The following is a 72,089-nucleotide window of genomic DNA, read 5'->3' on the forward strand; positions in this document are numbered from 1 at the left end:
CCTCGAAGGAGTATTCAAAAGTTCACTGCATGGATTTTTTAAACAATCCAAAATGGCCGACTTCCTGTTGGGCGGAGCTAATAGGTTAGAGTGCGAAAGTTGTTCGGGTCGATGAGATCTATATGTGTACCAACTTTCGTACATGTGCGTACATGTTTGCCCGATCTGCGCACTCCTGTGTGTTTTTGCATTACAGGGGGCGCTACAGAGCCCCCGTGCCACGCCCGTGTTCCAGCCTTTGGCTTTCGGCGATCACGGACGACTCTGATGTCTGTGCCAAATTTCAAGAGTTTTCGAGTATGTTAAGGCCCCCAAAATGCCCAAAAGTGTTGAAAAAAATAATAAAAAAAAAAATAAAAAAAAATATAGCTGCAAGCAGCGATGGCGGGCCCTCGCACGTTTATTTACCGCTATACGGTGCCTTAGAGAAAACGATGCACGGTGGGCAAGTGCATCAAGTGGGTAAATATCAGTGGATTATTTTATGTTGTTACTGACCCATTTGTGGACTGTAGGTAAAAGAAACCCAACATTTTAGACAAAGGGGGCGCTAGTGAGCCACTTAAGAGACACGCCTATGTCTGACCTTTTTGACCACACTTAACAGCCGACAACTCTGATGTGTGTTAACTTTTAGGTTAATCTAAGCACGCCAAGAGCCCTAAATATGCCTGAAATAAAAGTAAAGTTTGGGGCGTTGGCATGGGAACAGCGTTCGAGATGTCAAAAATTCCTTCGCAATTTATCATCTACAATGTCTCAGTACCATGTTGACCACTTTTGGTGTCAATCGCATGAATATCCTAGAAGGAGTATTTAAAAGAACATTGGATGGAACAGTCAAAAAAATCAACCTTTATGACTGCAACACTTCCTGGCGCCTGGTGGTGGCGCTATACCCGGGAGTCACAATAGGCACATCGATGCAATCGGAATCTTCGGACGAACAAACACCCCGCGTGTCATCACAATAAGACATTTTTTGCCTTAGCTATTAGACACTTCCTGTTTTTCTGATTTCGCCATAAATTTGTCGGCTCGCCATGGCAGAACCGTTCGAGATATCAAAAATCCCTTCGCAATTTAGCAAGTACAATGTCTTGGCATCATGTTCACCACGTTTGGTGTCAATCCCATTAATCCACTAGGAGGAGTATTTAAAAGTTCACCGCATGCATTTTTTAAACAATCCAAAATGGCCGACTTCCTGTTGGGCGGAGCTAATATGTTAGAGTACGAAAGTTGTTCGGGTCGATGAGATCTATATGCGTACCAACTTTCGTACATGTGCGTGCATGTTTGTCCGATCTATGCACCAATGTTTTTTTTTCCATTACAGGGGGCGCTACAGAGCCCCCCTGCCACGCCCGTGTTCCAGCCTTTGGTTTTCTGCGATGACGGACGACTCTGACATCTGTGCCAAATTTCAAGAGTTTTCGAGTATGTTAAGGCACTCAAAATTCCCAAAAGTGTTGAAAAAAATAATAAAAAAAAAAAAAAAAAAAAAATAATAATAAAAATAATAATCCGAGCAAAAACAATAGGGCTTCGCACCTTTCGGTGCAGGCCATTCTGGCCTGCTCCTCGGTGCTCGGGCCCTAATAATAATCCGAGCAAAAACAATAGGGCTTCGCACCTTTCGGTGCAGGCCATTCTGGCCTGCTCCTCGGTGCTCGGGCCCTAAATATAGCTGCAAGCAGCAATGGCGGGCCCTCGCACGTTTTTTTACCGCTAAACGGTGCGTCCGAGAAAACGATGCACGGTGGGCAAGGGCATCAAGTGGGTAAAATATCAGTTGGCTATTTAATGTTGTTTCTGAGCCATTTGGGGACTGTAGGTAAAAGAAACCCCACATTTTAGACAAACAGGGGCACTAGTGAGCCACTTAAGAGGCACGCCTTTATCTGACCTTTTTGTCAACACTTAACAACCGACAACTCTGATGTGTGTGCCAAATTTAAAGTTCAACTAAGCACGCCAAGAGCCTTAAACATGCCTGAAATTAAAGTAAAGTTTGACGCATTGCCATGGGAACAGCGTTCGAGATGTCAAAAATTCCTTCGCAATTTATCATCTACAATGTCTCGGCATCATCTTGACCACTTCTCGTGTCAATCGCATGAAAATCCTAGAAGGAGTATTTAAAAGTTAACTGTATGCAACTGAAAGGCTTAAATATGCCTTTAAAATGAAAGTAAAGTTTGACGCGTTGCCATGGGAACAGCGTTTGAGATATCAAAAATCCCTTCGCAATTTATCATCTACAATGTCTCGGCATCATGGTGACCACTTTTGGTGTCAATCGCATGAAAATCCTAGAAGGAGTATTTAAAAGAACATTGCATGGAACTTTCAAAAAAATCCAGCTTTGTGACTGACACACTTCCTGGCGCCTGCTGGTGGCGCTATACCCGGGAGTCACAATAGGCACATCGATGCGATCGGAATCTTCAAACGAACAAACACCCCGCGTGTCATTACAATAAGACATTTTTTGCCTTAGATATTAGACACTTCCTGTTTCTCTGATTTCGCCACAACTTTGTCGGCTCGCCATGGCAGAACCGTTCGAGATATCAAAAATCCCTTCGCAATTTAGCAAGTCCAATGTCTCGACATCATGATCACCACGTTTGGTGTCAATCGCATGATTCCTCTAGGAGGAGTATTCAAAAGTTCAACGCATGCATTTTTTAAACGATCCAAAATAGCTGACTTCCTGTTGGGCGGAGCCAAATTGTTAGAGGGCGAAAGTTGTTCGGGTCGATGAGATCTATATGCGTACCAACTCTCGTACATGTGCGTACATGTTTGCACGATCTGTGCATCAATGTTTTTTTTTTCATTACAGGGGGCGCTACAGAGCCCCCGTGCCACGCCCGTGTTCCAGCCTTTGTCAGTTCGCAATGACGGACGACTCTAACGTCTGTGCCAAATTTCAAGAGTTTTCGAGTATGTTAAGGCACCCAAAATGCCCAAAAGTGTTAAAAAAAAAAAAAATAAAAAAAAAATAATAATAAATTCGAGCAAAAACAATAGGGCTTCGCACCTTTCGGTGCAGGCCATTCTGGCCTGCTCCTCGGTGCTCGGGCCCTAAATATAGCTGCAAGCAGCAATGGCGGGCCCGCGCACGTTTTTTTACCGCTACACGGTGCCTCCGAGAAAACGACGCAAAGTGGGCACGTGCATCAAGTGGGTAAATATCAGTGGACTATTTCATGTTGCTACTGACCAATTTGGGTACTGTAGGTAAAAGAAACCCCACATTTTAGACAAACGGGGGCGCTAGTGAGCCACTAAATAGACACGCCTTTATCGGACCTTTTTGTCAACACTTAACAGCCGACAACTCTCATGTGTGTGCCAAATTTAAAGTTAATCTAAGCATGCAAAGAGCCTTAAACATGCCTGAAATTAAAGTAAAGTTTGAAGCGTTGCCATGGCAACAGCGTTCGAGATGTCAAAAATTCCTTCGCAATTTAGCATCTACAATGTCTCAGCATCATGTTGACCACTTTTCGTGTCAATCACATAAACAATCTAGGAGAAGTATTTAAAAGAACATCACATGGAACTGTCAAAAAAATCAACCTTTGTGACTGCAACACTTCCTGGCGCCTGGTGGTGGCGCTATACCCGAGACTCACAATAGGCACATCGATGCGATCAGAATCTTCAGACGAACAAACACCCCGTGTGTCATCATAAAAAGACATTTTTTACCTTAGATATTAGACACTTCCTGTTTCTCTGATTTCGCCATGAATTTGTCGCCTCGCCATGGCAGAACCGTTCGAGATATCAAAAATCCCTTCGCAATTTAGCAAGTACAATGTCTCGACATCATGATCACCACGTTTGGTGTCAATCCCATGAATCCCCTAGAAGGAGTATTCAAAAGTTCACCGTATGCATTTTTGAAACCATCCAAAATGGCCGACTTCCTGTGGGGCGGAGCTAATAGGTTTGATTGTGAAAGTTGTTCGGGTTGATGAGATCTATATACGTACCAACTTTCGTACATGTGCGTACATGTTTGCCCGATTTGTGCACCAATATTTTTTTTGCATTACAGGGGGCGCTACAGAGCCCTACTGCCACACCCGTGTTCCAGCGTTTGCCCAGTCCTAATGGCCGACGACTTTGAGGTCTGTGCCAAATTCCCGGTGTTTTCGAGCATGTTAAGGCACCCAAAGTGCATGCCAAGTGCTTAAATATCCCTGAAAATGAAAGTAAAGTTTGACGTGTTGCCATGGGAGCAGCATTCGAGATATCAAAAATCCCTTCGCAATTTATCATCTACAATGCCTCAGCATCATGTTGACTACTTTTGGTGTCAATTGCATGAAAATCCTAGGAGGAGTATTTAAAAGAACATTGCATGGAACTGTCAAAAAATCCACCTTTAGTGACTGCCACACTTCTTGGTGCCTGTTGGTGGCGCTATACCCGAGACTCACAATAGGCACATTGATGCGATCGGAATCCTTGGCCGAACATACACACTGCGTTTCATCCCAATAAGACATTTTTTGCTTTAGATATTAGACACTTCCTGTTTCTCTGAATTCGCCATAAATTTGTCGCCTTGCCATTACAACACCGTTCGAGATATCAAAAATCCCTTCGCAATTTAGCAAGTCCAATGTCTCAGCATCATGTTCACCACGTTTGGTGTCAATTGTATGAATTCCCTAGGAGAAGTATTTAAAAGTTCATGACTGACACACTTCCTGGCGCCTGGTGGTGGCGCTATACCTGAGACTCACAATAGACACATCGATGCGATCGGAATCTTCAGACGAACAAACGCCCCGCTTGGCATAACAATAAGAATTTTTTTGCCTTAGATATAAGACACTTCCTGTTTCTCTGATTTCGCCACGACTTTGTCGCCTCGCCATGGCAGGACCTTTCGAGATATCAAAAATCCCTTCGCAATTTAGCAAGTACAATGTCTCGAGATCATGATCACCACGTTTGGTGTCAATCCCATGTATCCCCTCGGAGAAGTATTTAAAAGTTCACCGCATGCATTTTTGAAACAATCCAAAATAGCCGACTTCCTGTTGGGCGGAGCTTAAATGTTACAGGGCGAAAGTTGTTCGGGTTGATAAGATCTATAAGCGTACCAATTCTCGTACATGTGCGTAAATTTTTGCCCGATCTGTGCATCAATGGTTTCTTCTGCATTACAGGGGGCGCTACAGAGCCCCTGTGCCACGCCCGTTGTCCAGCCTTTGGTTTTCTGCAATGACGGACGACTCTGACGTCTGTGCCAAATTTCAAGAGTTTTCGAGTATGTTAAGGCACCCAAAATCCCCAAAAGTGTTAAAAAATAAAAATAAAAAAAAATAAATAAAAAAAAAATAAATTTGAGCAAAAACAATAGGGCTTCGCACCTTTCGGTGCAGGCCATTCTGGCCTGCTCCTCGGTGCTCGGGCCCTAAAAATAAAAATATAGCTGCAAGCAGCAATGGCGGGCCCTCGCACGTTTTTTTACCGCTACACGGTGCGTCCGAGAAAACGATGCACGGTGGGCAAGGGCATCAAGTGGGTAAAATATCAGTGGGCTATTTAATGTTGTTTCTGAGCCATTTGGGGACTGTAGGTAAAAGAAACCCCACATTTTAGACAAACAGGTGCACTAGTGAGCCACTTAAGAGACACGCCTATGTCTGACCTTTTTGTCAACACTTAACAGCCGAAAACTCTGATGTGTGCAGAGATGTATAGTAACGAAGTAGAACTACTTCACTACTGTACTTAAGTACTAATAGGCAGTATCTGTACTCTACTGAAGTATTATTTTTTTCTCCTACTTCCACTTTTACTTCAGAACATATTTTCGATGAGTTTAATACTTTTACTCCAATACATTTTTTATGTGCTGCATAGTTACTCGTTACACTCAAATGTTACGAATCATTCCAAACCTACATTATCACTGCCGGAGCGGTAATACACATTAGAAACACACACAGATTGTGGTCTAAACCAATAGGAGATAGTGAAGAGCGGACCTCTCCCTCCCTCTCACTCACAAATATGAGCCGCAGTTGTGGACAAATGTGAAGTGAAGAGAGAACCAAAGTGCACGAGAGAGACCGATCGAGAGAGAGAATTCGCGAGAAAGGGCGAGTGTGCGCGAAAGAAGGAAACCTAAATACATTGAAACATCTTGTACCTTTACCTAATACCATTACATCGACTAATATTTTATTAATTCTGAATTCTCTATTGCCATATTAGTTAAATTAATCTGAACATTCCTGTCCTTGTACTCCTGCTACAGCCAAAGCAATTGTGAGTGTCCTTTAGCTTAAACATTTGAAATAATATAAACAATATTATATTCAAACTTTTGACTGTTTTCTTTAATAACTACATTACACAATACTTGTACTTTTACTTTCAGTACTTGAGTAGTATATTTTAAAATAAACTACTTGCAATACTTAAGTACAAAACATGTTTAATACTTCAGTACTTCCACTTAAGTGGTGTGCTCACTTTTTTGATAGAGCACTTGTACTTTTACTTAAGTCTGGGTCCCTAGTACTTTATACATCTCTGGATGTGTGTGCCAAATTTAAAGTTCAACTAAGCACGCCAAGAGCCTTAAACATGCCTGAAATTAAAGTAAAGTTTGACGCGTTGCCATGGGAACAGCGTTCGAGATGTCTAAAATTCCTTCGCAATTTATCATCTACAATGTCTCGGCATCATGTTGACCACTTCTGGTGTCAATCGCATGAATCCCATACGAGGAGTATTTAAAGGTTCACGGCATGTAACTGTCATCCTTAAATATGTGTAAAAATGAAAGTAAAGTTTGATGCATTGCCATGGGAACAGCGTTTGAGATATCATAATCCCTTCGCAATTTATCATCTACAATGTCTCGGCATCATGTTGACCACTTCTCGTGTCAATCGCATGAAAATCCTAGAAGGAGTATTTAAAAGTTAACTGGATGAAAGGGTTAATTATGCCTTTAAAATGAAAGTAAAGTTTGACAGGTTGGCATGGTAACATCGTTTGAGTTATCAAAAATCCCTTCGCAATTTATCATCTACTATGTCTCGGCATCATGTTGACCACTTCTCGTGTAAATCGCATGAAAATCCTAGAAGGAGTATTTAAAAGTTAACTGTATGGAACTGAAAGGCTTAAATATGCCTTAAAAACGAAAGTAAAGTTTGACAGGTTGCCATGGGAACAGCGTTTGAGATATCAAAAATCCCTTCGCAATTTATCATCTACAATGTCTCGGCATCATGTTGACCACTTCTCGTGTAAATCGCATGAAAATCCTAGAAGGAGTATTTAAAAGTTAACTGTATGGAACTGAAAGGCTTAAATATGCCTTTAAAATGAAAGTAAAGTTTGACGCGTTGCCATGGGAACAGCGTTTGAGATATCAAAAATCCCTTCGCAATTTATCATCTACAATGTCTCGGCATCATGGTGACCACTTTTGGTGTCAATCGCATGAAAATCCTAGAAGGAGTATTTAAAAGAACATTGCATGGAACTTTCAAAAAAATCCAGCTTTGTGACTGACACACTTCCTGGCGCCTGGTGGTGGCGCTATACCCGAGACTCACAATAGGCACATCGATGCGATCGGAATCTTCAGACGAACAAACACCCCGCATGGCATCACAATAAGACATTTTTTGCTTTAGATATTAGACACTTCCTGTTTCTCTGATTTCGCCACAACTTTGTCGGCTCGCCATGGCAGAACCGTTCGAGATATCAAAAATCCCTTCGCAATTTAGCAAGTCCAATGTCTCGACATCATGTTCACCACTTTTGGTGTCAATCGCATGCATCCTCTAGGAGGAGTATTCAAAAGTTCAACGCATGCATTTTTTAAACAATCCAAAATAGCTGACTTCCTGTTGGGCGGAGCTTAAATGTTAGAGGGCGAAAGTTGTTCGGGTCGATGAGATCTATATGCGTACCAACTCTCGTACATGTGCGTACATGTTTGCACGATATGTGCATCAATGTTTAATTTTGCATTACAGGGGGCGCTACAGAGCCCCCGTGCCACGCCCGTGTTCCAGCCTTTGCCTGTTTGCAATGACGGACGACTTTGACGTCTGTGCCAAATTTCAAGAGTTTTCGAGTATGTTAAGGCACCCAAAATGCCCAAAAGTGTTAAAAAAAATAAAAATAATAATAAAAAAATATAGCTGCAAGCAGCAATGGCGGGCCCTCGCACGTTTTTTTTCCGCTACACGGTGCCTCCAAGAAAATGACGCAAAGTGGGCACGTGCATCAAGTGGGTAAATATCAGTGGACTATTTCATGTTGCTACTGACCAATTTGGGTATTGTAAATAAAAGAAACCCCACATTTAGACAAACGGGGCGCTAGTGAGCCACTAAATAGACACGCCTTTATCTGACCTTTTTGTCAACACTTAACAGCTGACAACTCTCATGTGTGTGCCAAATTTAAAGTTAATCTAAGCACGCCAAGAGCCTTAAATATGCCTGAAATTAAAGTAAAGTTTGAAGCGTTGCCATGGAAACAGAATTCGAGATGTCAAAAATTCCTTCGCAATTTAGCATCTACAATGTCTCAGCATCATGTTGACCACTTTTGGTGTAAATCGCACAAACATTCTAGGAGGAGTATTTAAAAGAACATCACATGGAACTGTCAAAAAAATCAACCTTTGTGACTGCAACACTTCCTGGCGCCTGGTGGTGGCGCTATACCCGAGACTCACAAAATAGGCACATCGATGCAATTAGAATTTTCAGACGAACAAACACCCCGTGTGTCATCATAATAAGACATTTTTTACCTTAGATATTAGACACTTCCTGTTTCTCTGATTTCGCCATGAATTTGTCGCCTCGTCATGGCAGAACCGTTCGAGATATCAAAAATTCCTTCGCAATTTAGCAAGTACAATGTCTCGGCATCATGATCACCACGTTTGGTGTCAACCCCATGAATTCCCTAGAAGGAGTATTCAAAAGTTCACAGTATGCTTTTTTTAAACCATCCAAAATGGCCGACTTCCTGTTGGGCGGAGCTAATAGGTTTGATTGTGAAAGTTGTTCGAGTCGATGGGATCTATATACGTACCAACTCTGGTACATGTGCGTACATGTTTGCCCGATTTGTGCACCAATATTTTTTTTGCATTACAGGGGGCGCTACAGAGCCCTACTGCCACGCCCGTGTTCCAGCATTTGCCCAGTCCTAATGGCCGACGACTTTGAGGTCTGTGCCAAATTCCCGGTGTTTTCGAGCATGTTAAGGCACCCAAAGTGCATGCCAAGTGCTTAAATATGCCCGAAAATGAAAGTAAAGTTTGACGTGTTGCCATGGGAGCAGCATTCGAGATATCAAAAATCCCTTCGCAATTTATCATCTACAATGTCGCAGCATCATGTTGACCACTTTTGGTGTCAATCGCATGAAAATCCTAAGAGGAGTATTTAAAAGAACATCGCATGGAACTGTCAAAAAATTCACCTTTTGTGACTGCCACACTTCCTGGTGCCTGGTGGTGGCGCTATACCCGGGAGTCACAATAGGCACATCGGTGCGATCGGAATCTTCAGACGAACAAACACCCCCCGTGTCATCACAATAAGACTTTTTTGCCTTAGATATTAGACACTTCCTGTTTCTCTGATTTCGCCATGAATTTGTCGCCTCGCCATGACAAAACCGTTCGAGATATCAAAAATCCCTTCGCAATTTAGCAAGTACAATGTCTCAGCTTCATGATCACCACATTTGGTGTCAATCCCATTAATCCACTAGGAGGAGTATTTAAAAGTTCACCGCATGCATTTTTTAAACAATCCAAAATGGCTGACTTCCTGTTGGCGGAGCTAATATGTTAGAGTACGAAAGTTGTTTGGGTCGATGAGATCTATATGTGTACCAACTGTCGTACATGTGCGTACATGTTTGCGCGATCTGTGCATCAATGTTTGTTTTTGCATTACAGGGGGCGCTACAGAGCCCCCGTGCCACGCCCGTGTTCCAGCCTTTCCCCGTTCGCAATGACGGACGACTCTGAGGTCAGTGCCAAATTTCAAGAGTTTTCGAGTATGTTAAGGCACCCAAAATGCCCAAAAGTGTTAAAAAAAATAAAAATAAAAAAAATAATAAAAAAAATAAATAAAAAAAAAATAATAAATTCGAGCAAAACCAATAGGGCTTCGCACCTTTCGGTGCAGGCCATTCTGGCCTGCTCCTCGGTGCTCGGGCCCTAAAAAAATAAATATAGCTGCAAGCAGCGATGGCGGGCCCTCGCACGTTTTTTTACCGCTACACGGTGCGTCCGAGAAAACGATGCACGGTGGGCAAGGGCATCAAGTGGGTAAATATCAGTTGGCTATTTAATGTTGTTACTGACCCATTTGGGGACTGTAGGTAAAAGAAACCCCACATTTTAGACAAACAGGGGCACTAGTGAGCCACTTAAGAGACACGCCTATGTCTGACCTTTTTGTCAACACTTAACAGCCGACAACTCTGATGTGTGTGCCAAATTTAAAGTTAATCTAAGCACGCCAAGAGCCTTAAATATGCCTGAAATAAAAGTCAAGTTTGAAGCGTTGCCATGGCAACAGTGTTCGAGATGTCAAAAATTCCTTCGCAATTTAGCATCTACAATGTCTCAGCACCATGTTGACCACGTTTGGTGTGAATTGCATAAACATTCTAGGAGGAGTATTTAAAAGAACATCACATGGAACTGTCAAAAAAATCAACCTTTGTGACTGCAACACTTCCTGGCGCCTGGTGGTGGCGCTATACCCGAGACTTACAATAGGCACATCGATGCGATCAGAATCTTCAGACGAACAAACACCCCGTGTGTCATCACAATAAGACATTTTTTTACCTTAGATATTAGACACTTCCTGTTTCTCTGATTTCGCCATGAATTTGTTGCCTCGCCATGGCTGAACCGTTCGAGATATCAAAAATCCCTTCGCAATTTAGCAAGTACAATGTCTCGGCATCATGATCACCACGTTTGGTGTCAATCCCATGAATCCCCTAGAAGGAGTATTCAAAAGTTCACCGTATGCATTTTTAAAACCATCCAAAATGGCCGACCTCCTGTTGGGTGGAGCTAATAGGTTTGATCGTGAAAGTTGTTCGGGTCGATGGGATCTATATACGTACCAACTCTCGTACATGTGTGTACATGTTTGCACGATTTGTGCACCAATATTTTTTTTTACTTACAGGGGGCGCTACAGAGCCCTACAGCCACTTCCATGTTCCAGTGTTTGCCCGGTCCTAATGGCCGACAACTTTGAGGTCTCTGCCAAATTCCCGGTGTTTTCGAGCATGTTAAGGCACCCAAAGTGCATGCCAAGTGCTTAAATATGCCGGAAAATGAAAGTAAACTTTGACGTGTTGCCATGGGAGCAGCATTCAAGATATCAAAAATCCCTTCGCAATTTATCATCTACAATGTCTCAGCATCATGTTGACCACTTTTGGTGTCAATCACATGAAAATCCTAGGAGGAGTATTTAAAAGAACATCGCATGGAGCTGTCAAAAATCCACCTTTTATGACTGCCACACTTCCTGGTGCCTGTTGGTGGCGCTATACCCGAGACTCACAATAGGCACATCGATGCGATCGGAATCCTTGGCCGAACATACACACTGCGTTTTTATCCCAATAAGACATTTTTTGCTTTAGATATTAGACACTTCCTGTTTCTATGAATTCGCCATGAATTTGTCGCCTCGCCATGGCAACACCGTTTGAGATATCAAAAATCCCTTCGCAATTTAGCAAGTCCAATGTCTCAGCATCATGTTTACCACGTTTGGTGTCAATCGTATGAATTCCCTAAAAGAAGTATTTAAAAGTTCATGACTAACACACTTCCTGGCGCCTGGTGGTGGCGCTATACCTGAGACTCACAATAGGCACATTGATGCAATCGGAATCTTCCGACGAACAAATGCCTCGCTTGGCATCACAATAAGACATTTTTTGCCTTAGATATTAGACACTTCCTGTTTCTCTGATTTCGCCACAACTTTGTCGCCTCGCCATGGCAGGACCGTTCGAGATATCAAAAATCCCTTCGCAATTTAGCAAGTACAATGTCTCGACATCATGATCACCACGTTTGGTGTCATTCGCATGAATCCCCTAGGAGGAGTATTTAAAAGTTCACCGCATGCATTTTTTAAACAATCCAAAATAACCGACTTCCTGTTGGGCGGAGCTAATAGGTTAGAGTGCGAAAGTTGTTCGGGTTGATGATATCTATATGCGTACCAACTTTCGTACATGTGCATACATGTTTGCCCGATCTGCGCACTACTGTTTTTTTTTGCATTACAGGGGGCGCTACAGAGCTCCTTTGCCACGCCCGTGTTCCAGCCTTTGCCCGTTCGCAATGACGGACGACTTTGACGTCTGTGCCAAATTTCAAGAGTTTTCGAGTATGTTTAGGCACCCAAAATGCCCAAAAGTGTTAAAAAAAATAAAAATAATAAAAAAATAATAAATAAATAAAAATATAGCTGCAAGCAGCGATGGCGGGCCCTCGCACGTTTTTTTACCGCTACACGGTGCCTCAGAAAAAACGATGCACGGTGGGCAAGGGCATCAAGTGGGTTAATATCAGTGGACTATTTCATGTTGCTACTGATCCATTTAGGTACTGTAGGTAAAAGAAACCCCACATTTTAGACAAACAGGGGCGCTAGTGAGACACTAAATAGACACACCTTTATCTGACCTTTTTGTCAACACTTAACAGCCGACAACTCTGATGTGTGTGCCAAATTTAAATTTAATCTAAGCACGCCAAGAGCCTTAAATATGCCTGAAATTAAAGTAAAGTTTGACGTGTTGCCATGGGAACAGCGTTCGAGATGTCAAAAATCCTTCGCAATTTAGCATCTACAATGTCTCAGCATCATGTTGACCACTTCTGGTGTCAATAACATTATTTACCTAGAAAGAGTATTTAAAAAAACATTGCATGCAACTGTAATGCTTAAATAAGCATTTAAAATGAAAGTAAAATTTGTCGCGTTGCCATAGGAACAACATTCGAGATATCAAAAATCCCTTCGCAATTTATCATCTACAATGTCTCAGCATCATGTTGACCACTTTTGGTGTCAATCGCATGAATATCCTAGAAGGAGTATTTAAAAGTTCACTGCATGAAACTGTAAGGCTTAAATATGCCTTTAAAATGAAAGTAAAGTTTGACAGGTTGCCATGGGAACAGCGTTCGAGATATCAAAAATCCCTTCGCAATTTATCATCTACCAGAGGCGGACAGAGTACACAGCTTCAGTACTTGAGTAAAAGTACAGTTACCCCTTGCTAAATTTTACTCAAGTAAAAGTAAAAGTACTATAGTCAGATGTCTACTTAAGTAAAAGTACAAAAGTACTTGTTTTTAAAAGTACTTGAGTATCAAGAGTACAAGAGTAAATTTTCTAAATGTTGCATTACTACTGCCACAGTGCACGTGGAACCACGTGAGATGATTGACAGCTGTACAGCAAATGATAGAGCTCTGAGGTCAAATCTGAAGCAAATCAGGAAGAGGAGACACAAATTGCTCTGTTCACTGTTTGAGCTCTTCAGATCGCATAAATCAGTGGAAAATGAATAGAAATGTTATTCTTTAAGACAAAATATTTTACTAACATGTGATAATTAATCATAATTTCCCCAAATATGCTCACCATTGTACTAATAGCCCCGGCGGATTCTGTATATTTTATCTATTTCAACACAAATAAACCGGAGAAGACGAGAATAAATGTTTTACGGACGATGATTTCTATTCAAAATAACGAGCGTTACAGATTCATTATTTTGGACTCCTGGCATAAATTAAGAAATTAATGTTATTGCAAACCAGTTTAATTATAAACAGTGGTCAAATGTCGAAGCTGGAGTGTTAAACCTGTTTTGTGATGCTGAGTTTGTCCAGATCAAGTAAGAGTGTGATGTTTTGAAGAGTAATTCATTTTGAACAACAATAATCCGGGCTCACCAGTGATTCCGGCCGCTGAAGTTTTGGTAAACACAGCAAACACTTGAAAAGAAAACGATCATTAACTTGTTCAGAAAACTTAAATAGTCTGGCGAGGTGGGGCCACGGGTTGACACATTCCCAGAATGGACCTGCTGCGTCTTCATCCATTGTTTCGTGAGTGGTTTCGTCTCTTATCTAAATATGACTATGGTGACTTTGGCGGAAAGCTGAAGGTGATTGCTGATAGGCTGTCCCAATCAGTTGCGCCTGCACAATCCAATCACGTTTAAGAGAGGGAAACAACAAATTGAGGGTTTCTGATATTTTTATTTTTTCCTTTTTTTTTTAAGAAAAAGTAACTTGTACTTATGGTTATGGATAGAAATGTAGTGGAGTAAAGAGTAAAATATTTGCTTCTCAAATGTACTTGAGTAGAGTCATGAGTACTCCAAAAAAATTATACTCGAGTAAAGTACAGATCCCTCAAAATTGTACTTAAGTACTGTACTCAAGTAAATGTACTCCGTTACTGTCCGGCTCTGTCATCTACTATGCCTCAGCATCATGTTGACCAGTTTTGGTGTCAATTGCATGATTTTTCTAGAAGGAGTACTTAAAAGAACATTGCCTGGAACTGTCAAAAAAATCCAGCTTTGTAAATGACACACTTCCTGCCGCCTGGTGGTGGCGCTATACCCGGGAGTCACAATAGGCGCATCGATGCGATCGGAATCTTCAGACGAACAAACACCCCGTGTGTCATCACAATAAGATATTTTTTGCCATAGATATTAGACACTTCCTGTTTCTCTGATTTCACCATGACTTTGCCGCTTCGCCATGGCAACACGGTTCGAGATATCAAAAATCCCTTCGCAATTTAGCAAGTCCAATGTCTTGACATCATGATCACCACGTTTGGTGTCATTTGCATGAATCCCCTAGGAGGAGTATTCAAAAGTTCACGGCATGCATTTTTTAAACAATCCAAAATGGCGGACTTCCTGTTGGGCGGAGCTAAAATGTTAGAGGGCGAAAGTTGTTCGTGTCGATGAGATCTATATGTGTACCAACTTTCGTAAATGTGCGTACATGTTTGCCCGATCTGCGCACTCCTGTTTGTTTTTGCATTACAGGGGGCGCTACAGAGCCCCCGTGCCACGCCCGTGTTCCAGCCTTTGCCCGTTCGCAATGACGGACGACTCTGACGTCTGTGCCAAATTTCAAGAGTTTTCGAGTATGTTAAGGCACCCAAAATGCCCAAAAGTGTTAAAAAAAATAAAAATAATAAAAAAAAAAAAAAAAAAAAAAAGAATAAATCCGAGCAAAAACAATAGGGCTTCGCACCTTTCGGTGCAGGCCATTCTGGCCTGCTCCTCGGTGCTCGGGCCCTAAATAATAATAAATCCGAGCAAAAACAATAGGGCTTCGCACCTTTCGGTGCAGGCCATTCTGGCCTGCTCCTCGGTGCTCGGGCCCTAATAAATTCGAGCAAAACCAATAGGGCTTCGCACCTTTCGGTGCAGGCCATTCTGGCCTGCTCCTCGGTGCTCGGGCCCTAAATAATAATAAAAATAATAATCCGAGCAAAAACGATAGGGCTTCGCACCTTTCGGTGCAGGCCATTCTGGCCTGCTCCTCGGTGCTCGGGCCCTAATAATAATCCAAGCAAAAACAATAGGGCTTCGCACCTTTCGGTGCAGGCCTTTCTGGCCTGCTCCTCGGTGCTCGGGCCCTAATAATAATCCGAGCAAAAACAATAGGGCTTCGCACCTTTCGGTGCAGGCCATTCTGGCCTGCTCCTCGGTGCTCGGGCCCTAATAAATTCGAGCAAAAACAATAGGGCTTCGCACCTTTCGGTGCAGGCCATTCTGGCCTGCTCCTCGGTGCTCGGGCCCTAAATATAGCTGCAAGCAGCAATGGCGGGCCCTCGCACGTTCTTTTACCGCTACACGGTGCCTCCGAAAAAAACGATGCACGGTGGGCATGTGCATCAAGTGGGTAAATATCAGTAGACTATTTCATGTTGCTACTGACCCATTTAGGTACTGTAGGTAAAAGAAACCCCATATTTTAGACAAACGGGGGTGCTAGTCAGCCACTAAATAGACACGCCTTTATCTGACGTTTTTGTCAACACTTAACAGTCGAAAACTCTCATGTGTGTGCCAAATTTAAAGTTCAACTAAGCATGCCAAGAGCCTTAAACATGCCTGAAATTAAAGTAACGTTTGAAGCGTTGCCATGGGAACAGCGTTCGAGATGTCAAAAATTCCTTCACAATTTATCATCTACAATGTCTCAGCATCATGTTGACCACTTCTCGTGTCAATCGCATGAAACGCATACGAGGAGTATTTAAAGGTTCACAGCATGTAACTGTCAGCCTTAAATATGTGTAAAAATGAAAGTAAAGTTTGACACGTTGCCATGGGAACAGCATTCGAGATATCAAAAATCCCTTCGCAATTTATCATCTACAATGTCTCGGCATCATGTTGACCACTTCTCGTGTCAATCGCATGAATCGCATACGAGGAGTATTTAAAGGTTCACAGCATGTAACTGTCAGCCTTAAATATGCTGGAAAGTGAAAGCAAAGTTTGACGCGTTGCCATGGGAACAGCGTTCGAGATGTCAAAAATTCCTTCGCAATTTGTCATCTACAATGTCTCACCATTATGTTGACCACTTCTGGAGTCAATCACATTATTTCCTCAGGAGGAGTATTTAAAAGTTTACCGCATGCAGATGTAAGGTTTAAATATGCCTTAAAAACGAAAGTAAAGTTTGACAGGTTGCCATGGGAACAGCGTTTGAGATATCAAAAATCCCTTCGCAATTTATCATCTACAATGTCTCGGCATCATGACGACCACTTCTCGTGTCAAACGCATGAAAATCCTAGGACGAGTATTTAAAAGTTAACTGCATGCAACTTAAAGGCTTAAATATGCCTTTAAAATGAAAGTCAAGTTTGACGTGTTGCCATGGGAACAGCTTTTGAGATATCAAAAATCCCTTTGCAATTTATCATCTACAATGTCTCGGCATCATGTTGACCACTTTTGGTAACAATCGCATGAAAATCCTAGAAGGAGTATTTAAAAGAACATTGCATGGAACTGTGAAAAAAAATCACCTTTGTGACTGACACACTTCCTGGCGCCTGGTGGTGGCGCTATACCCGGGAGTGACAATAGGCACATCGATGCGATCGGAATCTTTAGACGAACAAACATCCCGCATGGCATCACAATAAGATATTTTTTGCCTCAGATATTAGACACTTCCTGTTTCTCTGAATTCGCCATGAATTCATCGCCTCGCCATGGCGGAACCGTTCGAGATATCAAAAATCCCTTCGCAATTTAGCAAGTACAATGTCTCGACATCATGTTCACCACTTTTGGTGTCAATCGCATGAATCGCATACGAGGAGTATTTAAAGGTTCACAGCATGTAACTGTCAGCCTTAAATATGCTGGAAAGTGAAAGCAAAGTAGGAGGAGTATTTAAAAGTTCAACGCATGCATTTTTTAAACAATCCAAAATGGCGGACTTCCTGTTGGGCGGAGCCAAAATGTTAGAGGGCGAAAGCTGTTCGGGTCGATGAGATGTATATGTGTACCAACTCTCGTACATGTGCATACATGTTTGCACAATCTGTGCATCAATGTTTTTTTTTTCATTAAAGGGGGCGCTACAGAGCCCCCGTGCCACGCCCGTGTTCCAGCCTTTGTCTGTTCGCAATGACGGACGACTCTAACGTCTGTGCCAAATTTCAAGAGTTTTCGAGTATGTTAAGGCACCCAAAATGCCCAAAAGTGTGCCTTCTGGCCTGCTCCTCGGTGCTCGGGCCCTAATAAAAATAATAATCCGAGCAAAAACAATAGGGCTTCGCACCTTTCGGTGCAGGCCATTCTGGCCTGCTCCTCGGTGCTCGGGCCCTAATAAAAATAATAATCCGAGCAAAAACAATAGGGCTTCGCACCTTTTGGTGCAGGCCATTCTGGCCTGCTCCTCGGTGCTCGGGCCCTAATAAAAATAATAATCCGAGCAAAAACAATAGGGCTTCGCACCTTTCGGTGCAGGCCATTCTGGCCTGCTCCTCGGTGCTCGGGCCCTAATAAAAATAATAATCCTAAGGAAAACAATAGGGCTTCGCACCTTTCGGTGCAGGCCATTCTGGCCAGCTCGTTGGTGTTCGGGCCCTAATAAATTCGAGCAAAAACAATAGGGCTTCGCACCTTTCGGTGCAGGCCATTCTGGCCTGCTCCTCGGTGCTCCGGCCCTAATAATCCGAGCAAAAACAATAGGGCTTCGCACTTTTTGGTGCAGGCCATTCTGGCCTGCTCCTCGGTGCTCGGGCCCTAATAAAAATAATAAATTCGAGCAAAAACAATAGGCTTCTCACCTTTCGGTGCAGGCCATTCTGGTCTGCTCCTCGGTGCTCGGGCCCTAATAAAATTAATTAATTCGAGCAAAAACAATAGGGCTTCGCACCTTTCGGTGCAGGCCATTCTGGCCTGCTCCTCGGTGCTCGGGCCCTAAAAACAATAAATTCGAGCAAAACCAATAGGGCTTCGCACCTTTCGGTGCAGGCCATTCTGGTCTGCTCCTCGGTGCTCGGGCCCTAATAAAAATAATAAATTCGAGCAAAAACAATAGGGCTTCGCACCTTTCTGCTCCTCGGTGCTCGGGCCCTAATAATAAAAAAATTATAATCCGAGCAAAACCAATAGGGCTTCGCACCTTTCTGCTCCTCGGTGCTCGGGCCCTAATAATAATAAAAAAAATAATAATCAGAGCAAAAACAATAGGGCTTCGCACCTTTTGGTGCAGGCCATTCTGGCCTGCTCCTCGGTGCTCGGGCCCTAATAAAAATAATAATCCGAGCAAAAACAATAGGGCTTCGCACCTTTCGGTGCAGGCCATTCTGGCCAGCTCGTTGGTGTTCGGGCCCTAATAAATTCGAGCAAAAACAATAGGGCTTCGCACCTTTCGGTGCAGGCCATTCTGGCCTGCTCCTCGGTGCTCCGGCCCTAATAATCCGAGCAAAAACAATAGGGCTTCGCACTTTTTGGTGCAGGCCATTCTGGCCTGCTCCTCGGTGCTCGGGCCCTAATAAAAATAATAAATTCGAGCAAAAACAATAGGCTTCTCACCTTTCGGTGCAGGCCATTCTGGTCTGCTCCTCGGTGCTCGGGCCCTAATAAAATTAATTAATTCGAGCAAAAACAATAGGGCTTCGCACCTTTCGGTGCAGGCCATTCTGGCCTGCTCCTCGGTGCTCGGGCCCTAAAAACAATAAATTCGAGCAAAACCAATAGGGCTTCGCACCTTTCGGTGCAGGCCATTCTGGTCTGCTCCTCGGTGCTCGGGCCCTAATAAAAATAATAAATTCGAGCAAAAACAATAGGGCTTCGCACCTTTCGGTGCAGGCCATTCTGGCCTGCTCCTCAGTGCTCGGGCCCTAATAATAAAAAAATTATAATCCGAGCAAAACCAATAGGGCTTCGCACCTTTCTGCTCCTCGGTGCTCGGGCCCTAATAATAATAAAAAAAATAATAATCAGAGCAAAAACAATAGGGCTTCGCACCTTTCGGTGCAGGCCATTCTGGCTTGCTCCTCGGTGCTCGGGCCCTAATAATAACTCCTTGAAGAACAATAGGGTCCTCACACCCCGGTGTGCTCGGGCCCTAAAAAGTAAAGCATGGTGGTGGCAGTGCTCTTCTGTGGGTTTGCATGAGGGCTGCAGGTGTCGGAGAGTTGAATTTTATAGACGGCATCATGAATACACAGATATACTGTCAAATACTTAAAGAGAAGATGCTACAATCACTCTGTGCCGTTGGTCACTGGGCAATCTTTTAACATGATTGTGACCCAAAACCCATATCTAGGGTCACTAATTCATTTTAGAAGAAGCACAGGGTAAAAGTGATTCAGACCTCAACCCCAGGTTGAGCTATGAGGAGTTCTAAAATGACAAGACGTCATTTTCCATCCAGGATCTAAAGTGGTCATTGTTCAAGAATGGAGAATTAAAGGTGTAATTTGTCAACTTCTTTATTCAATGTCTAGAAGAATTAGTGCTGTTTTTTTAAAAAAAGAATGTAGGCCATACAAAATAGTTTTTTAAAGAATTTTTGTAGGGTCTACTCATTTTTGCATCACTTCATTTGATTTAAATGTGTTATTTTTCGTACCCTTAAGATGGTAAGTGACTTTCACTCTTATGTTAATAAAACTGGTGTGTAAAAATACAGCAAATTGGTCTCATATTTACTAACAAATGTAGAAAAATCTTAATTTTCAAAGGAGGTGTACTCATTTGTGATGTGCACTGTATGAATCTGATGCCTCTTTAACCTGGGGAATAAATGGATCAACCTATAAATATAAACATTTTATACAACCTACATTGAAGCTGTATATAAACACACACCAAACACACATCATACAGATCAGCTCCATATGTATGAGGAAATGTGGGAGGAGCTATGACATCAGCACAGGTGAGGCAGCTTTCAGTGAAAGTGAAACTAAACTTACAGTCAACAAGCTGCAAGCTTTTAAACTCTTTATCTCTTAAAGAAAGAAGATATTTGAGACTTGACCAGTACATGAACACATCTGATGCTCATTCACAGGTAACATGATGGAAATATATGAGAAATTTCTCTGAACAAGTTTCTAATGTTAATGTTCTCGTTCAGTGGGGTTTATAATTAACTAATACACATTAGACTAAGTCTTATTAATGAACAAGTTAAACTAGTTGAATTATTTTAATCTACAGTAAAATTTTAATATGATTTAATTAAATGAAAGTAAAGAAAATTAAAGTTTAGTGTTTGTTGTCATTGAGTCACACGGCTTAAAGTGAACCAGGAAGTACAGTATGTGAACTGAAGACAGAATGAAAAACTGAAACACTGTGAAATGTGATTTGTGTTGTGATTATTTTCTGAAACGTTTTAAAGAGAAGAAAAACAATGGCAGAATCTTCACCAACATCACCAAAACCAAGACGGACCAGAAGAGAGAGTATAGAGTTACCTCCATGTAAGCAAACAACACAAAACTCATTATTTATTATGTCATAATTATTTATTATTTTATTATTGATTTAAGACATACTGCAAATAGTGTGTCAATGATAAATGTTGATGATTTCTCTCTGTGTTCTTCAGCTCTGTCATCCTCCAGTGTTTCTATGTCTGAAGAGCTTCAGTGTTGTATTTGTCTGGATGTGTTCAGTGATCCAGTCAGCACTCCATGTGGACACAACTTCTGCAGGATCTGTCTGAAACAGTGCTGGGACAACAGTCAGATCCACAGCTGTCCTTGCTGTAAAGAAACATTCAGTAAAAGACCAGAGCTCAACATCAACACAACACTTAGAGAGATCATGCTGATCTTTAAAGAAAAGTTTAGTCTGAGAAGATCTGAAGTCCTCTGTGACGTCTGTGATGAAAGAAAAGCCCTGAAGTCCTGCCTGATCTGTCAGATATCTTACTGTGAAACTCATCTGGAGCCTCACCAGAGAGTCCTGAACTTAAAGAAACACAAACTGCTGGATCCTGTTGGGAATATAAAAGACTATATATGTGAGAAACATGAGAGACCTCTGGAGCTCTTCTGTAGAGATGATCAGACATGTGTTTGTGTGTTTTGTACTGATGGAGATCACAAGAATCACAACACTGTTCCTCTAGAGGAGGAGAGTAAAGAGAAGAAGGTACGAGTTCATAACAACATTAATACATGCTTTATTCATCTGTTATACATATTCAAACAACATGATCTTTTGTCAGAAGATGATCAAATGTGTCTGTCTATAGATTCAACTGATGAAGACACAGCCAGACATTCAGCAGATGATCCAGAAGAGAATCAAGAAGATTCAAGACATCAAACACTCAGCAGAACTCAGAAAAGTGAGTTGAAGATGTGAAATATTTGATGGATCATAATGTTTTGATTTGTCTTATAAATAAAGGTGATGAATTGTAATGAAAATCTGATTTTTTCAGAGAAGCAGAGAGCAGGAGAAAGCAGCGAGTGTTGAGCTCTTCAGTGATCTGATCAGATCCATTGAGAAATGTCAGACTGAGCTGCTGGAAATGATGGAGGACAAACAGAAAGCAGATGAGAAACAGGATGAAGATCTCATTAAAGATCTGGTGCAGGAGATCACTGAACTAAAGCGGAGAGACAGTGAGCTGGAGAAGATCACACACAGTGAAAATTATCTTCATCTAATACAGGTCAATCTCTCTCTCTATCTCTCTCTCTCTCGGTGCATGCTGGGAGCGTTTGGGGTGTGCGTGAGGGTTTCACGGGGAGTGTAGGAGCTTTTTGCGCCTTTTCTTTTTTTCTACTGCATTTTAATTAAAATGTACTAGAAGAGGAATACTTGGTTTCAACTAAGAAGGTAAAGACTTTGTTTATTTGGAACTTTTGTGGCGGCATTGAGATGGCGTCTCGCCCCGCGGCCGCGGAGGTGGTGGCGTCACCTGTGTCGCTCCGTCACGGCATCAGGTGTGTGCCTGCACATGGCGTGACGGTGGAGGATGTGTTACTGGAGGTCGGAGAATTAATCGGATATGAAAACATTTCTTCGGCGTCGCGGATGAATAAGGCGGTAGTGGTGTTTGTAAAGGAGGAAGAGATGACAAATCGGTTGATAAGCGATGGAATTGTGGTAGGTGGAGAGTTTCTTACTATTTCACCGCTGGTAACGCCAACGACCCGTATAACTGTGTCTAATGTCCCTCCTTTTATTCATAATGATGAAATTGAAATGGCGTTGGCACGGTACGGGAAGTTTGCAAGTGGGATTAAAACTATTCCATTGAGATGCCGAAATGAAGCTCTAAAGCACGTGATGTCATTCAGGAGGCAAGTGTTTATGTTTTTAAATCAGCCAGAGTTGGATATATCGTTTAGAGTTGGCCACGAGGGGAAATCGTATGTGGTTTACGCTAATACTGGTAGCATGAAGTGCTTTGAGTGTGGGGATATTGGGCATAAGAGGATGGCGTGCCCACATAAGGCCCAGGATAGGCAGGACGAGGTAGCTGAACATAGCGCTGTTGTTGAGGATGTTCAGGATAAAAATGATAATGTCCAGATTAATACTGATGAAACAAATTATGATCAGATTACAGAGGAAATAAATTAGGGATGGAAGTAAGTTAGCAATGGTGTCAGAATTATTTAGAATTAAGAAGGTGGATATTGCTTTTTTACAAGAGACACATTCTAATACAGAAAATGAGTTGGAATGGGATAGATGGTGGGAGGGAAAATGTGTGCTAAGCCATGGGACAAATTTTAGCTCTGGTGTAGCCATATTATTCTCAAAAAATATAAATGTAAAGATTTTAGTTGTAGAAGAAGTTGTAAAGGGAAGAGTATTATTAATACATATAGAATTTAAGGGAACTGTGTTTGTGCTTATAAATGTTTATGCCCCAAATATGGGGCCTGAGTGGGTGGAGGTTTTTATGAAATTAAAAGATGCTGTTAAAAACATTGGAGATCAGGTGTGTGTTATCATAGGAGGTGACTGGAATTGCACTGTTGATTTTATCATTGATAGGAATGGGGAAGAACCTCATAATGAGTCAAGTGTGGTATTATCAAAAATTATAAAAGAGTTTAATTTGATTGATATTTGGAGGAAAAGAAATATAGGAATTAGACGATATACATGGCTTAAAGTGTCTGAGAATATAGTTAGTGGGGCAAGACTAGATAGATTTTATATTGATAAAACATGGAATAACAAGGTGATGAATGCTGTTATTTTACCTGTTGGGTTCTCAGATCACCACTTGGTTTTATTTGACCTAAACATGAAGATAACTACAAAACCCAATTATTTTTGGCATTTTAATGTAAAATTGTTACAAGATGTTTTATTTCGTGATAGTTTTAAATTATTTTGGAATAAATGGAAAATGCGTAAAGATTCTTTTGAAAATATGTGTCAGTGGTGGGATGTTGGGAAAGCAAATATAAGAATATTTTGTCAAAACTATAGTTCACATAATACATCAAAGGTGAAATCTGCAGTAAAAAGTTTGGAGAAAGACATTCAAAGAATGGAAAGTACTATTTTTAATAACAATGGAACTGGCCAGAGTGAACTGTTAAATAATAAGAAGAAAGAACTAGGCTCATTATTACAAGAGCAAGTGAAAGGAGCAATTGTACGGGCGAGAATCTGTTCCATTAAAGACATGGACGCTCCTACGTCTTTCTTTTTCAACCTTGAAAAGAAAAGCTCCCAACAAAAACAAATATATCATCTTCAACGGCCCGATGGGACTATAACGTCAGACTCTGTGGAAATAAAGATGCTCGCAGTTAAGTTTTACAAAGAACTGTATGATGCTGAAAACTGTGATGCTGAGAGTGCTTCTGATTTGTTGAGTGATTTACCTCAGGTGGGAGATGAGGGGAAAAAATCACTGGACAGTCAAATAACTTTTCAAGAGATTACAGAAGCAATGAAGCAGTTATCAAATGGACGTTCTCCGGGAATTGATGGACTGCCAGTTGAATTCTACCAAGCTTTTTGGAATATATTAGGACAAGATCTGTATGAAGTACTCATTCAAAGTATCAAAAGTGGTACACTTCCTATAAGCTGCCGTAGAGCTGTACTGTCTTTGCTTCCAAAAAAGGAAATCTAGGTCTACTAAACAACTGGAGACCAGTTTCGTTACTCTGTTTGGACTATAAAATATTGTCAAAGTGTTTAGCAAATAGGTTAGTGTTATTTAGACTTATTGGTTCAAAATGACCAGACGTATTGTATTCCCAAAAGGTCAATCATGGATAACCTCTTTTTATTAAGGGATATAATTGATTTTAACCAATTTAATCATTTAAATCTGGGTATTCTTTGTTTGGATCAAGAGAAAGCATTCGATCGGGTTGACCATGTGTATCTTTTTAAGGTTTTAAAACAATTTGGATTTGGAGAAAATTTTATATCTTATATTAAGTTGTTATATTCCAATGTTTATGTGATGGTTAAAGCTGGTGGAGGATTAAGTGCACCAATACCAGTATTAAGGGGTATTAGACAGGGATGCCCACTTTCTGGACAATTGTATAGCCTTGCTATTGAGCCATTGTTGTGTCGGATAAGAAGAGAATTGAATGGAATTCTACTTCCTGGTATAAATAGTAGTAGTAGGGTATCGTTATCTGCCTATGCGGACGATATCACAGTCTTTATCACAAGTCAGAATGATGTTGATATTTTAACGGGAATTATTAGGAAATACGAGAATGCATCTTCAGCAAAAATGAACTGGGGAAAAAGTGAAGGGCTGATTATTGGTCAGTGGGGAGGGTTGGGACCTCCAAAATTACCTGGTGGAGTACTGTGGGTAAGAGAGGGGTTAAAATTTTTAGGTGTTTTTTTAGGAAATGCAACATTTAAGGGGAAAATTGGGAGGGAATGCTGGAAAAGGTGAATGCTCGATTGTCTAAATGGAAATGTCTATTACCACAATTGTCATACAGAGGGAGGGTTCTGGTGGTAAACAACCTGGCTGCCTCTATTTTGTGGCATAGACTGGTGGTATTGGAGCCACCTGATGAGTTGATCTGCAGGATACAAAGAACTTTTGTGAACTTCTTTTGGAGTGGAGAACACTGGATTCGTGCAGCAGCAATTTATCTTCCAGTTGAAGAAGGAGGCCAAGGTCTGGTGGACGTGAGGAGCAGAATCTGTGCTTTCAGAATCCAAGCAGCACAGAGATTTCTCTACCATAAGGACTTGGTTTGGTCTCAGACTGCAAAGGCTTTTCTTCAAAAAACTGGGGGTCTTGGATTGGATAAACATTTATTTTTAATGAACCTGGACAAGATAAACATGTCTGAGCTTTCACATTTTTACCGGACAATGTTGCATTCATGGAGAACTGTTTTTAAAGTTGAAAGAGAGGTTGATGAACCTGGGAACTGGGTTCTAGAGGAACCATTGTTTTTTAACCCAATGACTCAAACAAGACTTTTGTCCTCTGTAGCTGTAAGTGCATGCTTACAGAGGAATGGAATTGTAAAGCTGGGGCACCTCTTGAATAGAGATGGATGGAAATCGCTAGAGGACCTTAAAGAAATGACTGGCTTAAGATCTTCACGCCTGACAGAAAAGTTCATGGAGGAGATTGTAAACGCGTTACCAAGTAGTTACAGAGAGTATGTTGGCAGAGGAACTTTGATGGGCATGACGAACGAACAAGATTTTCCAGAAATTAAAATCTCTCATCTTATAAAGACGGAGTATGAAGATGAAAATGCGGGGTCAATCCTATCTTTTAGAACTCCGGAGCTGGAATACTTTGAGTTTGCATCAAAAAAAGCAATATATTACTCTACAGTTAAAGTTTTACACCAGAACTCTCTTAAAGGACAAAAAGTCTCAAGGTGGCCAGGTTTGTTGAAGCCAGACTTCCTTGTGAGGGACAGGTGGAGAGCCCTGTATAAGCCTCCTATAGAGAAGCGTACGGCTGATCTGCAGTGGAGGCTTATTCACGGTTCGATAGCTACGGACAGACATGTAGCGCACCTGAATCCAGCAGTGGGTGAACAGTGTAGGTTTTGTGGAATGGTAGAAAATTTGGAACATTTGTTCTTAAGATGTAATAGGTTGAGAGATCTTTTTAATCTACTTGATGGATGGTTTCAAGCTTTTGATGAGGAATTCTTAGAGGAAGTGTTTATTGGGGGTGTGATGTACAAATTCTTAATCAGAAGGAAAGCGTGTCTGTTAAACTACTTGATTGGAACGGCAAAGTTAGCGATTTGGAAGACAAGAAAGAATAAAGGGCTGAATCTTCTTAGTACTGATGCTGAATTAATGTTCAAAAGCCTGGTTGCTGGAAGATTAAATATAGAGTTTGTATATTATAAACTTACAAACAATGAGGAGTGTTTTGAGGATATTTGGTGTCTTAATGATGTTTTGTGTGCAATTGATGAAGGCCAGTTGGTTCTTAATTTTTAAACCTATTTATTTGATTGAGTTTTGATGATGATGTGATTTTTGTCTTTATTCTGTAATTAATAAAGTCTTGTTAAACCTCTCTCTGTCTCTCTCTCTCTCTTTCTCTCTCTCTCTTATACTGATGTATTTCTTCTCTCTCTCTCTCTCTCTCTCTCTCTCTCTCTCTCTCTCTCTCTCTCTCTCTCTCTCTCTCTCTCTCCTGTTGTAGATTGACTCATCATCCCTGTACAGAGCTCCAGACATGAAGAACTGGTCTGAGATCAGTATGAAGACTCATGTGAGTGTGGAGACTCTGAGGAGAGCTCTGACTCAACTACAGAAGACTCTCAATGAGAAACTCACTCCAACTGGTAAATATTAGTTCATCAATGATTATTATATTAGTGATTATTATTATTATACACCAGTATCATCACAGGAACCGCTTAGGGCTGTAACGATTAATTGTGTGTCCCATTAAAAATGCCTGTCCAAATCGATTCTGAATCGCAAGGCTGCGATTCTGTGTTTCATGCACAACTTGTGTGTGTACTACGGCATTTGGTTAGTAGGAAGTCCTTTTCAATCTAAAATCATTATGAGTCGGAGTCGTTTATAACATGCATTTAAAAAAGCCACACTCGTTAAACAAAATCATTCAAAATATTCTTTATTATCATAAAAATACCTGAAACAGTTTGAAGAACAGTGTATAAATATTCCTCTAGATATTTCCTGGAATAGTGTTTGTGATGCTACTACTTCTGTGGCACAAAGGGAGTTTCTGCACAAGAGCTCCCCTGGCTTTGGGATGTGCCGGGATTTCTTCATAATTCATTCAAATTAATTCATTGAGAAAACGCACATTTGCACGATTAATCGTTACAGCCCTAGACCCGCTTCACTGTTTGTATCATTCCTCAACTGGTCATTTCAGAATTGTTAACTTTTACTCACTCATCTGCTCACCCCTCACCTTCATGTAACAGACACTTAAAATAAGAACATTAGTACTGCAATAAACAAGGACAAATCAGTAATCAACAACAGCGCTCTGTTTCAGGTCTATAGTGTCAATCCCCCCTAACGTGTTGCAAGTCCTGTGTTGTTCATGTTGTAGGGTGTACTGACTATGTGCTTACACTGTTAAACCTTACCAGGCTTTTTAGGAGAAAATTACTGGCAACACTGTTGCCAGCTAGTCAGGGGCGATTCCAGGATTTTATAGATGGGGGGGGGGCACAGGGGGGGGCCAAGAACCAGTCGGGGGGGGGGGCAATCAAAAAATTCAAATGAAAATAAATACTGGTTTAGAAAATATTAAGCATGGTTCCCAAAACCTTGTGCAATGCCACATGTTCTAATATAGATGGTATTCATTTTTTGTATTTTGCATGGATTAAACAACAGTTCTGTTCCAGAATAGTTCACTTTAAATAAATTATCATAATTTACTCATCCTAGAGTTATTTCAAACCTGTATGAGTTTTTCTTCGGCTGAACACAAAATAAAATATTTTGAAGAATCTTAGTAGACAGAAAGTTGATGAACCCCATTGACTGCATGTTATTTTGTTCCTACATATGAAGTCAATGGGATCCATCAACTGATTTTGGTTACCAACATTCTTAACTCTTTTCTTTTTTGTGTTCAGCAGAAGAAAGAAACTCATACAGGTTTGAAACAAGTTTAGGTATATGACCATTTAAATTAAGGCCCAATCCCAATTCTACCCCTTACTTCTTCCCCTTTGTTTCGCGCGTTCACGTGAAGGGGTAGGGGTGTCTCAATTCTCTTTTGGCTGAAGGGGAAGGGGTAGGGGTAAGGGCCAGATAGCCCTTCAAACGTAGATTTTCAGGACCACACTTCAGACGAAGGGGTATGATAAATTTCCAATATGGCCCATAAATTTAAGTATTTTTGGACATTAAAAAGTATTTTAATAACAAATAATCACTTGTTTTTTGTTGCCTTTAATCTTGTGTTCATGTATACGGTATGTTCTCAGAAAAAAGATTTGTAAAAATCGCCATGAAAAAAAGTTTGCTAATGTTATTGACTTTGTGATAGTTCCACAACATATATATTTTTTAACAATTTCTTGTAATATTACATTTTATTGTATTATTACATCGAAGCATCTATGACGTAGGAGCTAGCAACGACTTATGATGACGTGTAACGGTCTAGTAGTGGTGTCCCATTTCTTAGGGGAATATTTTCAGCCCTACCCCTTGACACTCTGTTTCGAGGGGCAAGGGGAAGGGGTAGGCGTAGGGGTAAGGGCAAGGGGGAGGGGTATAAAATAGAATTGGGATTGGGCCTAAGTGAACTGTTCCTTTAAGTAGGCTATCTACATTGCGTGTAGCTGGTATTAGTTAACATTCTGACATATCAGGATTTTGGGAAAATATTAGCCTACTTAAAAATTTGTTTTTCTACTCTGTCTGATCTGACTTTCATTGTTTATTAGCCTATATTGTATTTTAACACAACTGAATGCTATTTTTTACATATTATCTGATATGTTGTCAGACAACAAGAAAGAGTTTAAGCTAGTGACTAAACACGACCCAGTAACACCTCGTGTTTAATCCAACCAGCTGTTACTTTATACTGCTAAAATCCTAATTTAAATGCGACATTGTCTGATACAGTTTACATTGACGAGGTGATACGAGGTGATTTCAGATTACCGGTGTGTCTCATGCAGGGTTGCTCTTCTCATTTGATTGTGTTTATGCGCGCTTTAAATTTTAAATGCGAGTGATAGTTTTAATGTAGATTGCGTATAGCGCAGACAATTCAGCGCAAATTCAAAAATATCAGAGAATACTGTTAAGCGTGCGTGCGCATACCGCACCATAGGGAGGGAGAGAGAGAGCTCATGCACAGAGAACTGGTGTGTGTGTGGGAAAACACTAACCTTTCGTTAAGTCATAATACTCGATCAACCGTCTTCTCTGTCAGTAACATCTGTTGACTGTTAACTTTTACGTGAAAAGACAACGGAGGAACCCAGGTGGAAAACACCGCCAACTTTTAACTCCTTCACTCAGTGTCAGAGAGGCACTGTCGAGGTTCCGCACGCAGCAGTGAGAAAGCGTGCACGCGAGAGAGAGAGAGAGAGAGACGCTGCTGAGCGCTTGCAAAAGCACATGAAGCCGTTTTAAATAGTAAAATAAAATGTAAATGGTAATCATGGAAAATCTATTTGATTTGTGCCAGTGTTGAGTCTGTGGCGGGGCGCCCTCCTTCTTCTCGTTTGCACGAGTCTCAAATCAAACAGTGATTAACAACTGGTCCAATTGTGCGGTGGGTGTCGTGGTGTCTCTTTCCTCCCGTTTTAAAAACGCGCAACTACTGTGCTCGCTTCGTCTTCGCGTTTGCGCAAGTCTCAAATCAAACAGTGATTGAAAACTGGTCCAATGGTGTGGTGGGTGTCTGACAACTGGTCCAATGGTGTGGTGGGTGTCATGGTGTCTCTTTCCTCCTGTTTTAAAAACGCACAACTACTGTGCTCGCTTCATCTTCGCGTTCGCGCGAGTCTCAAATCAAACAGTGATTGACAGCTCTCTGGTCCAATGGTGCGGTGGGCATTTTCAGGTTGACAGTAAATCTAGCTGGCCCAATGAGATTGGAGGGGGGGCACCAGGGTGGGCCAATCATATTCCAAGGGGGGCGGTGCCACCCCATGCCCCCCCCCTCTAGACACGCCCCTGCAGCTAGTTACTATACAGCATCTGTAACGGTGACTTACTGGCAACAGTGTTGCCAGTATAGTACTGTATCTATGACAATACAGTGAATAACTGGCAACAGTGTTGCCAGTAATTTACTGTCCCTGTACCATTACGGTGTCTTGCTGGCAACATGTCAGTTTTATACTGTAAGTTAGGAATTACAGTTAATAACTGGCAGCAGTGATTTCAGTTAATTACTGTACAGTACCACATGCTTCAGGTATAATACTGTATATACAGTTTATAAAATGCCGTACTCATTGTGGTACTCTGAAACTTTTGAAAGATTTTTTTATGTTACTTTATTAAAAATGGAGATATAAGCCCAAAATATTTAGACAAATACACTTTATTACTGTGGAAATAGATGTCAGGATCAGAGGACGGATGAACCCAATCGCAGACAAAGTTAGGGAAAACAGAAAACACTTTATTTACTAACATAAAACAAAACCCTAGAAACCCTAAAAAACTAGATAACCACATGAAAATGAGAACAAAACAAAATGAACCTGCACAGTGTAATGTTTCACTGTGAGGCTGAGGATCCATTTGAAGTCTTTATTGTCTTTCAATGTAAAACCGAACAGGTTATACACCAACAACACAATTCAAGGGACAGGCAAACTCGTAGTCGTATAACAGGCAGGAGATAACGACAGGCAGCAAACAATTGTAATAAAGGATAAACAGATCAAAGTCACAAACCAGAGAATAAACAGACAGGGAAAACGCTCAGTAAAGACAGCCGTGGCAAATCAAGACTTCGCACTGAAAGAATGTCCAAGTGGAGTATTTAAAGGGTTCATGATGGGATACAGGTGGAGTGTAATCAGTCCCGGTATGTGGAATCATGGGAAATGAAGTCCAAAATGAGCATTAAAACTCGGGGGATGGCTCCCTCTGGTGGTGATCGGGGTATGAGGCGGGCGCCTTGTTCATCACACACAGAACTAAGGACACAATGACATTATATAGAAAAAAGAAACAAGATAACCAGGGGAAACAGGTGATGGGATAAAACCAATGATTACTAATAAGCAGGAGGACAAGGGGGCGGGGACAAGAGACAAGACACCACTTAACAAGGCCATGAACCTCCACATAAAGCATGGGACTGCCAGAACCCTGCCATCATGACTAGATCTAAATACAAAACAAGACTCCTTGGCAGGATCCTGACAATAGATAAATACAAATACAAATAGACCAATTCTTTTAAGACACCTAACAAAATCATGTCAAATCCCACCCTCAAAAAAAAGATCTCAGTCACCGTTGACCCTCAGGTTATTCCAAAACTGCAGTAATTCAACATAATTTAAATGACCTTCTTTTATCCTTACAATTCAAGCATTAACGAAAATGCTCCATATAACTCGAAGTAGAAACCAGAAATTAAGCTCTGTTTTTTGCACAGGCCTACTAAATGGTTAATGGTGCCACATGATGATCAACAGTAAAAATGACAAATTTTACCTCCAGGAAAAACCACCAACAATCAAAAATGCATGATAATAAGGTGTTATGGCTTTGCAATCAAAAAATGTTGCTATAATGGAAGTCAATGGGGCAAAAACAGCCACTAAAAATAAATGAGCAAGAATTTTTTTTATCTGATGCTGCACAAAAACTAAAAATTCATCAAAGACAATGTTTTTTCTAATCTTTGACATGCCCAATACTGTGAAAAGGGTTTACAAATCCAGTCCAAAATCACTTTTTATATTGAAAATAAGTCATTTTGTATTTATTTACCAAATAAGTAACATCACTTATAAACTTGGCAATTAAAGAGTTACAATCATGGAATTTTTGTTGGTAATTTTGATGATGTGTATGTGTGTGTGTTAATGCATTAATCCTTGTTTTCTGACTGAAGATGTAAACAGTTTTCAATAAATTGTGACGTAGTGCATCATGGGGAATGTAGAGGACAGTAATTTACCAGACAATATTACAGTTATTTCCCTTAATTGGTGCAAAGAGTAATTTACTGTAGTTTATTATTAGTGCAGCATAACTGAACCTCATATCACAGTAAAATACCTTTCACCGATGTTAAAGCTAAATACTGCCAATTTACAGTTATTTACCCAGAAATCTACAGCAAGGTTTAACAATGTATGTTGCTGAGCTGTTTTTTCCCTGTTCCCAAACTGTACTCCTTTTGGAGCATAGTCTGGGGGTTTGTTTTTTCTCCTCCCCTCCCTCATGTAATGCTTTACTTCTTCTCAATGCCCTGTCGACCTGTTATGTCTACCCCCTTGTTTTTATGTATTGTATGTATGGACAGGTTGATGGATTGAAATTTTGTTGTATTGTAAAGTACAATGACAATATAGGCTTCATCATCATCATAAGTGACAGGGAGTCAGTAAACCTTGTTTAATGGGGAGTTTCACTCAAATAGTGCATTCATTGCCACCAACTAGATTATAAACGCTATACCAATGAGTTTTTAACACATATCCTGATGAATTTATAGTGTTATAAACACTCATTTTTCAACCTCGTGCTCTTCTCACTTCCGTCACATACTGTACAATAAAAACCTCACACCTATGAGTCAGTGATGATATTCAAAACAAACGTCTGAAAGGGTTTCCTGTCATCCTGGGTTTTGAATCCATGGCAGAAGTAAGTTGTTTTGCACAAAAATATCCTTTTAAAGACCCTCCTTTGTTGTTTTACATTTTTCACACATTTTTGCCATCGAAACACAATATCGCTCTCGTAGTCGTGTGATTAGGTTCCATAGCAAAATTTGTATTTATGATTTTATTGTTTTGCCCTTTTCTCAGACACAAAGTGTAAATCTTAAAATATGTAAATGCATGATATGAAACATTTCTAATACACTCTTAGAAAGGAAGGTACAAAAGCATAAGTCACGGTGGTACCTTTTCAAAAACTACACTTTTATACCTCAAAGAACGTTTCTGTACCTAAATGTTACATATTTTGTTACATATTCACACTTTTGTACCTTTTATCTGAAAGTGTATTTAAAACTATTTTGCAAAAGAAATACTGAAAATGTACAGAGTGGTTGTTGGGAAAATGAGTAAGGAAAGAGTCAAGAAACTGAAAACACAAAGAATACAAACCAATAAACAAGAGATCACAAAAACATTCATTTATTTTGCTACCCCACCATTTAAAAATACTCTGTGCCCGGTTGCATGAAACTCCTTAAGTGAGGGTTTCCTGAGGGAGAAAAAATCCCTGAGGTAAGGGATTTCTTTAAGAGCGTTGCAACAAAGGTCTTAACTTGTCACCCTTACCTAAGTGTTTATACTAAGTATTTTACGGTAGTCTCTGCAAAAACATGGCAGCGGAGAAGTGGTTGCTATAGTTACAAAATCTCACAGCGTAAACAAATCAACGCATGCAGCTCAACAGACGGCTGATTTGTGTACAATGATACATCGCAAATAACAGACTGTCAAGTGCGGCATGTGTAAAACCTCAAAGAAATTAAAACTTGAAGCACTTTACATTGACGGACGATCAAACCGCTATTCTCAGAATAAATGCGCATCACTTTTCACTATAGGGACTATTTCGATCGCTAGAAATGCGCGTTGGTACTTAGTTTTCTTAAATAACCATAAAATCAGCCATCGCGACGCGTGTGACGTTAAGGGACCTGTTATAGTCCCTTAAAGGACAAGTTCGGTATTTTACACTTAAAGCCCTGTTATCAGATTGTTTATAATGAAATAGAACGGTTTTGACTGAAATTTCGACATCTGCGGCTGCCCCGAGGATTTTTGGGTGTTTGTGTTTCAGCTCCTACCTTTACAATGCGTTTAATGGTGCACTGGAACAATCCTTTCTAAAATGCATTAAACCTTCGTTTACAAAGACACGAAACTCACCGAGTGGTCAGGGGTATTCAATGATATGCTCACACAAAAACTGCGTTAAAAGACGCTTTCCAACAGCTGTTTTAGCATTCGTTGTTAACTTGTGGACCTATTTTTCCAAACGCCCCACACCCGTACATTCTTCCGCTTAGAGCTTGAATAATAGACACTCCAGCCCAGATGGTGGCGCTAATCCGACATTGCCAATTGCAAGAATAGAAACAAAGTTCCCGGCGCGGAGTAATACCGTACCTTACAGCACAACTAATACAAGTCAATGGAGTTGGCAAAAACTACGATAAAGCCTGTTGGAATGCGTATTTTGCGGCGGTTTTTGTGTGGGCGTGCCGGTGGGCACCCCTGGCCACTCGGTGGGTTTCACGTCTTTGTAAACGAAAGTTTAATGCATTTTAGGAAGGATTGTTCCAGTGCACCATTAAACCCATTCTAAAGGTAGGAGCTGAAACACAAACACCCAAAAATTCTCTGGGCGGCCGCATGTGTCGAGGTTTCGGTCAAAACCGTTCTATTTCATCATAAACAATCTGAAAACAGGGCTTTAAGTGTAAAATACCGAACTTGTCCTTTAAGTTTTTAAGGGAAAATGGGACTTAAGGACTTTGCAGCACTGCATAGCAGAACTTAAGGTAATACTTTAGCATTTAAGGGTAAATACTTATTGACAGGCTTAAGGTTCACTTAAGGGTTTTTCTTGCAACCCCTTTTTTATTAAGGGCACCCTTAACCTTATATTTAAGGGATTTCTTAGCTTAAGGACTTTCATGCAACCGGGCATAGCTCTTTAGAAATGTGCATGAAGTTTTAGAGAAATAAAAAAAAATGTACAGTATAACCAGGTGGATGAAAGTGCTGCCACACTGTAAAAATACTTTGCTGCCTTAAATATTTTTTGTTGAATCAGCTCAGATTTACAAGTCATTTCAACTTACTATTATTTATGTTGACTAGAGATGAGTTGTTATAACTGCATGTGAGTTGTTATTACTTATAAGATATAGTTGAAAAAAGTCAACTTCGTTTTATAAGTTGTAACAACTCATCTCAGACTTATTTTTTATAGTGTAATAACCCACATATCATCTGCTATAGAGATATAGTTACTGATTCTTGTTAACTGTCAGTGTTTTTTAGTTTCTTCTCTAAACTCTTGTTGATGTTTTATTGTGATTTGTGTTGACAGTGATAATGAAGATGCAGCAGTATGCAGGTACAATGTGTGATCTGCACTCTTCTCTGACATTCTCTAACAATAATACTTTACATACACAAACTCATCTCTACTATTATAAACACATCAACATCTTTATATTGTCATTCATATTCTCTCATCTCTCTCTCAGTGGATGTGACTCTGGATCCTGATACAGCTCATCCAAAACTCATCCTGTCTGAAGATAGAAAACAAGTGAAACATGGAGACATTAAACATAAACTTCCAGATAATCCAGAGAGATTTGATTATTGTGTCAGTGTCCTGGGAAAAGAGGGATTCACTTCAGGGAGATTTTATTTTGAGGTTCAGGTGAAGGACAAAACTAAATGGACTTTAGGAGTGGCCAGAGAATCTATTAACAGAAAGGGAAAGATCACAGCGTCTCCTCAGAATGGATTCTGGACTGTGACTCTGTGGAATGAGAATGAATATTGGGCCAGTGCTGATCCTGATGTCTCTCTGTGTCTGAAAGTGAAACCACAGAAGGTCGGGGTGTTTGTGGATTATGAGGAGGGTTTGGTTTGTTTTTATGATGTAGAGTCCAGGTCTCATATCTACTCTTTCACTGCTCAAACTTTCACTGAGAAACTCTTTCCATTCTTTTGCCCATGGCCAAATAATGAAGGTAAAAGTTCAGCTCCTCTGATCATCTTACCGTTCATTACAACAAATGAATTTACATCCAGAATATAAAATACTAAATTAAACACTACAGCAGGGGCGGAGCGGGGGGGTGGCCTATGGGACTCAAGCCCCGAATGTTTTGTCAAAAGCCCCGAATCTTTTCAGATCTGTAAAATGAATTAATCCAGGACGCTAGGTGGCGGCACTCAGCTTTAACTCTCCGGTCCCCCACTCAACTGAAAATGAATAAGAGATGCGTGTTAAAGGCAAAATAACATTCTGAATCTCCCCACAGTAAACGCATTTTCAAAGTGTCTTTATTATTACAGTGCCTTCGTTATTACTGTAAGTGTATATTTATAGTTCAGGGCTCGAAATTGCGACCATTTTGGTCGCATATGCGACCGAAATTTAATCTGTGCGACCTTAAATATATTTGGGAGCATTTGTGCGACTGCCCATTTTGTTGTGACGCTAGTTGATTGTGATCCTGCGTGCTGGCGCTGTCCCAGGTTCAGTGTTCTCTCCAACGATACATAACCAATCAAATTTCACCATTAAGTTCTTGCGTTTAATGAAGACCGCAGATTGGCTAATATGAGCGTCAGTCATTCCTTGTTGCCGTGAAGCGCGTAAATGTGAAAAGACGAACGCGTCGCGAGCATGACGAGAGCGAGCCGATTACAGCCAAGGTTATTACTGTATTTTTTGACGACGATCGGGATTCAAATGTAACTCCACCACAGGAAAATACGAGTTGACGTTAAACCTTTCAGAGAGAGTGGCTTAAAGATTTCGAGTGTCTATGATGTAACTGTTTACTGTAAATCCTGTAAAACGGTGTTAATGGCGGAATCAAAACATTTTAAGCGCCAGACGTACCTTGCTTAAACATGGCGAAAGTGCCAAAAACACAAGACGTGTCATGACAAATGTGTTTATTATTGATGGAGACACCGACCTGTCTGTCAGTGTGTTTAATGGTGTATGTGCGCATGCGCTGGTGAATGGACATTCGACAAACATCCTTGTGGTCCATGTTGCTGTGGAATACGACAATGCTGATGGTATGTTTTTGTTGTATTTTTTAAAGCATTGCCTATTTAGTAGTAAAAGCATCCTGGTAATGCAGTTATCAATACCAATATATATTAGCCTTCTATATTAGGGTCACTTTTGTAATGTCACAATTAATCAGTGTTTTACGTGTTTGCTAGATTTTCTATGTAATCTTAGTCATGTTACCTGTAATTGTTAAATTATTATTGCTGCTATACTATTTCAGCAGCATTTGGGTATTAATTTAGGAATTTATGCAGCAAAAAATAAAATAAAATAAAATAGAAGACCAACTTTTAAATGCTGGCCATAGGACGTGTAAAGCTCGGTGGTGGTGTTTTATTTTTAATAAAATAAATCTATTAACATTTACATTGTAGTTGTGGTACTTTTTAATTTTTGGATGGATGCGCCTAAATTTTTGCTGGTGCTCCTAACTCTTTAAAGTTGGGAGCACCAGTGCTACCAAATAAAAAAGTTAATTTTGAGCCCTGTAGTTATGTGATGTAAATACTGTTAAATAGCGTCAACTGATATATTATCTGCATGGCTAACGTCTAACTTACTGTGGTGCTCTGGTCTAGTCTGCCCCATTGGTCATTGGTAAGGTTGTATTTAAAGTACATTTAATAACAGTGAATTAAAACTTTGAAAAAACTTGCTCATTGTTGCATATATACTTTTTTAGAGATGGATATACGATTTATATTTTTAAAGACATCAGAAGTAAGAAGGTGAGAAAGTATATAGTTAGTTAGGTATGTTTTGTCCATATGCATTTGAAATTCGCAATGATTTTACCTCAGAAATACATTGATAGACAGTTATAAAATGTGAATCCCCAATCTCTTACATTAAAATATCCTTATGTGTGATAACTGTCAGTGCAAATAGGAAGAGAGGAGGGTGGAGAGAGATCACAGACAGACAGATAGACAGAAAGAGAGAGAAACGCTTCCATAAGCATGTGAGAAATTGTTCTGTCAATGAAGTCAAAAATTGTTATTCTTATGTAGCTTTATAGTTACTGGATTAGCCTTCAGCAAACATGTTTGCCTATTTTTGGATAAGAGAAGTTAAAGTATCATTGTCAAAATTTGTTATGTTGCAGTTTCAAAATGACAATACCAGTGTTGGGTAAGTTACTCAAAGTAATTAATTACTAGTTACTAATTACATCTTCAATCATGTAATTAAATTACTTTACAAATTACTCCAAAAAGTATTTAATTATTACTAATTACTTTCTAAATCCTATTTAGTACATGATACAAGGATAGGCTTGAAATGGCTCGAAGAAACAATATATAAAAGTACATCAATTATTCTGGTCCCACTTTAGGGTTCATTTCTCTCTATTAATTAACTATTAACTACTTTTGCCTCAATATACTCCAACTACTGCTTATTAATACTAAAGTAGTTGTTTATTTTAAGTATTTGTAGAAATGGTGAGGGTTAAGGGTGTAGAATAAGGTTTTGCAGAATCAAGCATTAATATGTGCTATTTAAGTAGGCCTACTAAAAAACTGTCAACATCTCAGTAATATTAATGCTAATAATCAACCAGTTAATAGTGAGAATTGTAAACTAAAACCATGTTAAATCCACTATTTATTATAGTATACATAATTGTTCTACAGTCCATAGACAGTATTTAGTTACATCAGAAGTAACTGTAATTCGATTACAAGAAAAATAAGAGTAATCCCTTACATTACTTTTTCAAGTAATTAAATTACAGTAACAAATTACTTAGTAACTAGTTACACCCAACACTGGACAATACAGGGAACACGTAGATTAAAAAATAGTTTATAAAGCTGCCGTAAATGGAGAAAAAATATCGGCAGGGGACCAAGCTTTGAAACCCCTAGATGTGGGCTAAGCCCCCAATGTCTACAATGTCTGGCTCCGCCCCTGCTGGAAGGCAGCTAAAAACCATCAGGACATAAACACTGGTTTATTTTATTTTGTTGGAGCCTTACCTCCAGATAAAGTAATAAACTGGATTGATGATTTAAATGTTGTTTACTCACATGTGTGTTGTGAACTCTCCGGATTTTATGTTGTGCACTACTCCACTCGTTCACTTCTCGGTTCGTTTACAGTGTCGCGTGAGCAGCTACACTGCAGGTTCGACTTCATTTGGCGCTAAGCAGACCTATTGGTGATGTCAAAGTACCGCGAGAGCGATTCAAAGCGGATTTCTCCATGTGATAACGACAATCGCTCTCGCGGTACTTTACTGTCACTCGTTTGTGGGCTCTTGTGGGGCCACAACAGTCTGCTCCCCAGTCACTTTCGCGCCAATATGATTTCATACGCCGATCGGATCGCGCAGATGCCTGCATATCACGTAGACTACACCACTGTTTATACTTTACATTTTCTGCGTTTCTGATGTCATTTTCCTTTTTTAATTTCCGCTTCGCGCTCCCACTTAGCTTCTCCATGTCTCGTTTTTTTCTGTTGTAGCAGTAGTAAGAACCTTTGACCCACCTCATGCGGACTGACCAATGAGTAGAGGGTCTTAACTTGAGGCCCTCTCTTCATTGGTCAGTCCGCATGAGACTGACTCTCAACCGCTCTCAACTCACGTTCAAAGTCATAGGCAGCGCAGCGTCTCTCTTTGCAGCGCTAAAGCCCGTGTTGACAGTTTGTTTAATATAAAGCGGCCAGCGGGAGTTTACCAGATACAGTATTTTGCTCGTGCCCTTGCTGCCCTGGGCCCTTTGGAGATTTTGGGCCCCTGGGCAATTGCCCAGTTGCCCGTATGGTTAATCCGGCCCTGGTCCCAGGTATCGGAATCGGGAAAAGAAAAATGGTATTGAAACATCTCTACAACTAACACAGACTATAAATGCTAAACCAATTAGTTTTTAACACGTATCCTGATGAATATATAGTGTTATAAGCACTCATTTCTCAGTCTCGCGCTCTTCTAACTTCCTTCACGTACTGTAAAATAAAAACCACACACCCGTGAGTAAGTTATGATATTTAAAACAAACGTCTAAAAGGGTTTCCTGTCATCCTTGGTTTTGAATCCATGGCAGAAGTAAGTTGTTTTGCACAAAAATATCCTTTTAAAGACCCTTCTTTGTTGTTTTAAATTTTTCACACATTTATGCCATTGAAACACATCACTTTCGTAATCGTGTGATGCGGGTTTTTATTCATGATTTTATTGTTTCGCCTTTTCTCAGAGTGTAAATCTTAAAATATGTAAATACATGAAACATTTCTAATATACTCTCAGAAAGGAAGGTACTGTATTGGCCATTGAGCCCTTAGCTATTGCAATCAGAAATAGTTATGAGAGAGCTGGCATCAAAATATTGGGTGATGATAGAGGAAGTCACAACCTCTAAAATTCCCTTAAGTTTATATCTCTACTTAGCTAACGTTTCCATATTGAAGAAACTCACTCAAAACCCCTTTGTTAGAAATACTGTGATAATATGGCATGAGGTGTTAAATTACCTTAAAGAAAATGCTCCTTTATCCCAGTTCACCCCTATCTGGGGGAATATGTCAGGGTTTGTATTGACAAAAATAAACTGAGGCAAGGATCCAAATGCAGATGACACAAAACTTCAATAAAGATCAAATGATAGACAGAGAAAAAAACCACTGGGCAAGCCAGGGAGCAAAATGTAGATAACACTGGAGATCAACAACTGCCGTGCTGGTAAGGAGATAGAGTCACAGTCACACACTGGAGATCACACACCAAGCTGGATGTAGAAATAGGAAGCGCTCTGCTGGCCAGACCAAAGTAGGAGGGGTTTTCAATAAATTACTACAATGTTTATATTTGGGTTAAATAGTGCATGAGGAATACAGAGACTGATGTTGCCCGTCTCCATTTCACGTAACTGTAAACTGCCTACCTACAACAAGCCAACAGGCTACCTGACTTAAAACACACCTGACATGCCAACTTGAATTGCTATGTGTTTCCATGACACTTCCTTCCGCTGTCTCTATAGGAGCGTAAACTTGTATTATAACGCGGGTAATCGTCACAGAGCACAGCGCAAAAGTTAAACTATTTTGAACTTTGACCACGGCGTGAGTGCAAGCTGCGCTTGCGCATTGCTCGACGCAACAACAAACCGCCCTCGCACGGCACAAGCCGTTGAAATGAATGGGTTTCATAGCGCAGCACACACCGCTTCCTATGTGAAAGCCGCATTACTTGTCAAATGTCTACGGCCCATCATCAATTATTCCTTACATATTAGGACCTTTTTTAAAGGTAGGGTACCAATGACAACTTTTTTACCTTTTTTCTGAGAGTGTATTTAAAACTGTATTTTAATTACATTTACAAACTTGAAAATGTACCGAGTTTTTGTTGGGAAAATGAGTTAGGAAAGAGTCAAGAAACTGAAAACACAAAAGGGTCTTGAGAGAATACAAAACATTTCACAAAAAATCACAAAAACATTTATTAATTTTGCTTCCCCACCATTTAAAAATACTCTGCTCTTTAGAAATGTGCATGAAGTTTTAGAAAAATAATAAAAAAAGAAACACAATCTGCATGTACAGTATAACCACAAAATGAAACTGCTGATAATAACCCAAATATCATCTGCTATAGAAATATGGTTACTGATTCTTGTTATCTGTCAGTGTTTTTAAGTTTCTGTAAACTCTTGTTGATGTTTTATTGTGATTTGTGTTGACAGTGTTGATGAAGATGCAGCAGTATGCAGGTACAATGTGTGATCTGCACTCTTCTCTCACATTCACTAACAATAATACTTTACATACACAAACTCATCTCATCACACATCAACATCTTTATATTGTCATTCATTTTCTCTCATCTCTCTCTCAGTTGATGTGACTCTGGATCCTGATACAGCTCATCCAGAACTCATCCTGTCTAAAGATAGAAAACAAGTGCGAGATGGAGACATTAAACATAAACTCCCAGATAATCCAGAGAGATTTGATAAGGCTGTCTTTGTCCTGGGAAAAGAGGGATTCTCCTCAGGGAGATTTTATTTTGAGGTTCAGGTGAAGGACAAAACTAAATGGGATTTAGGAGTGGCCAGAGAATCTATTAACAGAAAGGGAAGGATCACAGCAACGACTCGGGATGGATTCTGGGCTTTGACTCTGAGGAATGAGGATGAATATTCGGCCCGTGTTGATCCCGATGTCTCTCTGTGTTTGAAATTGAAACCACAGAAGGTCGGGGTGTTTGTGGATTATGAGGAGGGTTTGGTTTGTTTTTATGATGTAGAGTCCAGGTCTCATATCTACTCTTTCACTGTTCAAACTTTCACTGAGAGACTCTTTCCATTATTCAGTCCATCTCTTAATGATGAAGGTAAAAATTCAGCTCCTCTGATCATCTCACCTGTTCATTACAACAAATGAATTCACATCCATAAAACATTAATTAGAAAATTTATAAAAAGTTAAGAACTATGAAAAATAACAAAATATGAATTTCCTGTTTTTTTAATGATAATATGTAGGTAAATCTTCAGAATTTGTTTTTAAATACAAACCCAAACGTTAAATGCTAGACATTATGTCTAAAATAAAGTTTTATAATTCTCCATAAATGAGTTTTCTGCAAAAAGGTTTTCCTCGACTCTTACATTCATGTTAAGTTGCTGGATTAGTTTGAGAATAAATCTCAAGATTTGATTTAAATGTTAATTTTAACATCATTTGTAGATATAGTTAAAATTACTACAACTCATTACATATAAGAAAGCTTTTTTAGCTGGGTATTAGGTGTTATGAGAGCCAGATTGGCTCCCTCTGCTGGCCTTCAAAGGTTTCTTTCATCTGTCACTATCCGGACTACATTACCCAGCATCCCTTGCACTACCAGCTCCTCACCACACCTGTTTCCTAATCACCTGGACTATTTAATCCAGTGTTTCCCAACCCTGGTCCTCGGGCATCCCCTCCCAGAAAGTTTTAGATGTCTCCTTATTTAACACACCTGATTTCACTCATCAGCTTGTTAGGGAGACATGTTTACCATTTTAGAAGGAGGCTGACAAGTCGAATCAGGTGTTTTAAATAAGGAGACATCTAAAACTTTCTGGGAGGGGGTGCCCGAGGACCAGGATTGGGAAACACTGATTTAATCCATTCACACACACACACACACACACACACACACACACACACACACACACACACACACACACACACACACACACACTCACATTGCGAAGTCTTGCTAGCCTGGTCTACAATTCTGAGCTTTATTCAGGGGCGATTCTAGGATTTTCATTTTAGGGGGGCTTAGCCCCCAGTAAGGGTATGATTAAAAAAATATTATTTGACTATTAGGGTAGGGTTGTATACTACTTACCTTATTGCAATCCACTATTCCATTGTATTCCCTGTGTTTCATATATGGGACTAGAACATTTTGTCATGCCCGGTTTTGCTATGCTGGGGTGCTCTATTTTTGACTGAATTTGTTTGGCCCATCTTTCTCCTCCTAGGCTGAAGGGGGAGTTGTCGTTTCTGGGCAGGACTATAAAGGACATTTCCTGCCAGCTGTTCGCTCTCTGCCCTGCTGTGCATGTTTTGATGGCCTGGGCTCTGGCCTTTGTGCTGGCAGCAGTGCCACCATTATAATCCTTTAATTTTTGTTTTTCAGCACAACACATAGTCTACACCTTACTGATTCGCATTACACTTTTGGATTAGTCTTTTCATTTTCTACATTTACTGACTAGATACATTTATTGATTTAAATTATGCTTTTATTAATAATTTGAATGATTTAATAAATTACTTTTGATTTAACTGAACAGTTGTTGTGGTCTCCTCTATGTCATTGCTGCTGTGAGCCAAGTAGTCGTGACATATGGGGGCTCGGCCATTTCTGATCCCGAATTGTAAGTAGATCACTATAATTCACGTCATTGTGTAGGCTTTAGTTGCGTGTATGGTGCTACGTCATCGGTTCACATTTTTGTGAATGAAAGTTACCGTTGATCAGCTGGTGGTAGTCTAATCAGCTGGCACGTGTTTTGTTTGTTTGCTGGGGAGTTCCGCATCGATTGTTCAGTTATTTTTTTGGATTTTTAAAGATTGGAGTATTGTCGTTAAGCAGAGCTATTTAGTCAACCACTTTTTCTGTTTGTTGATTTAAAACAAACAAACGGATTTGTGTGGCGAAGAGTGTTTTTATTTACCTTACGGGATGGCATTTGACGGAGTCTGTTTTATCCCCGATTAGTGCGCTTCGGCGTTGTGGGTTTAGTTTGCTGGTCACCGAAGTCCAAACGAGGGCACCGCCGTGGAAAACCGGCTGAATTGACGTTTGTCGGGACAGTACGATTCCAGCGGTATTGGTGAGTAAATTATCCTTGTTCTTGGGCTTGGTGTGAAGATAGGTCAGAATAGTAGGGGGGTAAATGTTTAGGGGGAAACTCCGTTGTTGTCCTGTTAACGTGAATATTCCGCTTTGCCAATTTAATTTGTGTGATTGTGTTTAATAACCCGAAAGAAATTGAAGTATAGGCATAGTTTTCATTTGTTTGACTAGTTGTATTGCTAGTGGGTGTTTACTTATTGATTATAGCAGTGTTGGATTATTGATTGGTGACTTATAATTTAGGTTATATAGTAATGAGTATACTTGATGCGTTTTTTTGCTGTTCCTTCAGTGGTTTTGCTTGCGACTTTGAATATTAAGCAATTAAATAGTGTAGCAAAGCATTTCAAAATTGAAGTGACATTGCCGAAAGCAGCTAAGAAGCAACAACTGTTTGACTTTATTCGTACATCCTTGATTGACATGAACGTGTTACCTGACGAGAAATTGCCGGAGCGCAGTAGTCAGGGAGCGTCAGGTTCAGACAGTAAACAGATTCCAGATAGGGAGCCTATTTCGAGTGTCATGTTAGAAATGCAGGCGAAGTCCAACGTATTGACGTTTGAACAGCAGGTCGAATTATTAAAATTACAACATGATTTGCAAATGAAACAAAAGACGTTGGAATTAGAACAAGAACTAACAAGGAAAAAGTTAGATGATGAATTATCTCAAAAAAGGCTGGATAACGAAATGGAACGTAAAAGGTTAGAAGCTGCACAGAAAGACAAAGATCGCGAGTTGGAATGGGAAAAACTTAAAAATTTAGAGCAGGAACATGAAATTGAGCGTACTAGGCTGCAGTTAGTAGCTGAAGGTAAACTTGGAAAGTCACAGCAGTCTGGCTTAGCAGGTATGATCAAGTTCCTGCCTAAGTTTAACGAAAACAACCCAGATGTGTTTTTTTCATTATTTGAAAATATTGCTACTGAGCAAAATTGGAGTGATGAAGATAAAATTGTATTGTTACAAGCTACATTAATTGGCCGTGCTCAGAAGGCATTTGTGGCTTTACCATCCTCCGAAAAGATCTATCGATGTGTGAAGACAGCTGTGTTAAAGTGTTATGAGTTGATCCCCGAAGCCTATTGACAGCGTTTTTGATCATGAAAGAAGTCAGATAAGCAAACTTGTGCTGAATGGGCTAGGGATCTAGCCAGCTTCTTTCATCGTTGGCTTACAGCTGAAGAGGTTGATTCTTTTGATGAGTTGTGTGATCTGATGATCCTAGAACAACTTAAGAACACTTTACCTGATCGCATAACCACGTATATTAGCGAGCATCATGTGAAAACAGCAGCGGACGCTGCTGTTCTTGCTGATAATTTTTCCCTCATACATAAGACTCCAGCTCGTGACTTAAGTCCGCGTTCTAACATAAGTTACAAAGAACGTCGCTATAGTCGTGTAAATACGGATAAACCAGTGTTTTCAAATTCAGCTGTACGTGGTAAACCAGCGGATTTTGATTTTAAAACCGACTGTAACTACTGTTTTGGGAAAAATCATTGGAAAAAAAATTGTCCAGTACTTTTGGAGCCATGGGCGTCGGAACCATTATACGTGAGTGGGACAGGACCCACCCACTTTTTAAGACCAATGATAACGGACCCACCCACTTTTTCTCTAATTTAGCGCATTTGTCTGTTCACTTATCAAAGCGCTGTTAGTCAAAATCCATTCGACTAGAGCAGGGATCCCTAACCTTTGCTTTTTTTACACCGCGGACCCGTTAGCTTCTAAACATAATTCACGGGGGTGAGTGGTCGCTGAGTTGCTGTTCAAACAAAGTGCTGAAAACCTCCTTTTACTTCTGTTTAAAACTTTATACATTTGGCAATGTCAAACAACCATGCATTAGGAAAATTAATAACTGCTTTATTTATAGTATATTTTCTATAGACGTGTAAAACCATATTATAGCGGATTATTTTACTTTCATTGTTTCACGAGTTTGCCTGCCCATTTAGTCTTAATAATTAACGGTAAACGAATTTAGCTTGCTGTTCTTAAAGGCAGCTCGAACCTTAGGTCGGACTCGAGCCCCAAGTTCAAGACACAGAAGAAAAAATGAGGAGATGATGAGGAGAGATGCCAGAAGAATTGCGTCTGTCGCGGAGGCACAGACTCCCGTTTTGCTTTTAATGATAATTACCACAGCACTAAATGTGGTTCCTTTCAAACGTTAAAAGTGTAGGCTACTCGTAAAAATATTATTACTGCTGTAAAATAGTTTATTTTGATTATGGTGCCACGATCGCTAAATAATTTTCACGTTTTTTTTTTACAGAAGCCTGCAATACTTTTCATTTGCGATATCACAGAGTTGAACGTCTTCACGTATTCTTATTATTTGCGAGGTTCATTTGCGGATAATTCATAAAGTCATACATTTAATCGATTATTGTGTTTTAGAAGTAGGCTACACATGCTCAAACTCTTATGACAGCATTGTTTCCCGACGGATACCATTAAATAAATTTATCTCATTACCAGAATCTCACATTTATATTTCTCTAAGAGAGAGAGAAAGAGAGATTGGGTATAACAGATAAAAAAGGTATACAAAAGTTGTATCAGTTTACCTTCATTCGTTTTTCTTACCTTTTATTTCCTCAAAATAAAAAATAAACATTGTAGCCTACTGTCAGCAGAGTAGAGAAAAAAATGACACAGAGAAATATAAATTAAATATGACATCTGTCATTATTTGCAAAATATTTAAAGGGCTATTACCAGAATTTCGACCTTAGGCTACTGTTTTTTATTTAATAAACGCAAATTTTCAGGATAAATAAAAGGAAACATGAAAAGTCATCTATTGTGTATAATGTATTTTTCGGTTTTACGTGGGGACCCACCCACTTTTCATTTGCTTCCGACGCCCATGTTTGGAGCGTAATAAGGTGAAGGTTGAGGGAGGAAAGGTTGGCCTTTGTGCTTCATCAATTCCTGTTGTGCGCTCCGTGACTAACAATGAGATAACTCTGACAAAGACCTTGGATCGTGCACAATGTGCAGCGTCAATTGATGAGGGTTTGAACAGTGTGCAATGTGATGATTTCGACTTTCCAACATCTAGTATAACCGAGTATGCACCATTTGACACGGAGGGTTGTGTGGCATTGGTTGGAGACACAAATCGCGTTCCAGTGAAAATTCTACGTGATACGGGGGCATCAGAAAGTTTTATTTGTCAATCTGTCTTGCCTTTCTCATCTAATTCTGATACAGGAAATTGTGTGTTGATACGGGGAATTGGTCTTCAGTCATTTCCAGTACCGTTGCACAAAATTCAGTTGTTTTCTGGCTTTGTGAGTGGGGTGTTTAATCTTGTTCATGACTGTGTTTTTCCTGATCAGCTCTCTCCATCTCCTGTGGTTAAGTCTGGAGCTGTTTGGGTGGACGAGTCAGATAAGTGTCAAAAAGACTTTCCAGATGTTTTTATGGCATGCGCTGTAACACGCGCTATGGCACATAAACAGGATGTCAACTCGTCTGATGTGTCTAATAGTACGTCTGCTCAGGTATTTTTTCCACAGTTACCAGTACCCATCTCTCGATCTGAAATGATTGAAGCGCAAAAGAGTGATCAGAGCTTACAGAAATATTTTGACTTGACTGCAGATAACAATGTAAATTGTTCTTATCTTGTGAAGGACGGCTTGTTGCTAAGACGGTGGGCACCCATTGTGGGAACTGAGGTGAGAGAGCAGATTTTGCAGGTAGTGATGCCTGAAAAAATTCGTGAAATAGCACTAAAAACTGCTCATTGTGAAACCGCGGGTCATTTTGGGGTAAAGAAAACATACAATCAATTGTTAAAACATTATTATTGGCCACGAATAAAGAGGGACGTTGCACGATTTGTGCGAACGTGTCATGTCTGTCAGGTGGCAGGAAAGCAAAATGCTGTCATTAAGCCTGCGCATTTACAGCCCATTCAGTCTGGTGGTAAGCCTTTTGAACATTTGATCATTGATTGTGTGGGCCCCTTACCTCAGTCAAAATCTGGATGTGTTTATCTGTTTACCATCATGTGTCAGGCAACTCGCTATCCTGCTGCATATGCTTTAAGGACCATTACTACAAGATCTGTGGTGAAAGCATTATCACAGTTTATTTCGGTATTTGGTTTGCCAAGGACCATTCAAAGCGATCAAGGGTCAAATTTTACATAAAAGACATTCGCAGCAGCATTGAAACAGCTGCGTATTCAGCACAACTTGAGTAGTGCATACCATGCGCAAAGTCAAGGGGTTTTAGAACGTTTTCATGCCACTCTTAAGTCTCTATTGCGCACGTACTGCATAGAAATGAAACGGGAGTGGGAGGCTGGCCTACCATGGTTATTGTTAGCGGCTAGAGCGGTTGTGCAAGAAAGCACAGGTTATAGTCCTAATGAATTAGTATTTGGTCACAATGTTCGTACCCCATTGTCTGTGTTGTCAGGTGATTTGGATTCTACTGAACCACCCAAAAGTTTGTCCAGTTCTGTACATGGTTTCCAACGCAGGTTATTTTTAGCATGTAAAATGGCAACCGAAAATTTGACTGATGCCCAAAGAAAAATGAAGCAAAAGTATGACCGTAAAGCAGAAGCTCGTGTCTTTAGCCCAGGGGATCAGGTTTTGGCATTATTGCCTATACCTGGATCGCCATTTAGTGCAAAGTATTCTGGACCCTACAGTGTGGTACGCCAAGTGTCGGGGACCAATTATGTAATTGCTACACCGGACCGTAGGAAGGCGACACAGTTATGTCATATCAACTTACTTAAACCATATTATTCTTCTTTACAGTCACTTAATGGAAAGGGTAAATCATCTGTCTTAGTTGTGGCAAGTACATCTATAGCTTCTCCAGAGGCAGATGATGATGTGCAGGGTCCTGATGATTCCATGATGCGTGCTCGTCTCAATAATTCAGAGACGTTAGCTAAGTTAGAGGGAGTCTTACAACATTTGGATGTGCAACAGCATACAGAATTGAAGGCTTTAATATTTGAATTTCCTTGTCTATTTTCAGATACTCCGACCTGTACAACTTTAATTGAGCATGACATAGAAGTGGGTGATGCAAAGCCAATCCGCCAGAGGTTTTACCGCACTGGTCCTGACAAGCGCAAAAGTCTGGATGATAGTGTTCAATATCTTTTGGATAATGGTTTGGCCGTACAGTCGTATTCTAGCTGGGCTTCGCCCTGTTTGTTAGTGAAAAAGTCTGATCATACGTATAGATTTTGCACAGATTACAGAAAAGTAAACAGTGTAACAAAACCAGACTCATATCCACTACCTAGGATAGAAGATTGTGTGGACCAAGTAGAGGCGGCTCGATATGTGAGCAAATTTGATTTGCTAAAAGGGTATTACCAGGTTCCACTTACTTTTCGGGCACAAGAGATATCTGCCTTTATTACAGCATCTCAACTCTATTCTTATACGAGAATGGCCTTTGGAATGCGTAACGCCCCCTCCAGTTTCCAGCGACTCATGAATCGAGTTGTTGCGGAACTGGAGGGGTGCGCTGTGTATATTGATGATGTGGTCTGTTATTCAGGCAGTTGGACAATCCATCTTGCCCGCATACGTTTATTATTTGAGCGGTTTGCGGCTGCAAATCTCACTGTAAATTTAGCAAAATGTGGGTTTGCTCAGGCTACAGTGGTGTATCTGGGAAAGGTGGTTGGACAGGAGAACGTTCGACCAGTGAGAGCGAAGGTGCTAGCAATTGATAAATTCCCACGTCCTGTCACTAAGAAAGAATTAATGCGCTTTCTTGGGATGATCGGCTATTACAGGAATTTTTGCTGTAATTTCTCTTCTGTTGTCACTCCACTAACTAACCTGCTGAGGGGTTCAGTCAAATTTAATTGGACTGATGATTGCCAACGTGCATTTGAAAACCCCAAGTCTCTTCTGACTTCTGCACCTGTCCTGGCTGCTCCTAGGTTGGAGGAACCCTTCCAGCTACAAGTAGATGCCAGCCAGGTAGGGGCAGGTGCCGTTCTTCTTCAAAAAGATGAAAATGGAGTAGATAGGCCAGTTTCCTATTTTTCTCGGAAATTTAATCGTTACCAACTTAACTATTCCACCATAGAGAAAGAGGCTTTGGCCCTTATTTGGGCACTCCAACATTTTGAGGTTTATGTTGGTGGTGGTTTACACCCAGTGGTGGTCTTTTCTGACCACAATCCTCTTACTTTTCTGTCCTCTCTTCAGAACACTAACCAGCGCCTTATGCGCTGGGCTCTTTTTCTACAGCCTTACAACCTGTCTATTAGGCACATTAAGGGGTCCGAAAACGTCATGGCTGATGCCTTGTCACAGGCTCTTGATGACTGCTAAGTAGTGTCTTGTTACTCCTTTTGTCCCTGGTTTCTTTCTCCTGTCTCCTGTCTTTCCATTCTTAAATTGCTATCCAGGCGCCAGGATTTGCTGGGTGGGAAGAGAGGGGTTGGGGGGGTGGGAACTAGGTGGGGTAAGGGGTTAGTTTAGTCACTACGTGTGGTGGCTGTGTATTTAGGGTATGGGTAGGGTGATGAGAGTTTGGTATATAGTCCAACATTTGTTTTTCGGGGTAGTTGGTTTCAAAAGTAAATGAATAAAAGAAAAAAGGTAAGGTGTTTTACCTGTGTTGTATATGGATTTATTGGGTTTTGGGAAATGGGGAAATGAGTAGGAATTAGTTTTTACAGAGTCCTGTTTGGGACTCTGTCTTGTGGGGGGAGTGATGTCATGCCCGGTTTTGCTATGCTGGGGTGCTCCCTCTATTTTTGACTGAATTTGTTTGGCGCGTCTTTCTCCTCCTAGGCTGAAGGGGGAGTTGTCGGTTCTCGGTCCATCTGACAGCAGCTGATGGGCAGGCAGGACTATAAAAGACATTTCCTGCCAGCTGCTCGCTCTCTGCTCTGCTCTGCACGTTTTGATGGCCTGGGCTCTGGCCCTTGTGCTGGCAGCAGTGCCACCATTATACTCCTTTAATTTTTGTTTTTCAGCACAACACATAGTCTACACCTTACTGATTCGCATTACACTTTTGGATTAGTCTTTTCATTTTCTACATTTACTGACTAGATACATTTATTGATTTAAATTATGCTTTTATTAATAATTTGAATGATTTAATAAATTACTTTTGATTTAACTGAACAGTTGTTGTGGTCTCCTCTATGTCATTGCTGCTGTGTGTTATGGGAATGAAGGACTCAAATGCAGGGATAGCAGAAAAATGTCACAGTTTATTTATGCGGCCACAGGCAGAGGATAATGGCACCAACAAAGACACAGATGAACAGATAAGTATCCAGGTGGCTGGAGAACGATAACTAAATAGTCCTCTGTGGCAGAACAGAACGAAAAGGGCAGCGGGGTTCACAAGGCACCCGGAGACAGCGAGAGGAGACCGATGCCAGCCAGCAGCACCACACAGGTACAACACAAGTCTCTCTCGAGCCACAGTTCTGTGTATGACAAATAAACGCAGGGGGTAATTCCAACAGTAACAATGTAATCCTCACACACGACACAGGACAGGACAGGACAGGGAATAGTAGAGATAAATCCAATACAGAAACGAACAGGTCTGCATAGCTTAACAATCTGACAAAAGACAAAGACAGGGCACGATAGATAAAGCCTAGGTTAATGAGAGAAGATGAGGAACAGGTGAAGAGAGAGACAGAGTGGAAACAGCTGCGGCAGAGAGTAATGAGAGCGGGCGATATGTGTGTGTGTATGATTGTGTGTATGATTGTGTGTCTGATTGTGTGTGTGAGTGTGTGTGTGTGTGTGTGTATGGACTGTAGAGAAAGAGAGAAAGAAACTGGGTCATGACAGTGCCCCCCCACTAAAGAGCGCCCCCTGGCGCTCCTAAGGGGGAAGCCTGACGAGACCGGAGGAAATCATCAATGAGCGAAGGATCCAAGACGTCCCGGGGAGAAACCCAACTCCTCTCCTCAGGACCATAGCCCTCCCAATCGACCAAGTACTGATGTCCACGCCCCCGACGACGCATGTCCAAAATCTTGCGGACTCTGTAAACGGGTGACCCCTCGATACGAATGGCAGAAAGTGCGGAGCGAGGGGACGAGCGGGGGGCAGGCTTAATGCAAGAGACATGAAAAACGGGGTGTACCCGGCGAAGATTAGACGGGAGACGGAGCTTGACAGCGACAGGATTAATAATCTTAGTGATAGGGAAAGGTCCGATAAATCGAGGAGCCAATTTACGAGATTCAGACTGGAGAGGTAAATTTGCTGTGGATAACCACACCTTTTGACCCGGCAAATAGCGGGGGCTCTTAATCCGACGCTTATTAGCAGTGATGCACATGCGTTTACGAGAGCGACACAGAGCGGATCTTACCCTTCTCCAGGTTCGTTTACAGCGAGAAATAAATGTCTGCACGCTCGGGCATCTAGAATCAACCTCTTGTGAAGAGAATAAAGGAGGCTGGTACCCGAGGCAGCACTGAAACGGAGACAGTCCCGTGGCAGAGGATGGGAGCGAATTATGGGCATACTCTGCCCACGGGAGCTGCTCAGACCAAGATGATGGGTTACGAAATGCGAGACTACGTAAGAGCCGACCTATGATCTGGTTGGCTCGTTCAGCTTGGCCACAAGTTTGGGGGTGAAAGCCCGACGAGAGATTGGCAGTGGCACCAATGAGGCGACAAAACTCTCTCCAGAATAGAGAGGAAAATTGTGGTCCTCTGTCAGAAACTACTTCAGAGGGTAAACCATGTAATTTAAATACATGGTCTACAACAATCTGGGCGGTCTCCTTGGCAGAGGGGAGTTTAGTGAGTGGGATAAAGTGGGCAGACTTAGAAAACCGATCAACCACCGTCAAAATGACTGTGTTACCATTAGACGGGGGAAGACCGGTGATAAAGTCAAGCGCGATGTGAGACCATGGACGAGTAGGAACAGGCAGCGGACGGAGCAGACCGGCTGGCGGGGCATTACCAGCTTTAGTTTGAGCGCAAACCGCACATGAAGCAATAAAGCGGCGAGCGTCTCGTTCTAATGTGGGCCACCAAAAACGCTGGCGGATGGCCGCAAGAGTGCCCCGAACGCCGGGATGGGCAGTTAATTTAGATGAGTGTCCCCATTGTAGGACAGCCAAGCGTGTGGGCACCGGAACAAGAGTAAGCCCTTAGGGCAATTTCGTGGCACGGCAACGCGCGATAAAGCGCGCTTTACCTGTTTCTCGATTCCCCACCCTGCGGCTCCCACCACGAGACCAGGAGAAATTATCTCCTTCGGTGACGAGGAGGAGGTCGAGGGATCAAAGAGTCGAGACAAGGCATCCGGCTTTACGTTCTTTGAACCGGGACGGTAAGAGATAGAAAAGTCAAAGCGCGTGAAAAATAAAGCCCAACGAGCCTGACGCGCATTTAATCTCTTAGCGGAACGGATATATTCTAAATTACGATGGTCGGTCCAGACAATAAAGGGAATAGAAGAACCCTCCAACCAATGTCGCCACTCGCCGAGCGCTAAGCGTATGGCGAGCAGCTCCCGGTTGCCGACATCGTAATTACGTTCCGCAGGCGAAAGACGATGGGAATAATAGGCGCACGGGTGGATCTTTCCATCAGCTGCAGATCGCTGTGATAGAACAGCACCCACTCCAACTTCAGACGCATCAACCTCGACGATGAACTGTCTAGTGACATCAGGCGTAATAAGAATGGGTGCGGTAGTAATGAGAGACTTTAAATGATCAAAAGCCTTTTGAGCGGACTCTGACCATTCAAAGCGTGACTTGACAGATGTTAGAGCGGTGAGAGGGGCGGCCACCTGACTAAAATTTCGGATAAAGCGGCGATAAAAATTTGCAAAGCCAATGAAGCGTTGTAACGAGACACGAGAATTGGGAGCCGGCCAATCTGCCACCGCTTGAACCTTTGAAGGATCCATACTAATCCCCTCTGCCGAGATTACTGAACCCAGAAACGTGACCGAAGATACGTGAAACGAACACTTCTCTGCTTTGACAAATAGCCGGTTCTCACGTAAGCGTTGAAGCACACGGCGTACATGCTGGACATGAACCTGGAGAGACGGGGAGAAGATAAGTATGTCGTCAATATAGACAAACACAAAAATGTTAAGCATGTCGCGGAGAACATCATTGACAAGGGCCTGAAACACGGAGGGGGCGTTGACTAGACCGAAAGGGAGGACCCGATATTCAAAATGACCGAGGGGCGTGTTAAAGGCGGTCTTCCACTCGTCTCCTTCTTTAATACGCACTAAATGATATGCGTTGCGGAGATCAAGCTTGGTAAAAATCTTAGCTCCCTGCAGGATCTCGAAGGCTGAAGACATCAATGGCAAAGGATAGCGATTCTTAACAGTGATGTCATTCAGCCCTCGATAATCTATGCAGGGACGGAGCGAACCGTCTTTCTTCTTTACGAAGAAAAACCCCGCACCAGCGGGAGATGACGACGGAACGATGGTTCCCGCATTAAGTGAATCAGAAAGATAATTCTCTAGCGCCTCCCGTTCAGGAGCCGACAGAGAATAAAGTCTACCCCTAGGAGGCGTGGTACCGGGTAAGAGATCGATAGCACAGTCATATGGACGATGAGGAGGGAGAGAGGTGGCCCGTGAACGACTGAAGACCTCCCGCAGATCGTGATACTCCTCCGGAACTCCAGACAAATCACCAGCCTCTTCCTGAAACACAGAAACAGAAGAGACAGGAGGAACAGCAGATACTAAACACTCAACATGACAAGACAACCCCCACGAAACAATTGATCCCTTAGACCAATCAATATGTGGACTATGGCGTTTAAGCCAAGGATGACCCAGAACAATAGGGGTAAATGGAGAACGAAAAATCAAAAAAGAAATTGTCTCTCTATGGTTACCAGAAACGGTAAGAGTCAGTGGAACAGTCTCTTTCTGTACTTTGGGTAATGAACTGCCATCTAAGGCAAATAAAGGAGTACTGTCACTTAAATGCATGAGAGGAATACCTTGTTGTAGAGCCCAATCCTCATCAATAAAATTTCCCTCTGCCCCAGAGTCGATTAATGCAGAACTGGCAATTGATGAAGCAGACCAATGAAGCATGACCGGAAGTGACGTACAAGCCCTGGAAGGGGTTTTCTGTGTGATGGCGCTCGCCAGTAACCCTCCATCTACCGGCGAGCGTTGGCTTTTACCGGACATGCAGACACAAAATGGTCAGCGGCTGCACAGTACATGCATAGACGGTTAGAAATCCTTCTCTCCCGTTCCTTGGGAGAGATACGAAGACCACCTAACTGCATAGGCTCCGGCACAGTTTCGGCGAAAACAGGTGCAGCCCTGACAGATAAGGAAGGGGAAGCCGCTGTCACCGTGCGGCGGGCTCTGCGGCGAAGCTCAAACCGCTTCTCAACCCGAATGGCGAGAGCGATGAGGTCGTCGAGGGAAAGAGGAACCTCCCGAATGAAGATCTCCTCCCTGATCTCCGAACTAAGACCCTCCAAAAACCGGGCGATGAGAGCAGGCTCGTTCCAGCCACTGGTGGTAGCGAGGGTGCGAAACTCAATAGAAAAATCAGACACCGAGCCTCTACCCTGTCGAAGGACGGACAGCTGACGAGAAGCCTCAGTGCCATGAGCAGAACGGTCGAAGACCTGGATCATCTCATTCTTGAATTGAGCGAAGCTGAGAACACAATCCGATTCCGCCTGCCAGTTAGCCGTGGCCCACTCCCGGGCGCGACCAGTGAGAAGGGAGATGACATAAGCGACCCTCGAGCGCTCCCTAGCATACGTCACTGGCTGAAGGGAGAAAACCACCTCACACTGGGTCAGAAAGGCACGGCACTGAGTAGGCTCACCCGAATAGACAGGAGGGTTGTTAATCCGTGGCTCCGGTGGAACATGAGCGACCGGTGATGAGGCCCGCGGCTGGCGGATATGATGTACCTGCTGCGAGAGGTCAGACATCTGGGCAGCAAGCGTCTCGACCGCATGTCGGGCAGCGGTGATGTCCTCCTCGTGCCGTCCTAGAAGGGCACCCTGCTGTTCGACGGCAGCCTGAAAGGGACCGGCTGCCTGAAAGGGGCTGCTACCCGCTGAGTCCATGTTTGGTCAGATTGTTCTGTTATGGGAATGAAGGACTCAAATGCAGGGATAGCAGAAAAATGTCACAGTTTATTTATGCGGCCACAGGCAGAGGATAATGGCACCAACAAAGACACAGATGAACAGAAAAGTATCCAGGTGGCTGGAGAACGATAACTAAATAGTCCTCTGTGGCAGAACAGAACGAAAAGGGCAGCGGGGTTCACAAGGCACCCGGAGACAGCGAGAGGAGACCGATGCCAGCCAGCAGCACCACACAGGTACAACACAAGTCTCTCTCGAGCCACAGTTCTGTGTATGACAAATAAACGCAGGGGGTAATTCCAACAGTAACAATGTAATCCTCACACACGACACAGGACAGGACAGGACAGGGAATAGTAGAGATAAATCCAATACAGAAACGAACAGGTCTGCATAGCTTAACAATCTGACAAAAGACAAAGACAGGGCACGATAGATAAAGCCTAGGTTAATGAGAGAAGATGAGGAACAGGTGAAGAGAGAGACAGAGTGGAAACAGCTGCGGCAGAGAGTAATGAGAGCGGGCGATATGTGTGTGTGTATGATTGTGTGTATGATTGTGTGTATGATTGTGTGTGTGAGTGTGTGTGTGTGTGTGTGTGTGTGTGTATGGAATGTAGAGAAAGAGAGAAAGAAACTGGGTCATGACACTGTGAGCCAAGTAGTCGTGACAATTTTCAGTTGGGAATGGAGATTTTCTTACAGTGAAGACTTCCTGATTCATTATTCACTGTGCAAATACACGACACACGTTTCCTGTACAAACACATAATTTCACTGTTTTTACTGTTTTATTGTCATTTTATCCTATAGGTTAATATTATTAGTTGATATAGCCACTGTGTTAATCTGGGAACAAATTTATACAGATCTAAAATATAGAAAAGAAGACTGACCAACAAGTGATCTACCTTAATACTGAGTTGTCAAGCTGCAGTATGATTTGGTTTTCAGGACAGGGTTTAGATTAAGCCAGGACTAGGCCTTAGTTATATTAGGAGGATTATGTCGTTTTTACAAGCATACCTTACAAAAATAGTACAGGTGTGCATCTTGAGACAAAACAATGTGACTGATGTATTTTATGTTAGTGCAAGCTACGTTTAGTTAAGAACTAAAACTCAAACAGGCATTTTAGTCTTGAACTAGACTTAAGCCCTGTCTGGGAAACAGCCCCTATGTCTATAGTAGGTGAACCCTCAAAAACTTACTAGGAATACACAATGTATACTACCATACCACAGACAAATACACAGGTGGCATACACTTTTAAAAGGAAGGAGTTCAAATGTTGAAATATTAATATTTTAAATGAAACAAACATATTTAATAATCTATACTTATATTATTAGATTTTAAAAAAGTTATTTTATTTAACTGCAAATATATAGTGAAATGGCCATAAAAAGCTTGATTTGCACTTTTGATCCAGTTTTCCCACAAAAAACAAGTTTTATTAAAGGATAAACTTCACAATCACCCGGTGTTTCGCTGCATGAAATGATCTGCCAGATGCGTTCAGAACAACAACTGTACATAAAGCAATGCATCACGCCAGCACCTGACTTTAAAACATGTAATGTTAATCAGCAACATGCACGTAATTTGCACGTAATCCGCAAAAATCAAATCCAGCTAATATAACCCCCCCCCCCCCCAATATCATCACATCATTCAGATTAAAATAAATATAAAATATTACGAATGAACATTTTTGTATGTTTTCTTTATTAATTTAATTTGCCAGCAAGAAAGATATTATATTTTAAATAATCTGTAATGTCCCCCCCCTGCCCACCGACTAGTTGGTATTACCCAACCCGCTTTCTCTCCCATGTTTGTTCACTATTTTGCGCAGTGGCTGGGATGAATGGTTGGAGAAAGCTGATGGTGCATGATGAAAAGGACAAGGCAGCCAGTCGAGCCAGACAATGATTTTTCATTGTTGGTCGACACCAGCCAAAAAGAGGAAAAATCCTGACCAAACGGAGTTAGCCCTATTGCTAAGTTAGATGTTAAGTTAGCTAAGCGTTTCTCAAAGTCAGTGTGGGGTAGAGACATGACAAGTGGGGCGCAACAAACAGGTTTTGTGCCCATCTTTTTAAATCCTTTATTTATTGACCATACACTCAAAACAAAACAAAGACACATTTAAATGTAAGCCTTACTTAAAGTTTTCACACGTAAGTCAAAATTTTTAAAAAGTTTTTCAAGGCGACCGTTATTGATCGTAGGATCACTTTATGGCATTGATTCCCATGGAGACGCGTCATTTAATGCTTGTCACAGCGCGCTGAATGACTGATGATCTGCTTTTATTTCCTTTTTTATTCAAAATTTCACAAATTTGTTAGCTATATTAGGATATATCTGAAGTTGAAACTATGATCAGATTACTCCTTGTGGTACCAGTCTCGTCCTCTGAGGCAGAGATGAGCTTTAGTGCTCTAACGTTAGACGATTAAAGACTTAGTAGTACAAAGCACTACGTTTTACGTCTATTCTGACTTCTGGTGCTAACACACGGTGAAAAGCGCTATTTTTAGCCTTTCATTGATAAAACTAAAGCAGCTGATCTCTGTAGTTTCATTTTGAAAGCGTGTGAAAGTTGCGAGATCCTATTTCATCAATTGCGGTGAAAATTCAGAGAAAGCTCTGACATATACAGGTAAAAAAATACTGTCCAGCAAGTTTACTTGCTAAACAAGCAGCGGACTCCGACATAATATTAGTTCGCATCCATATAAACTCATAATAACTCCCGCTCGCGTTTGAATTAAAGCAGAGAGACTCGCCCACCGTCTCAACAGACCACCCCCTGACAGTATTCAGGACAGAAGTGGTCAAAGTGGACAAAAGAGACGGATTTAAATACCAGGTGTAAACGTGATGTGTCTCTCTCGTCCACTTGTGATCCGATCGATGAAAACACATCTTAATACTAAGTGTAAACAGCCCCCAGGTTACGCACAACTATGACACAGCAGAGTCTGAACCATGTTGCAGTGTGTCAAATCCATCAGGACAAATTGGACCTCTTAACTTAGAAGTCAGTGTGTCAGTTCATTTCTTTTACACTGAGAAGTAAACAGTGGCCTCATTTATAAAATGCTGTGTAAAAACCATCCTACATTTGATCTTACGATCATTTAACAAAAATGCGTACGTTTGATTTATAAACCGAATGTACGCGCAGAAAACGCGCGTACCCCTTTCAAATCTATAAATCGCAAATGAACTTGAACTTGTGCGCGCAGCCGAGCAGTTTCAGATCTCCACCTTTAAACGATGCGTAAGTAATGTCAAACATATAAATGAGCGCTTGTCAATAACGAAACCCAATTTCAAACAGCAAGAATGGCTTATATTTCCAAAAACCTGCAGCAATCAGACAAGCAAAAGTGCATATTTCTGTTCAGACCCTGACGTGGCGCTAAGCACTTTTCCACGTCAAAGACAGTTTTTATAAATATGGACTTTGCCGTGGATTTTTGCCTACGCACACTTTACGATCAAATCTGTGCGTACGCACGCTTTATAAATGAGGCCCCAGGTGTTTGGTGCTTTTATCTGAATTGTATGTGTGTTAAGTTGCAGCTTAATATGTTGTAACATACCTTGTGATATACAGATAGGCCTTCGTTTGTATTTACGTGCTTTTATTTAGATTTTGTTAGTGGATGGTGAGTTTTGTGATGCCCACCAATATGTGAAATCTGTTCTGAATAAAGGTGCAAGCTGCACTCCACTGTGCCACCCTGTATTGTGTAATGGATTAAGAGTTGAATTGTTCTTAATACATTTGCTGCATGTAGGTGCCAATACAGTGATGGAATTGATTAATCTTTAAGTTCTTGTTTCTTTTTTTAGAAAATATTGAACACACAAAAAATGTGGACACTGCCACTGCTGGCTAGTGCTTAAACACTTAATTTGTGTCATTATGGCATAAATAGTCAAGTGAACAACTGCATTTACGTTAAGTAGTCTAAATCATTATCACAATGTATTTCTAATACAGGAACAGCACATTAGCATGTTACCTTTTACACAAGAAAATGATTCAATAAATAAATAAATATGCTGCGAGTTTAACCCCACCAATGGTAGACCCAAAGTTATGCCATAGATGTGTGCTTTTAATGGTAACTTGACATCTCGATATCTTGATATCTCGCTGCGTCTGTCTCTCTCTGCTTCTCCTTTGCGCTGCATATTTGTTAGATAAAGCCAAAAAGGCAGTTGGTTGCCGCCGTTAGGTCATGTGGTGGCATTTTCGCAGCGCGATTGACTGATTCGTAGATTTTAAGAGCTCCGTCATTCATTCATTCATATCATATTATTTCACATGTTAACCTGAGCTGACTGCACGGCGGGTCAGAACAGCCGCCAGGCTAAAATGGCCAGTCCGCCCTGCACACACCTTGTACTACTGATGTTCACTCTGCTTGCACCCCCCCCCCCCCCGCAGATCACAAAGCGATCACAAACTAATGAATCAAATAATTTTTTAGGGGGGCTGGGCAGAATTTTAGGGAAGGTCAAGGGCCTAGTGACGCCCCTGGCGTTATTTATCCTGTAATTCTGTCTTGCCTTGTTTTTGCCCCGTGCCTGTTTACTGTTTTGTGATTGTTTTCTGCCTGCCCTGACCCACGCCTGGAATATCGACTACTGATTTTGGATTGCCTTTGATGTTGTTGTTTGCCTGGTGTATGACCCTTGCCTGTTTTGTGGATTTCTCTTCAATAAAACCAGCATTTGGATCTAACCGGTTTCACGCTCATTACAATAGGTATCTTCATTTCATGTTTGATATTGTGGTTTTATTTAAACAATGAGGTCCAACAACAACTAAAAGTAAAACAAAACTATTAAGATAATATACTGTATACACAAGCTCAACAACAACAACAGGACTGATAGTGAACAAGTAAGCATTTTTTATTCTTCATCCTCATCCCAGCAAACAAGTCAGTTCTAAGAACGCTTCTTAAAAGTTGCTAAGATTCACCTTTGGTCTGTTCATTTTGAAGACAGGGGGATGAACGGAGAGGGTAAAGCGATTTTTTTAAGTGGACCATCTATGGTGCTGTCACGGATTCACCAGAGCTGCGTTCAGCCCCGACAAAACGTTGCACTAGGTTTTTTAAACAGAAACAGTGATGTGTTGAACACCCTGTCTGATGACGCAAGAGTTGCAACTACGGTAGCTGAGAAGGCCATGCTTTGTGTTGTTTTTTAAATATTTCCTGCCTGATGAAATAGTTATAAATACGTGTTTAATACTGTAAAATCTTCTCAATGTTACAATCACTGCCTTTGCCTTCCAGAATGAAAAACAACATTACAACTTGGACCCATTGTGCGAGCTGTCCATCTTACCATCATCTCATCATCTGCAAACCTGCTACATATCATCCCAGCTACCTGTTGATTGTTACATGTTTTAACAAACACCCTACTAAAAAAACCAATGGACACTATCACAGAAATTCTATTGGTTTTATTGGGAATTTTAGTGGTTCTAATGGAATATGGCCCAAACCACACTACACTAATAGTATGTATAGGTTCTAATGAAATATGGCCCAAAACACAGTTCAGTGTAGTGGTTTTAATGGTAAAAGCTTATGGTTCCTATTGGTATTTTAATGGAAACCATTAGAATTTTCTGTAATGGTTTTATTGTTTTTTCAGCAGAGCACCCATTCTGTTTTACTCCGTTGTCTGTCTACCATAACAGGCGCACTGTCAATATAGAAGACAAACCAATAGGCAGTCTCCCAGCATGAAGGGTCAATCCTATATCAGCCCCAAAGTGCGCCAGAGCATCTGGAAAATGTCCAGTAAGCCCAATTACCAATCCAGCCCAAATTGGATAAGCAATCAATAGAGCAGTGCTTTCTAAACTTTTCAGCATGAGACTCCCTTGTGTAGAGTGGATCCCCTTCATAAAGCCCCAAGGGTTTTGCATCTAAAGACAGTCAAATTGTTGACTTAATTCTTAACACGCACCGGCCCGGATACGGGCCCTAGGGGGCATGTCTACGTGCTTTTCTATTTTGTTTTACATCAAATATTCAATCAACAATCATAAACTTTGCATTATTTGAGAGCTAAAACACTCAAGATTCATGTTCTGAGCTTGTTTCTGCCATCAATACATTGGAGTGGAAAGGGTTAAATAAAATGCAGACGGACCACATATAAACGTGGATGTCAGTACTCACATTTCTTGCCAAATGGTTCTGATCATTTCTGACAAATCCAAAAAACTTCAGTGTACATTGCAACGTAAGGGTCCACTCTTCCAAATGCAATTCACATTTTAATCCAAAAAAACTAAAAATCACACAAGATCCTCCTACATGCGCGCTTATGGTTGGTATGATTGATCATGCTTATTTTCTATCAAATATCGATTGTTATCATCGAAAATGCATCTCTTCCTGCTTCGAAAGGCTGTTCTGATGTATATCCTGCCTATCTTTCTGGTTTGTCCAATCAGGTAAGGTTTGAGAACTTAAAATGTCCTGGAAGCGCTTATTGGGAAGGGTAGGTGTCATTCAGCGCACCATAGGCTTTTGACTGGATTATGCCGAAACGAAGCCAGCCAATGCATAGCCAATGTTTTGATTGAGGGGGGTAGTAACCACTCACGAAATGATTACAAGGATTCAACTTACGTCAGTAAAGTGTACTTCTGCGCAAATCTACAGTAGCGCATGCTCCGTACGCGTTGTTTGTTTGGGTAGCATAGCAGCCGGCTACCCTCTCAAAGAGACACTGGCTGAATCCCAAACCGCCTACTTCCATACTATATAGTACGCAAAGTAGCGCTTTTTACATACTATATAGTATGGAAGTAGGCGGTTTGGGATTCAGCCACTGAGAAAGCTCTCCAAAGGTTAGATATAACATATCCATTGTGGATTAGGGTTGTGCCGATAGACGATAGATTTGTGTATTTACAATCTTCAGACATATCGCCAATGGCAGGCTTTCATGGCGATAGTCATGACGATAGTTGGCGAATGGTTATTATTATTATTATTATTATTATCATCATAGTTTAACATTAACATGCACATTGCATGCTTTTCCTCGCATAAGAGCTTGCAAAAAGAGAATTCCTTCTTGCAAGCATGTACTTAATGCGCGCGTATTGGACTCCTTCTAGCACCTAAGTCCACCCCGACATGAGCAGCTGCGCTTCTCTCTGTCTCACGTGCACACGCTCTCGCATCTGTCCGAAGTCTAAACATAAGAAAAATATTTGTATAAGAAAAATATTTTGGAAGGGTATAAAAAAAATGATGACTAATATGGTTAAGAGGATGATAATTAAATGAAAAGATAGGTGGTATTGATAATTTTTTTGGTGGTTGTGGTAAGGAGTGGGGTTAACTTATTTATGTAGTTTCTTTCTTTTTTTATTGTTGGTTTTGTTTTTTGTTTTTGTTGTTATTGTTTTTTTGTTTTGTTTTTTGGTTGACTGTGCATACATAAGTGACAGGTACACTCCTGAACAAAATCTTAAGACCAGGAAAAACATTATAAGTATTCGCATTTTGCGCTAGTGGATCATAACCAGGTTGTAGGTACTTCTTTAGGGTCTCAAAAGAAGAAACAGGAGCGGGAGACAAAGGGTGTAGAGTGTGCCATTTATTGAGAACTGCATTTGGACTCAAATAGGCTGTTTATCAGCTGATCAAAAGTTTAAGACCATAGCTTAAAAAAGTTTAAATATGCACAAAAAATGGCTTTTATGTCATTGTCCTTCAGACAGTCAAACTGCAATGGCAAAGGCAAAAAGGCTGTCTGACTTTGAGCGTGGCAGGATTGTTGAGCTGCACAGGCAAGGGCTCTCACAGCGTGCCATCGCTGCTGAGGTTGGACGCAGTAAGACAGTAATTTTAAATTTCTTAAAAGATCCTGAGAGTTACGGGACAAAAAAGTCAAGTGGTAGACCCAAAAAAATTTCTCCTGCACTGAGCCGGAGGATCCGACGGGCTGTTCGTGAAGACACAGGCCGATCCTCAATCCAAATTAAGACCCTTACTGATGCTGACTGCAGCCCAACAACCATAAGACGGCATCTGCAAGAGAAGGGTTTCAAAAACAAAAAACGTCTTCAAAGACCACGTCTCCTCCCCCACCACAAACTTACTCGTTTGGAATTTGCAAGGGAGCACCAAACATGGGACATTGAAAGGTGGAAGAAAGTTTTATTCTCTGACGAGAAAAAATGTAACCTGGATGGTCCTGATTGCTTCCAACGTTACTGGCATGACAAGGAGATCCCACTGGAGGTGTTTTCTACGCGGCACAGTGGAGGAGGCTCCATCATGATCTGGGGTGCTTTTTCCTTCAATGGGAAGATGGAGCTTCAGGTTGTGCAGGGGCGTCAAACGGCGGCTGGCTATGTGGACATGTTGCAGCGGGCATCCCTCTTGACTGAGGGCCCTCGTCTGTGTGGTAATGACTGGGTCTTTCAACAGGACAACGCTACAGTTCACAATGCCCGCCTGACGAAGAGCTTCTTCCAGGAGAATAACGTCACTCTTTTAGACCATCCTGCATGTTCCCCTGATCTAAATCCCATTGAGAACATTTGGGGATGGATGGCAAGGGAAGTTTACAAAAACGGACGTCAATTCTTGACTGTAGATGCCCTTCGTGTAGCCATCTTCACCACATGGAGCAATGTTCCCACAAGCCTCCTGGAAACAGTTGCATCAAGCATGGCGAAAAGAGTTTTTGAATTGATCAACAAGAATGGTGGGGCTACTCACTACTGAGTCCCTTTTGACACTTTTTAGTTTTGTTATGGTGTATTTTTGGGTTGTGGTCTTGAACTTTTGATCAGCTGATGAACAGCCTGTTTCAGTTTGAATGCAGATGTCGGTGAATTGCTTGCTCTCTGCTTGTTTTTTCTTGCTCCTGTTTTTTCTTTTGGGATTTTGAATCAGTGGTTACTGCCTGGTTGTGGTCCGCCGGCGTGGGGTGCGAGTGCTTGTGGTGTTTTCCCTGGTCTTAAGATTTTGTTCAGGAGTGTATTATAAGATTTACTTCTTCTTCCTGTTTCTTTTCTTTTCGTTCATGTATGATATGAATGAATGAGATGAAATAATAATAAACATAAACATATGTAAACATAAACTAAAGTAGTAATCCTTATGTATTTGTTCAGTTTAATGTGTTTCATGCGAGCTGAGGCAAACTATCCCTTTTGTTTAAAATATAACCCGCTGCATATTGGCGCCTTTCTCACTCTCGTGGACATGCAGAGAGCTGCGCTCTATCCGAAGTCAGATCACTAGGTAGTATGAAATGCATTTCAAGGAGTTGTAGCAATACATTCCTCGTGTTTAAAATATTATTGTGTTTAAAATATGATCGCGTTCCGCTGGACCCATGCGTTTAAAAGGTACCCCTGAAAGCACCACTGCTTGACACGTGTAGCATTCTGCAACAGCACTAAACAAATGAATTGGATTGTTTGTATGTATGTGCGTGCACGTATGTGTGCGCAGCCGCATGTTTTTACAGTCATTAAGTAATCATGTTAAATAATCAGGATTATGATTTTCCCCATAATTGAGCTAGCCTGCCTCCGCCCTCCTACGTGCTTCCGCTTAATTTTCATTTCGCTTCAGTACTACGTCTGGGTCTGCTCTGTAGAGTTTCGTTTTCTCCTGGAAAAAACCTGCAGGACCAATCAGCGAACAGATGGGGGTGGCTAAGAACGATGACGTTGAGGTCGTGCGTCAGTTTGAGTTGTAGTTCAGTAAGGAGTTGTAGCAATACATTCCTCGTGTTTAAAATATTATTGTGTTTAAAATATGATCGCGTTCCGCTGGACCCATGCGTTTAAAAGGTACCCCTGAAAGCACCACTGCTTGACACGTGTAGCATTCTGCAACAGCACTAAACAAATGAATTGGATTGTTTGTATGTATGTGCGTGCACGTATGTGTGCGCAGCCGCATGTTTTTACAGTCATTAAGTAATCATGTTAAATAATCAGGATTATGATTTTCCCCATAATTGAGCTAGCCTGGCTCCGCCCTCCTACGTGCTTCCGCTTAATTTTCATTTCGCTTCAGTACTACGTCTGGGTCTGCTCTGTAGAGTTTCGTTTTCTCCTGGAAAAAACCTGCAGGACCAATCAGGGAACAGATGGGGGTGGCTAAGAACGATGACGTTGAGGTCGTGCATAAGTTTGAGTTGTAGTTCAGTAATTGCAGCGGAGAAAGACGTGAGAAAAGCTATTGTTGCAAAACTGCCGAATATACAGAAGTTAAAGCCGGAGCAAGAGCAATGTTTGCTAAGTTTTGTTGGTCTGATTATTCTTACTTCTTGTTTCCGGCCGGTTTCGGTTCAAGATATACGCCACGACCAAACGTTAGCGATTGGTTATGGCAGATTCAGAGTGACTCAGGGCAGATCCAATAGTTTTAAACTTCAACAGAGGACCCTCCTTAACGGAAGTAACGCTTTGCAATGGAGCGTGGCCAGACTCTGTGTACAAATGAAATTAATGTACGAGAGTCTGGTTGGACCAGGCTATAATTGAGCAGCCCTAGCTTTGACATTTCCTTGCACCATTTCCTTGAGAGGTTATTAGAGTGCAGAGGGTTAAAACCAGCGAGTCTCGCTCCCTGGCACGCAAGACATTTTGGAGCGCCTGATGACGCGCTCGGATTAATGGCATCAGTTTTAAGAAGGTTGCGGTCATGACGGTGTTCCTCTTGTTCTTTTTCGTCCACCAATCAAGTGACTTGTCATAATGAGTAAAAAAGAAAAAAAAATGTGTAAACTACTGCCCCGCCCCCCGATACTATCGTGTCTTGCCGATCTCACAGGCTGACGATAGGACGATCTCTAAATGGGGCAGATCGCCCAACACTATTGTGGATCGTCGACTGCAGATGACTTCTTTGTGTTGAGAGTGTTTTGGAAAAGTTGATAAAGAGCACGATCGTGGAGCAAAAATACCAGACTGTATATAAACGAAATTGCGTCGTCAACGAGTTGGACCGGACTATGAGCTCAGCTGAGCTCGTTTGGATAAAGTAAGTTTGAATTCTTCTGTTCATTATTTATTTAACTTTACATTTCTTGTTTCATGTTAGCTGTTTTTGATTTAAAAAAATTAAATTTTTCTATCTCAAAACCACTAGGTGGCGCAATGACAAAATTGTGCATGCAACCTCAGGTCATTACTTTGTTGCATCTAGCTAGTTTCATGACTAAACACTTTGGTTTAACGAAGAAACAGTTGTGTGACCTATTGGGCTTGCTTGAAATCAAAGGTCTTTTTTGTGTGTGTGGCCTCACTCTTCTCGTACATCAGCGTATCAAATCTGGTGAAAAAATCCCATTTAGTTGCGGAGTTATAACCAGTTATGTGTAAAAAATTTGAAGGTAATTTTTAGTTTTTTGCAATTTTCGGACATTTCTTATAGAAATTTTTAATATAACGCCAATTTAGTTTTTTGTTCAGAAGGTAATGCAATGTTCTTCCTATGGTTGCTTCGAGTCGATCTTGAGCCAAGGAATCAGAAGGAACAAGAATTTCGTTTCTATGACTTACAGTTTAGAAGCTAAAACGTAAGTGCAACATTGGACTGTTGGTGGCACTAGCGGGTTTAAGATAGAGACTCCAATTTTGCTGTAGATATTATTTGGATAATAGACCTTTTGCGTGTTTGCAAACAGAGATGACGTTTTTTGTGGGCGGAGCCCAACTGGTGGCAGAAAGTGAATGCTTCTCTATAGCTGTGTGAAGTGTTTTAGCATTAAACTGTGATTTTTAAGGAGCCAGTGTTCTGTAGAAGTCTGTTTCCCCTATATTTCTCTTAAGTGTAATGTTTCTTATAACGTTTTCACCAAGTTACGTTTATTTTTTAAATAAATTAAAAGTTTAAATGGCTTGGCTACTAATTGTGTGCATGTATGTAATGTATATGTATTGTTCTTTATTGGTAAATCAATTATTTTTACAGTATGAATCGCTGAAGTACTTATAAGAGCAATACTATCATGTATTCTGTATAATATCATTTATTTAATATTTCATAATTTCCTGTTTTCAATTTCTTCCTTATATTTTTAGCCTACGTGTTCCATCTAAAACTATTATGTTTACATACAAATTAATTTGTATAGGCCTGTTTATATATTATTAACACTTTACATCGTGTGTGCTATGTTTATATATTTATTACTAAACATCATAATTTATAACAAACAGGAAGAAGACATAGGCTAAGATAGAAGGTAAAAAGAAGTAATAGAAAACGAAAAAATATGAAAACTTGAATAAATGGTAATATTATTGATATTATGAACTCATTCAAATCTTTAACCTTCTAAATAAATTATAAACATAATGTGATGAAAACACTATAAGAAACACATAGAGGGAACAGACTTCAACAGAACACCGGACATCTTCTCTAATTATTTTCTATTCAAATTATTAAAAGATTTTCAGATGATTTCATCACTCCAGTCTGTCCGGTTGAGGGCTTTTATTGCAACCATAAACACCTACGTTTATCTTCAAATGGTGTATTCGACGACTGTATACTATAAAAATGAAGGTCATCTATTTTGGCATTCCTATTCTGACACTCAACAGCGCAACAAAACATTTTCTCGTGAGTTATATTGTTCGTTTCACTCTTGTCTTATTAATTTCCAATGTTTTTCTGCCACCACATGCGCGCGTGACGTAACTGTGACGTCGACTCGCAAAAGGTCTATATCATAAAATATCATATTTGGATATGATCCTCTATCAGTGTGCCAAATTGTATAACTTTCCTACGTACGGTTCTATGTGCTGCCATAGACCCCCAGTCGGAAGAAAAACAAAAGAACAAAATCCAGAACAGATACAATAGGTGCCTTTGCACCTTCTGTGCTTGGCCCCTAATGATAAACATTGGGCCTCATTTACAAACACAAATTGTGTATGTTTTTTGTATTTATACGCACACTTGAACTTTTCAAAAAAAAAAACCAATCGCCTAATTCACAACGTATGCATTCGCACATGAGTTTGTTCTTATACTTGTTCTTATGTTAGTGAATTTGGAGTGTTCTACACGAGCAGCCGCATGGACAAGGTTGGTAATTTGCATAAAACATGCCCAAACCAGCTTCATAAAAAGGCTTTCTGCAGAGCAGTGCTGGGTCACAGAAAATTTCAGGCCGGTACGAGAGGGTGAAGTTAAATCGGTCAAAGAAGAGTGCCCAACGAGCCTGACGCGAAGACAACCTCCTGGATTTTTATGATCCGTCCAGACCAGGAAGGGCTCTGAGGATCCCTCCAACCAATGACGCCACTCCTCCAAGGCTAACTTGACTGCCAGCAGCTCCCTATTACCTATGTCATAGTTGCGTTCGGCTGGGTTAAGTCTGTGTGAAAAATAGGCACAAGGATGCACCTTTCCGTCCTTGGAAGATCGCTGAGATAAAACGGCGCCTACCCCAACGTCAGAACCATCCACCTCAACGATAAACAGCGAAGCAGGATCTGGAATAGAGAGAATAGGAGCAGAGATAAATCTTTAAATTATCAAAAGGCCTCCTGAGCCCTCTCATTCCATGCAAATTTTACTTTGGTTGAGGTGAGATCCGTAAATGGCTGGGCGACCTGGCTGTAGTTCCGGATGAATCGGCGGTAAAAATTGGCGAACCCCAAGAAACGTAACAGCTCCTTACGGGACACGGGGACAGGCCATTGGGCCACCCCTTTAATCTTGGCTGGGTCAGGACGTATCTCACGCCTTCACCAGCGGCCTTCTCCGCCTTAACATATAACTGGTTCTCCAGAAGCCTTTGAAGGACTCTGCAAACGTGTTGAGTGTGTTCCTGCATAGAGGGAGAAAAGATGCCAATATGTGTCTATCAAAAATACATAAAAGACATTACTAAATAACACTTCAGTGCTAGACCAATATTTGCCTAGATGTGCTAGGACGGCCATTCCCAAACTGTGGTCCGCGGACCACTAGTGGTCCGTGAGGGTACTGCAGGTGGTCCGTGTAAAGGCAAAATAAGAATATGTATATTTTAAGAATATGCAGTGTTGTGCCTGAACGAAAGTTCATAAACTCGTTCATATTTTGGGCGAACGTGAACTGAACGTACTGTATTACTGCCTGATGAGCGTTACTGTGAACTCGTTCATTCTGATGTCTGTGAACGGCACGCTCTCTCAGTTTACGTCGTTCAATAGGGTGCCAGATTTCTATATTCTTCCACACGAAAACCCGACTAAAACACATTGTAAACAGCCCTTAATGTGTAGCGGAAAACCACCCAATCTGGCAACACCGCCACCAGTCAGAGTTCACCAGTCACGCTGCATGCGCGCGCCATCAAAACAACACAGACGCTGCTGAAATTCCTGCCGCGCCACTCATATAGTTTAACATTAAATAACATCATATTTGTCTTAAATCGTTAATGATTATCATAGGCTGCTAACGCATATTCTGGATCTTGAAATAGACTCTGACTAAACTCACGCTATTTAACGTGCACGTGTGGTGTGCAATGCCTGCGAGTTGTCATACATGCAATGCCTCGGAGTGCTTCTCGCCAGGGGTGCAACCCCCACCCAGCATTTCAAGGTATGTGCAAACAAATACAAAAATTAAAAGACAGTCAATGCTAATGTAAACCCTGGTTGGATAAGGATTTAAAGTTGGATATGAAGATTTAAAGTTGGATATGAAGATGAAATCTGACGCATTTAGCTTCAGTGTTAAAACTAATAAAATAATTGCTGTCTGTGGTGGTTCAATATGGGCTATAATGGCAATCATTTAAAAAAAATAATATGGGAAAAAAAGAACTATAAATTAGTTCATTTTTGGAACTGTGAACTAGTTCATAATTTTGAAATATGAACTATGAACTGAACTAGTTCATTTAAAAATTTGTGAACTGTGAACTAAACTAGTTCATGTAGAAAGTGAACTT

The 72,089-nt window shown here is 41.1% G+C and overlaps 2 protein-coding genes across 2 annotated transcripts; both read left to right on the forward strand.

Annotated features, from left to right (window-relative positions):
- Nucleotides 1-20,894: 20,894 nt before the first annotated feature.
- LOC141353289 (E3 ubiquitin-protein ligase TRIM39-like) lies at nt 20,895-43,478 on the forward strand. The gene is made up of 7 exons (XM_073859752.1): nt 20,895-21,104; nt 21,233-21,780; nt 21,884-21,979; nt 22,076-22,309; nt 27,281-27,422; nt 42,285-42,311; nt 42,437-43,478. The coding sequence occupies exons 1-7, from the start codon at nt 21,035-21,037 to the stop codon at nt 42,982-42,984; spliced, it is 1,665 nt and encodes a 554-aa protein (XP_073715853.1). The 5' UTR covers nt 20,895-21,034; the 3' UTR covers nt 42,985-43,478.
- On the forward strand, nt 35,956-37,810 carry LOC141353214 (erythroid membrane-associated protein-like; the record flags this gene model as incomplete). Its single annotated transcript, XM_073859690.1, has 1 exon — nt 35,956-37,810. A coding segment is annotated over one exon (639 nt), but the record flags the coding sequence as incomplete, so codon positions are not given.
- Nucleotides 43,479-72,089: the final 28,611 nt, after the last annotated feature.

Source organism: Misgurnus anguillicaudatus, chromosome 21, assembly GCF_027580225.2.
Source record: "Misgurnus anguillicaudatus chromosome 21, ASM2758022v2, whole genome shotgun sequence".
Classification (NCBI taxonomy): Eukaryota; Metazoa; Chordata; class Actinopteri; order Cypriniformes; family Cobitidae; genus Misgurnus; species Misgurnus anguillicaudatus.

Excerpts from the sequence above, each read along its gene's own strand:
- LOC141353289 (XM_073859752.1), top strand. The coding sequence starts at position 21,035 with ATGGCAGAATCTTCACCAACATCACCAAAACCAAGACGGACCAGAAGA. Across the intron at positions 21,105-21,232 it reads GAGTATAGAGTTACCTCCAT|CTCTGTCATCCTCCAGTGTT; the intron begins GTAAGCAAACAA and ends TGTGTTCTTCAG. Across the intron at positions 42,312-42,436 it reads GAAGATGCAGCAGTATGCAG|TTGATGTGACTCTGGATCCT; the intron begins GTACAATGTGTG and ends TCTCTCTCTCAG.